The sequence below is a fragment of the Pempheris klunzingeri genome, chromosome 6, assembly GCF_042242105.1.
Source record: "Pempheris klunzingeri isolate RE-2024b chromosome 6, fPemKlu1.hap1, whole genome shotgun sequence".
Lineage (NCBI taxonomy): Eukaryota > Metazoa > Chordata > Actinopteri > Acropomatiformes > Pempheridae > Pempheris > Pempheris klunzingeri.
In genome coordinates this window covers 8,571,333-8,626,420 of record NC_092017.1, presented here as the reverse complement: position 1 = coordinate 8,626,420, position 55,088 = coordinate 8,571,333, and the positions used below count along the sequence as shown (strand labels likewise).

The 55,088-nt window shown below is 44.3% G+C and overlaps 3 protein-coding genes across 5 annotated transcripts; 2 read left to right on the top strand and 1 right to left on the bottom strand.

Moving 5' to 3' along the window:
• The first annotated feature begins 1,412 nt into the window (after positions 1–1,412).
• Positions 1,413–10,762, top strand: LOC139202618 (FYN-binding protein 1). Its single transcript, XM_070832158.1, has 18 exons — positions 1,413–1,441; positions 1,926–3,145; positions 3,284–3,453; positions 4,577–4,777; positions 4,871–5,147; positions 5,247–5,371; positions 5,779–5,807; positions 5,948–5,982; positions 6,159–6,327; positions 7,513–7,672; positions 7,905–8,034; positions 8,128–8,162; positions 8,243–8,327; positions 8,490–8,524; positions 9,671–9,737; positions 9,877–9,948; positions 10,039–10,062; positions 10,636–10,762. The coding sequence occupies exons 1-18, from the start codon at positions 1,418–1,420 to the stop codon at positions 10,760–10,762; spliced, it is 2,985 nt and encodes a 994-aa protein (XP_070688259.1). The 5' UTR covers positions 1,413–1,417.
• A 1,601-nt stretch (positions 10,763–12,363) lies between these two features.
• Positions 12,364–23,166, bottom strand: prkaa2 (protein kinase, AMP-activated, alpha 2 catalytic subunit). Of its 2 annotated transcripts, XR_011584367.1 has the most exons (11): positions 22,871–23,166; positions 21,459–21,600; positions 20,205–20,298; positions 19,399–19,543; positions 18,490–18,577; positions 17,956–18,180; positions 17,600–17,762; positions 16,911–17,249; positions 16,693–16,819; positions 14,960–16,053; positions 12,364–14,900 (listed from the first exon to the last, which is right to left on the bottom strand). XR_011584367.1 is itself a non-coding variant. In XM_070832608.1 (10 exons), exons 1-10 carry the CDS (start codon positions 22,968–22,970, stop codon positions 15,803–15,805), a joined length of 1,674 nt encoding a protein of 557 aa, XP_070688709.1. In that variant the 5' UTR covers positions 22,971–23,166; the 3' UTR covers positions 12,364–15,802. The 2 variants fall into 2 exon arrangements, 1 of the variants encoding a protein (XP_070688709.1); XM_070832608.1 differs by having other exon boundaries at positions 12,364–16,053.
• Positions 23,167–24,521: 1,355 nt separating this feature from the next.
• On the top strand, positions 24,522–53,414 carry plpp3 (phospholipid phosphatase 3). Of its 2 annotated transcripts, none has more exons than XM_070832609.1 (7): positions 24,522–25,134; positions 39,135–39,292; positions 41,735–41,827; positions 41,974–42,161; positions 42,267–42,324; positions 45,643–45,819; positions 51,099–53,414. In XM_070832609.1, the coding sequence occupies exons 1-7, from the start codon at positions 24,996–24,998 to the stop codon at positions 51,225–51,227; spliced, it is 942 nt and encodes a 313-aa protein (XP_070688710.1). In that variant the 5' UTR covers positions 24,522–24,995; the 3' UTR covers positions 51,228–53,414. The 2 variants fall into 2 exon arrangements, with proteins under 2 accessions (XP_070688710.1, XP_070688711.1); XM_070832610.1 differs by lacking the exon at positions 39,135–39,292 and adding an exon at positions 38,594–38,748.
• The last annotated feature ends 1,674 nt before the right edge of the window (positions 53,415–55,088 follow it).

Here is a 55,088-nt window from a genome sequence, read left to right as displayed (position 1 = left end):
TCCATATTTTACTAGACAAACTGAAAGTCAGATATTTGAAGGGTCACTGCATCCAAATCTCACACAATGAAAACACAAGAATACTATCAATTTTATGTAACAAGGTTTTTAGATACTCTGTGACGTTTTTGCCATCATCTACATTTTGTATTTTATGGGGGAACTCGTAGCATTGAAAAATTACATTTGACACACAATTGTATCTTTTCAAAAAGGCTGTCCCACTTACTGGATAATCTGCAAACCTCACTCAGCAGTTTCTTTCTTCTGTCTGTAAGCCATCAGGAGTGAAGACTGCGGATTGTCCAGGATAACCGGTACACTATTTTTGAAGAGACAAGTTGCAGTTGATTTTTTTAATGTACTTTTTCTTGTCAATGTAGAAACTGAAAGTCAGTTCACCTCTTTTGTATTGTGTTCGTAGTTTCAGATTGATCTCTCCAAACTTCAGCAGATACAATAGAAACAATTGGCATAACTGCAACCGAAGATGAGTTTGTCTTTTTATCAGGTGAATTGACCACTTTGAGTATAAGTATCATCTCATGTCCAGTTCAAATGTTTAAACCTGTGGGTTTATCTTTAATAACCACATAAGCAGAGCTACAGTCCTCCCATAGAGATGCAGTATATCATAACTGACCATGTAGCCTGGAAACAGCCCACTAAGTCTGACCCTGACGACAAACCACTTCAGTGCATGATCTGTGGAGCCAAGTCCTGACACACCTGTCAGTACAAGCCCAGGTTGGCAATAAGTAGAGTATCCTTCAGAGAAGTCTCATGGAGGCTGTGCGCCTGCAGCATGAGGGGTATTTCTGTCATATTACAAATGCCTGATTCATTACTTTTGTATTCTATGGAACAAACCTGGAATGTTGACGGACCTCTTTTGTTTCCTTTTCCTCTGTGTTTACCTTCATGGTTCAGTTTAAGCTACAGACAGCACACCACCTAATGATATATGACCACATCTTCACACGACAAAGTAAAACACAAGATTCTGGATTTGCTGCATGAAAAGTTTGAGTTTCAAGAAAAACAACTCCAAAGTTTCATGATAGTGACTCACATTAGCGCGTACGCGCAGTGCCAGCAGGGCGACATTCCTGAAGGATAAAAAAAAAAGTCTGTTGAGAGTCAGTGTGTTGCGTTAAAGGCTCCGCCGGGGACAGACCCGTCTGACGGGACGGACTGTTTTTAAAGATGAGTGTGACTGTTCCTACTCAACCTCATTCCTCCACTCCAACATCTCCTGTGCGCATGGGACACACTGTCTGCGCGGGGGAGAAAGACGCACCGAGTCGGAGCAGGTCAACCAAAGGTGTTTATTAAAGGCGTCATTTCATCGGACACAAAATGAGAGGCTGAAGAAGAAGCTCCCTGAAGTTAACTGACTAAAAGGCTTTTGTCGTGGATGATTAAAAACACAATGGATGAGGTATGTTGCCCTTTAATATCTTCAAATCCTTCCGCACAGTGCGTTTAGCCACCACTTATTATAATAGAAAGCTAATATTTGCAACTATGTTGTCATTTCACATTGTGTAGTGGGTGTCAGTCAGTTTCCTGCCATAAAGACTTCATATGAGTCTTTAGTAGGAGTGAGTCTGTACAGTGAACTAAGTAACTGTCCAGCAAATACAGTCATAACACAAACTTAAGCCTCCTATGAAGTGTGTGGACTGAAACTCTCCGGATTTCACTACATATCAGGTCTGTCTACTTTCTCACAATTCAGAAAGTCTAATAAAACCAACCCATTGTTATGAAGGGTGATAAATTGCCATCATCTTAGCTAAGCACCACACTGTCTTCAATGACTCATATTTGTGTGATCTTGGACACCAGGAGAACATATGATTCATATATCCTGCTAGTAGTACTGTACCTCAGGCTGTTGCATTGTGTGATCCTTTCACCAGGCGGACACAATGGACTTCAAGGCCTTGAGGGCCAAGTTCCAGGATGAGGAACTCCTCCTGAAGCAACCCAGGATCAAACCTGCTCTGCCAGAGAAACCAAAGGTTGTCCCCCCTCCCCAGAGCCCCCCTCACTACCTCCCTGCAGGGGCACGCCCCTCCCTGCTCACCTCCATCAGCCAGACCCTGGAAGGGAAGACGTCGGTCGCCCCCAGAGTGGTCTTCAAGGAGGAGAAGAAGGAGAGCAAAAAGCCTCTGCTCCAGACCAACTCCAAGGGAAAAGACAAAAGCGAAGGGAAGCTGAAAAAAGGTAAAGACAAGACAACAAAAGGAAGCAAAGAGAAGCTTGGTGAGGATACATCGGATCAGAAGCAGAAAAAAGACAAAGACAAGAAGTTCCCACTGCTGCTTCCTATAACATCTCAGGAAAGCACCACAGAGCTGGTGCCGGCCGCACCTCCACCTAAAGCCACTCCAGCAAAGAAGAAGGGCTTTCTGGGTTTCACAAAGTCATCAAAAAGATTGTCATCGGATGTCCCTGCTGATCCCATCCTGGACGCCACCAGTTCAGACATTCCTGGACCAGCTCCACTCATCCCAGTACCCTCTAGCTGTGATGACACAGCAGTAGAGCCTGAAATCTCTGCACCAAAGGCCCTTCTACCAGACATCCCCACCTCAGCTGACTCCAGTGCTGCAGTGGAAATGACCCTGCCCTTTACTATCCCTGTCTCACCTGACTTCAACCCCCCCCCTGCCTTTATTCCTGATATCCCGGCTCCTGAAGTCCCAACCCCAGTGAGTGAAACCCCACTTGAGATAGAAACTCCTGCCCTGCCCGTTTCCAGATCTGCAACTCCTAATGAAATCATTCCAAGTCAGCCCAGCGCTGCCTCAACACCACCGCCCAGCACTGCCTCAACACCTCCGCCCAGCTCTGCCATCCCTGATTCTCCTCCAGTGGCCTCCACTCCCTCTCCTTCACCTCCTGAGCCTGAGCTTGCTGCTGAGGCTGGTTTAAAGGCTGAAATCACAGCTGCAGTGGAGAAGCCCCCTCTCCCTGTCACAGACCTTCCATCAGTGCCGCCGTCCCCCAAAGCTGAGCGTCCGATCTCGGCCCTATCAGCCCTGGAGAGAGCGGAGGACATGAGCCCAGGGAAAAAGATCACTTGTGACCAGAGGATCTTCAATGCTCTGGAGAAGGCACGAAAGAAGGCCAGCAGGTAAACAACACACAACTTTCTTAATGCAGAAACACTGTACGGTATTCTTTGAGTGAGAATGGGTATGGCAGAATTAGACTATTCAGTCGACTATGATTGGAAAAACACCAACTAATTATAATGCCTTCATCTGTTCAGCCCGCAGACAAACCCCACCACATCCTCCTCCATCACCCCACCTCCAGAAGAGCTCCCCCCTCACCAGAGTCCAAGCCTGTCTCTCCCAGAGCTGCCACCCATTGATTATGAGGATCGGGCAGGGAACACCCTCAAAGAGAAACCAGAAGAAGTTAACAGCTTTGACCAGGGTGAGTCTGGACCAATCACTGTCCTTCTCTGCTCTGCTCCGTGCTCTCTGGCAGCTCTACAGACAATCTGGTGCATATAGAAAGGTTTGTGCCACAGGGTTGCCTCAGGTGTTGGTTAGGAGAAGCAGCTTTAAGGATGCACAGCAAGAACAGTCCTGACATTCCTCTATTGTGCCAGAAACAACTGTGCAGCAGGCAGGGCAGAGCCGCAGAGGTATGTCAGCAATGACAGAGAGGAGGAGCAGTGACAGGAACATGTCCATCATCATGACAGAGAGCCGCGGTGACAAACACTTTAATGTCTGTTAAATTGACAATCCAAGATGAGAAGTGAGTCTGCTGCTGTGTTGACAGTGATTTCGTTTACGCAGAGCTTATTAATTGTGCATGTAGGTGTTCATGCATGTACCAGTTTTAAACGACCTAATTTCATGTGTCATTCCATTAAGCTATTTTAAATATGCTTGTACGTTTATGCTAACTCCCAGTAGAAAAGCATTTTATACTCTGTAAGCCAAAAACTCAAGATGATTCTTTAAGAAATGAATGTCCTCTTATTTTTAAAACGCCTATGCTGCAATACAAAATGTTACATTATTAAGCACAGTTCAATTTTACTACAAAGTGGAGTAGATATATTTTGCGTTGTAAGGAAGAAAAGTAGTGTAATTGAATTGTATTGCACTTTCCTAGAACAGAGTGCTTTACAAGAACTTAAGATTAAAATAAAAGAAGGGCCTTAAAAACCAAAGTCACAGAACAAGCACAAAAAGGCTTTAACGTATGTTTGAAGTAAGGTCTGCCGTACATTTCTTCATTAAGCTGTTATTGCATTATCTCCACTCTGCAGAGTTATCTCACAACAACCTCCACAGTGTGTTTGACTGGTTTGGTTTCCTCACAAATCAAATTCTTCCACTCAGCTTGCTCTCATCTTCTCACTCTTTCCGTCTTTTCAAACTTTCCTCAGCTGTTTCAGATGAAGTTTTTTAGCCTTTTACTGCAGTGTGTTCAACAGCTAATCTTTCTGTCTGTTACATGTGAAGAGAAAAGACTTTGTGAAACTAGAAAATATCTTATTCATTAAGATTCTCATGTATTAACACACAGCCATTCTTTGCAGGACAAGCCTCTCCTGAGTTGGAAGGGGTCACGGAGGAGGGGTCCGACCCTATCCCAGAGCTGTTGGTGGTTCCACCCCCTCCACCCAGGATGGTCCTCCCAGACCCCGAGTCTCTGGGTCCTGCTCCAGAGAAGCCAGAAAGACCTCCCTCTGTCGACCTGAGTGACTTCGTCCCTCTTCCTCCTCCTGTGGAAGAGAATGGTGCAGCCACCATTGTTACACTTAAACTTTGTGGGACTAACTTTAAACAGCCCCCCTAATGTTGTTTTCTTATTGTTTTCCCCTTCTCTGCAGAGATCCCTGCTCCTCCTGAATTCTCAGGGACTGACACCACGGATGTCCCAGAGTTTGACGATGTGGCTTCAGATGCTCACTCTCCAGTGTCAGAGTGGGGGAATGGGGAGTACACTCATCCAGATAGTCCAGATGGACAGAACCCGCCGGAGTTCTACAGTAACGGGATAACTACTCCAGGACCTGAGGTCCTTGCAGCGCCAGCGTTAGTAGACCAAGACAATCCATTGCCAGAATCCTCCCTCCCTGTCTCTCAGGAATCTCCACCACCGGCAGGGTGAGACACACGAATAACTCCTCTGTCTTTGCTTTGAAATACAACATCTCAGGGAACTTTGGATTGATTCTTGTTTGTCCTTCCCTCAAACTCACCCAGGCCCCAAGCAGAGGTCAACAACGGTGTCTATGAGAGCACAGAAAACGTCTATGAGGACATCGGTGTGTCTGCCAAAAAGAAAGGAAAGACTGACGGTGGCAAAAAACGCAAGGACCCACCAAAGAGTAGGAACCTTTTCCTTTAACACATTAGCAAAGAGAGATTAGATATTTGACTTCATGAGCAGCCGCTACAATCACATCAGGACATTTATATTGATAAAATAATCTGCATCATTTATCAAGTAAACACATCATGTTCACCGTATTTGACTGTGTGATAGTACTTGCATGCCATCTACAACTATTCAATGGTGCTTGACCATCTTGGGCAGATATACATAGGTATAATATACAGATATTCTACATTCTGCATGGATCTCATAACTGGGTCTAATAGCCTTAAATGATGTTATCTTGTGTGATTCTAATTTGAGGATTGTGTCACAGTTGAATACGACCATGTTTATAAAGGTGAACATCCCTTGTTTTCTAATTCAACTGAATTTTGCACCTTTTGAATACCTCCACAGATCCATATGCTGAGGCGCCACAGAAAACAGTAAGTGGCTTTGTGAGAATTTAGGCACTTTTTGAATTGAAAACATATTTTTCTTCATGATGAGTATTGCTTGTCTTTCCGAAAGTCTAATGATTTAGAGTAAAATGAATCAAGCCTTATCTCTTTGTCTGTGTTTACAGAATGAAGAGAAAAGCAAGACAGGCAGGTTCGGCAAGTAAGGCCTTATTTTTTGACCCACTTCTCCTTTCATCTCAGTTATCCCCCAGACACTGTTTGTGATGAGAGAGTTTTGGTCTGCCTTTGTTTCCCTCATAATCTCCTCTGCCATTTAAACATGCAGCGAGGAGTCCCTTTCAAACGAGACGATATCCCCCATTCTCTCTCCTGCAGGAGCGACAAGAAAGCCACTGCGGAAGGGCCAGATGAGAAGGAGCTGAAAAAGAAAGAGAAGCAGCGGCTGGAAAAGGAGAAGAAGGAGCTGAAGGAGAAACAAGAAAGGGAAAAGAAAGAGCAGAAAGAGAGGGAGAAGAGGGAGAATGAGATGAAGAAGAAATTCAAAGTGAGTGATGTTATTTGGACAGAGGAGGGAGGCACACAAGATGAAGGAGCAGCGGGGGAGGGTGGGGAATATGTCTTGGCATACAAACCTGTCTGGATTCATTCCTCCCAGTGGAAGAGTTGAGCTGAGCAACATGTGCACGCTCAAAACGAATCTGTGTAAACATTGTTTCATTGTTGGTGATATTTCTGTCGACTAGGCTTTTCTTCTGTGATATATCATTACCATATTATAGCAAGCCTTTCCCCCACTTTCCATCAGGAACAGAAAGAACAAAACAATTGGGCACATTGTGGCTAGCAATACACTCCTCTGATCAACATTACCAGCCAGATGATAACACACTATCTAGTACATTTAAAGCAGCTATAATCAGCATTTTGGATCACAAGGAAACAATGTAAACAGTCTTAGCCATGAGCCCTCGGAGAATTACCATACCACTCTTACAGAGCATGTTTTGCTCTCTTAGCTTGCTCTGGATATATGGCTGCAACTTCCCTGTTTTGTTTGACTCTCGCTGCTCTTTGGCCGCAGCAGGCAGCTGTTTTCAGTGAAAAAGCTCTAAAATCCTCTTATGCATTACGTGCTCAGCACCAAACTGCAGACAGATCAAGTTAGCACCTTGCTGGTGAGCATAGTGGAGCACTTAGCTGCTAATGAGCCAGATATTTCCCTCAGGCAAAAAAACAGAGTTGAAATGAGAGTGAATATTGAACGATCAATTATTGCAGGTTTAAACCTTAATTGTTATCAGTATATTGCAAACAGTGCTTTGCACATTGTGGTTAGAAGTTTGTGCCATTAAGTGTGAAGCCCCTCAGGACGGAGCTTTTTCATGGCAGACATTCTGACTTATCATTGCAGGAAAAGCACAGGTGGAATTAGTAACATTTATAATGGCCCAGTTCCATTAAGAGGCTCAGTAAGCTCTTCCAGAGAGACAGTGCGCACAATACCAGGACCTCCCTTAAGTGGAAAGCAGCCATCATTAATGTTATTAATTACGCCTGTGTTCTTCTCGCTATGACATGTCAAACTGTCTGCTGTTAAAGAAAGGCTAATTAAGCTCATGGCATATTTATCACACCCTCTATAGCAAGTAGTGTGTATATGAGCACTGCTTGTGTGTGTGTGTGTGTATTTAGTATATGTACATATGTGAATGTGTTGTGTTTTTGCTAGATCACAGGACAGGAGGAAGCCATGTACGAGGCAAAAGTAACTGTAACAACTAAAGGGCGTAAGAACGATCTGCCCCTCAAGAGCGGTGACGACATCAGCATCATCCGAACAACCAACTGTCCCAAAGGGAAGTGGCTGGCCAGGGACAGAAGCAACAACTGTGAGTTCAAACAAAACTCTTGTGTTCTCATTAGCAACGTGTTCACCTCAAGGGCAAAGGGATGCACAAAGATGGAAGGGAGGAAGACAGCACGTGAACACGCCGCATGTTTTTACACCTCCCTTACACACAGCCGGCCACATAAAGTGTTTCAACAGAGAACTTGTTGGGAAAAGTAACTCGCTGTAGTCACCGATTGTGGATTGCAGCTCTGACTGTGAGTGTGTTCCAGATGGGTATGTCGCTGTGGATCATGTGCAGCTGGACATCAAGGAGATGTTGGAGCTGGGAAAGAAGGCTGCAATCACACGCAAGAGCAGCAGCAATGTTATTGAGCCGGAGGTTACCAGCACGGGGAGCAGGTGTGTGTGGGTTCCATATACTTCTCACTCATTATTCATTACACTTTTCAGCTGAAAGGATGATTTATGGCTCTTTTTGTCTCCTCTCCTCAGAGCCTCTAACCACTATCCGCTATCAGCAGAAAGCTGTGAGTATCTTCTTATTCATAACAACAGAATATATTTACCGTATTCTGCAGCAGGCTGATGTTGACGCTAACATGTTCAGTCACAGATGACAGTGAGGAGTGGACTGGTGATGATGAGGAACCTCTCTCCCCTGCCTCCGAAACTGCTGCCCCACTAACTCCACTGTAAGTAAATGTTATCCTGAGTCTACTGTCAGGTTTTCATTTTTTGAAATAGAGAGTTATCAGCTGCACTGACAGTTATCTCTGATCAGGCACTGGGGGCGAAGTGTTCTGTTCTTTCTGAAGACCAATATCTTGTCTTGTCAATGTCCTTTTCCTCTGCAGGAACCACACAAGGACACTCTCAATGCCAGACATGGGTAAGACAGTACAAACCAAATGTTTGATAAACTTTTCTTAAGAAAGTGACACTTATGGTGCTTTAATTGTGTTAGGTCACAGACAAGTATAAAAAATATTAAACACAGTCCGACTCACCCCATTGTCACATTATTGCCATTTGACGGTAAGTTATATACCACACAAAAAGTGTGACATGTATTTGTCATGCTGTATCTGCTCCATGTGTTATCTTGATGTGGATGTGCAGATACAATAGACAAGCGACGCTACAAACATAGTGGATTTTTCACATTAGATAAGTTGGTGATTGTTGCATACATACACAGAATCCATTGACCAGTGTTTGTCTTCACATGGCTCACAGTCATAGCCAGCAGGAAAATTTGACAAGAAGCAAAGAGGCTGTGTCAGGTGAGAAGCACGGGCGCATGCTGGTGCCGTAAAAACCACAGGAAGTCAGTTGTTGTAGGTTAGTGACTGACCGGCTGATCAACACAGTCAGTAGTTGGAGCAGCAGTGGCGTCTTTGACCCACAGCTCATGGGGGCAATGAAAGACCGTACGTGACTGCCTCCATGAGCTGTGTGAAAAATCACTCTCACTGTTAAAGTCATGGCTCAGTGAAACCTGAACACACTGACATGATGAACACATTTTTAGATTCAGTGTGACTCACACTTTCTGAGGGTATCGTCATCTCTCTCATTACCAATTAACATCCATTAATCTGCTCGGAAATCATATAAAAAGAAGCTCCTTAAACCTCCAGAACAGAATGTTTTCTATATATGATCTATATATCTATATTGACTGATATCATTTGTGAGTACTCTGCAAACAGGAACTGCAAAGAGCTAATTAGGCCACTTCATGGCAACATTATGCATCCTCCATTATTGGAGCTGTATTTTAGCAAGAATATCTAAAGGATAATAAAAGGTGTGACAATATATGCACTGATATCAAGCTTTTCTCATGTTTTTCATTCACAGCGTCAGTGACTTAGAAAGCCGCAAAACTACGTTAACTGGTGAACTGGATGGTTTCTCCAGTGGCACAACAATCACATCACGTTCAGAGCAACTGAAATCAGACTTAGTGACCACTCGGCCTTCGTTGAATGCTTTAAATTATGCATCATATCATGTTTATTTCTTGTCTCAGGAAACAAAGATGTCAGCATAAACCACCAGCACAGTCACAGTGACAGCCCAGATGGATCCCACATCCAGTGAGTTTACCAGCTTCACACACATACACAGACACAGACACACACACACACACACACACACACACACACACACACACACACACACACGAGCAGAGTGTGAATATACAATATACAATATGTGTATTTGTGTTTTTATCAGAGCAAGACATGAAGCACTTCAGAAGTTGGCCACATTTTTCCATTCTCCCAAACCTGAGGAGCCAGCTGCCAGGTAGGCATGATGCACAAATGTGTGCATCTACTCTGCACACACAAACACACGTGGGTTTAATTTGTTGTTTTTCCTTCTTTTTTTTTACAGCAGCACTGAACCAGAGACAAGTAAGTGAAGTATAAGTTCTGCATAGAAATCTAAAGTATATCGTAAGTGTATTGCTGTAAACTCATTTTGTATAATGATGTGAAATTAGTAGTTATTTAGATCCATCCGTCCCCTGTATAAAGCATTGGATGTGTTTGTTTTGTTTCCATCTCAGGTCCTGTGCCTGCGAATGAAGAAGTAGTTCACCTGTAAGTAAAACACTCGCCAAAACACACACATGCACAAAGAAAAATGCCAAGCATGTTGTGCAACCTGTAGACAGACATGTTTTCTTCCTTTTGCCTGGAACGGGTTGCTGAGCATGAAGAGTGTTTTATTCTTTCTGTGTTTGAGAGAAAGAGAAACAGTCGGGAGAATCTACTCCTCTCTAACCAGGAAGTCGGCTTGTGTCTTTGTAGGAGAATGAGTTGGTGATTAATGTGTTTTTTCACATGTATCAGTGGTGTTGTATTCATGGTCAAAATCAGGTCACCCTCCTTTGTCCCTGCTGGTTCACATCACACTTTGGCAGCATCTACATGCTGTGCATCAGTGTCTGCTGAAGAAAGGACGATGTGACCGATAGAGGAAAGATAGAGTTATTTTCAAATCTGCTTTTTTCCACAGGCCTGAAGCCAGTTCATCACAGGAAATGGATTTTGATCAAATTGACATGTTCATTTTACCTCCCCCTGACCTGTATGCTGACTTGGCCGTGGAGTAATGATCATAAAAGCAAGGTAACAAAGTATCACCTAGGCTCTGTCCTCACTGCTGACCGCTGTGCATTTCACATACTGACACCATGTATTCCTGTTTGTAGCAGCACAACTAAGAGGAAATGGGATTCGTCTCTGGCGAACCCATGTCAGTCACCTCATACTGTGACAGTGACTTCATCTTCTTGACTATAACTTTATTTATCTGGTGGCCGCATTCATGGATCAGCATGATGATTGACAAGAGCCACATGATGAGGGGATTTCTCCACAGGCGATGCACCATCGCAGCAACCAGAACTCTTTTTGTGCTTTTTCTGAAGCACTCAGAGTGAATTCGGGGTGGGACAGGTTTTCTGGTGGCTCTGAGTGACTTTGAACTTTGGACCAAGATGAACTGCAGATCCCAGGAAGGAACTTACAAACTGTTGCAGACACACATATGATTTGTGGGTACTGTGACCCCTGGAGGCTCTTGGAGGCAAAAACCAGGAAGCCACATCTATTTTAAGTGTTGGAAATAAGGGAAAGACAATGGAAAATGTAGATTTTTCTCAGATCATCATATTTTTCAGGTTGAGACACCAGCCTGAGGAAACACAAAGCAGACACGGGCAGTAAAAATAGGGAGAAATGTTCACTACTCATTTTCATCCATGTTCGCAGTAATCAGTAGTCTTTCTTTAACCAGGTTGTTCCTCAAGAGCCCGACAACTTATTAGTCATCAGTCTGAAGATTTATCTAGTCTACATACAGCAGTTTTAAGGGCTGGATGAAATTAGTGTCCTATACACTTGTTACCAGTTTACAGTGTTGGTAGCAAACGCCTAAATAGCAATGTAGCCAATAAACTTACAAGTGAACAAGGACTTTAGACTAGACTTTTAAGTTTGGTCATCAGCAGTAATTAAAATGCCTTTTTGTGGTCGGCTGTGATGTGATAATTTCATGCTCTGTCCTCTTCTACATGTGCATCTGTAGGACTCATTGTTTTCAACACCACCTTCACCATTTACCTGATATTGGTCAGTTTTTTTCTTTTACAAGTCATTGTTTTATTGTGCTTTCCTTTTGTACATGAGCATCTTTTTCTACTTTTATTTACTCTCATTATTTTGTTAAAGATCATTCTAGATTAAGTGCTTATGTAACTACTCTTTTTGTATGTAACATTTTCTAACATGTTAGGTTATTATAATAATTATCTTTAGTGGCGGACCATTAAACTGGTTTGTTGTTTAATGGTGTGTAATCTAAACCATACAACCAAAGATTTCTGCTCATTGCTTTGTATTGATCATCGTCGCACATTCAGGAGGGAAGCATCATCCATAATCTTTATTTTCCTTCTTTCATTTTTATAGAGCAGATGTCTGGCAGGTGTCACTTTAATGTGCCGCCTTTCTTTCCCTCAAGCTGGAGAATAATGAGTATTACAGAAAGAGAAAAGTTGAGTGATGATCACCTGAGGCCATTTTCATGTGAAATATTGCGGACATCTAAGGGTGTATTTTTGTCTGGAGAAAAATACACACAAAAATAATCCTCTGTTATGGCTGTGTGTGTTTGTGTGTAAAATATCCAAACTGACAGCCTTTAGGACAATCACCATTTTCATTTTATATGTTTATTGTTTTTCAATAAATACTCATTAAAGTGCAAATCATAACAGCAATATCATGCAGTGCATAACAAGAGAAATCCAAACCCCAATCAGATAGAGACAGGGAGAGACTGTTCAAACACACTGCCACATTCACACACACACGCCAAAACACACCCTTCTGCACATTCTTTCACAACACACACACACACACACACACACACACGGGTATTTCAGGTTACACTTATAAGAACCCCACGACAGATAGAGAGCACAGCTTTGCTGTTGAAAATACTCACTTTGGTACAACATTGAAAGTCTGTATTTGATCAGGCTCTCTGGCACGTGTTCCCCAGCTCTAAACACACATTACAGTTTACATGACTAACATGCCACTGGCAGTTGCATACAGTTGTAATGGTACAGTACTACATGTGACAGTAAATACTGGTTATATCAGGAGTTTTTAAATACGACCCGTGACCTCTGCAAGATAGTGCACCTCATTGATCAATATTTCAGGCAGCAGAATCAAGAGTTAATGCATAATGTGCTAGATATGATCCTGGTGTGACCAAAGTAGCTCACTATACAGAGGACAAGTCATTTAAGACACAGCAATAGAGTGTAATATAGAGGGGTGACTGAACAGCATGGATTAGTGTTAACAAAGGTGTGTGTGCAGTTTCTTGTGTGTTGCAGCAGGGAGCAGAGTTTCTCCCTGACGTCAGTGGTGTATGAACCAACACAGACAGGAAAGGCAACCCCTCACAGGACATGAAAACAGAATACATGTAATAAAGGGCTTCAGCAGAGTAACAAAGAATGTGGCTTCCACTGTTGCAACTAAAAGCCTTCACATTGATCTCGTAAGGCAAAAAAATACTGAATCCCTTTGAACCACGTTGCAACAGTTCGAGCTGTGTAGAGAAACTAACGAGAACCTCAGTCTGCATCGAGTTATTGTAGGTCCAACAAAGTGCTCAGTTAGCAACATCGTAACTGGTTGAATAGTCGTAGTCCAGACTGGTGTGTGTGAACCTCCAACATGGCCAAAGCCTCCCCATTACTATGAAACACTGTCTCATTACTCTCATGTTATACTAACTCTATAAAATCAAAAAAATGTTATATTTATCTGCTAATCACTTGCCCCAAGCCCATGAAAATAACAACGAATAACATGTAATAATAGTGAATATTTCAAATGTTGGCCATTTTTTGGGGGGTTTCCTATTTGTGACACCAGTCTGCATTAGAGTACGTACTACTCCTCCAATCTCTGTGTTTTACTGAGAACAGTAGAAAGGCAACAGTCCAGTGCTCTTCATCAAAACAACAACACTGCTTTATGACCGAGAGAACAAACCCAGAGAGACAGACAGACGGGAGGATTCATCTGAGCAGCACCAGCTTTCACTTTACATTCAGTCAGAAAAGATTTGGAGAAAATGTCCCATACGCGGCCCCACTATGGTGCGAAGCGACAGGACAATGCAGAACATTTCAAAAAGTAATAATACCGTGGCATTCGTTAGAAACGCAGGAGCACAAACATCAGGTACAGTAAAGGGGGAACAGACTGTGACGCAATAAAACAGTATAAATCTGCAAACTGCTGGCGTCAACAAACGAGCGTTAAAGTGCAGACAACGATGGCTAAACGGAGGGCACACACACACACACACACACACACACACACACACACACAGACAACAGCTCCAAAACACCAAAGCATCATGTTATGACCCTCGTCTCTACTAATCTCACAAACCACTGCAAAGATCCTCCTAACAAACAAGCGTTAAGTCAGTAAGAAAACGTGACAAACCGCGTGACTCACTCTACCCAACTGATCTCGGAACACACACACTGGCTCATGCACACACTCTCCACTGATATATGCACAGAATGACTGTTGCATTCATTAAGGCAACTGGAGAAAGGTTTCTGTGGCTTGTACTGTCCTGCAGCAGATATACACCATCTCTCGTGAATTTGTCATCTTCCTCTTTTACTCCTCATCGTCTTTCATCATCATGGACACTGGGCTGATTACGTTTACCACTGCTGATATCATTAGTAGCAACTGAATGAATTTAACATTTTTTTAAATTTTTTTTTTACTGTTGGTCAGAGACTCAAGACATCAGATTAGACTCTAATTACTGATGGACTTTTGCTATTTCTTCTTCTTCCATCTTTAAAGACTTGAGGCTATGATGATAAAAAAGAATAATGAAAATAGCTCATAATTTTAGCCCTAAAACTTCCTACACTCTCCATTACCAACATCATGAGGCTGCTTTCTTTTTTCATATGTCACGGCAATGTTTGACTTTTTTTTAGATTAAATTCTGCATATGCATGGGTGAGCAGTAGCTCACTGAATGTATAAAATGATGGGGTCGGATAATGTAGTGGTTGTGAAAACTCACATGAGATGGTGTGTATCTGTGCTTGAACACTAGATGCAGGACACAGTCAGTACCATGCAGAGTATTATCGTCCTACTTCGTCTCTCTCTCTGTTCATTAATCTTCTACAATCTATTCAAAACCAGGATAAAACTCTATGTTGATGCTGTGCTTAAATAACGTAACTACAGTGACTAAAAAAAACAATCTCTCAAAATAAATATGGATCTGATACCTAAATAATAATAATAATAATAATAATCTCCTTCATGGTGTAGAAAGTCTGTTATTTGGTATACCTTTGTCAACCTTTTCAGCTACGTAATATGACTGTAATATAAATATAATATACATGGATAACAAAACCACATAATACAAAAAAAATTGAAATCAAATTGTACATGTGTTTGTGTTCCTGCAGACACAGATTTTATGTCAATTTTAGCAACCAGTTCATTAACCGAAATAAAAGACGAGAAGCAAAAGTTGACCTGATCGGTGTCTGGGGAAAATTCAGCAGGATTTCCAGCCATTTAGTGTTATGGTGGGTGATGTCATTTTCAGCAGTTGACAATAGATCGAAGGTATTTGTGGGAGGAGTGACAGTGAACTTGATCTTTGCTGACTCCCACACGACTGTGAACTGTGACCTCTGGCCTCTCACTTTTTTGGCCTCTACAAGTTCACAGATTCTAGTCCCACGACCGGTTTTTACAAGCTGTGGCCTGATGTTTGAATTCCTCCAACACTTCGACCCGAGGACTACTGTTGAAATAAGAAAAAACAAAGCTATTAATTTGCCTTTAAGGCTTCCTCTCTGTGTCTCCTTAATCTGTGGTGACAGACAGTGCTTTTCACATTTCTTTTCACCACTCCAGTCCAATAAAACTGGAGCAAAGATGGAGAGGAGACAGAAAGAGGAAGTCGCTCCAAACATCTACACTCCCTACATCTCGGATCAGCACTTGGCTTAAAAACCTCACTGACGCCGAGGTCGCAGTGGGGTTAGGTTAGTCGTCGGGTTTCAGCGGGCCAGTGTTGTGATCAGACTGGCACACATTTCAAAGAAGTCCATGGTGTGTGATCCCTGACGTGGGGTGAGCTGGTGGGAGCTGCCGGACAGGGACCCCGGCAGGGAAGAGCTGAGCAGGGGCAGATCCATTGCTAGGCTCGCCGAGTCGATGCTCAGTCTGGGTCTGTGGAGGCCCGCCGTGGAGCCTGACCTCTGAGGAGTGGACGAACCAGATTTAAAGCCCACCGCCTCGATGATGTCATCTGGAGGTCACATGAGCAGAGGATATCAGCATTCAAGTTCATGAGTGTTCCAGCGTGTTAACTGTTATATTAAAGTTAATTCACATACTCCAAAGAAATCCAAAATTCAATTCACAGACACAGTTTTATGGGAGAACAAAGTCATAAAAAGAAGAAGATGGAAAACAAGCAGAGGTAGAGGAAGGTCATGGGTGCCACCTGCACTCCTGATAATTTGGATCATATAACTTTGAATCTGTGTGGATCTATTCAAATCAATGCTAATGGATTAATGTGACAGATGAAAAAATGATCTCCGTGCTTGCATCGCTAAAACAGATGGTCTGCACAGGCTGAAAGTGCAATTTTATGCTAAAACAAGTAGCGAAAGTGCACTCTGCCACCCGATCTGCATAAAGACCACCTCAGCTGTTCCAACTCCACCACCTCAGCCGAAGGAGATTTTCGAGCTGTGAAAGTGGGGCAGACAAACTGAACTGCAGAGTAGTGGCCCTACAAATGCACTTGCACTCTCATCAGCTTTGTACCTGCACTAAGGTAGAGCTGTAAACACTGTACAGGAAAACAACGACGAGAAGAGTTTAGTTATGAATTGGTTTTGCAGTGTTGTGTTGATTGCAAATTAGAAATGTTACTGACCATCGATGCTCTTGAAGTCCAGCAGGTATGACCTGTTGTCCACTTGGTACAGCTGCAGGCTCATTTTCACCAGGTTTCCCGTCACTGGATTCTTCCTTCGCACTCGCAGATGGTACGGGTTCACCACCTACAACACGAAATAACAGGCAGTCTGGCTCGTCAGAAGCCTGTGTTTGTACTGTGTGTGTAATGTTTATGTGTGAGACATAATTTGTTACCTTCCAGTCAAAGCTGAGCTGTCTCATAGCTCTGTACACTTCAGCCATGATATCATAGGGTCTGCTCTGACTCCTGATACCGAGGTGCCACTTGGACTTCTTCACTGCCAGGGGTTTGGGCCGAGTAGTGTTGAGCGCATCCAGAGGACAGCGAGCCTTGGGGCTGTCAGCCAGGAGCGGAGGCATCCTCTCTGGGTGGGGTTTGACCCCAGGGGGCAGCGGCATGCCCTCCTCTATGAAGGAGCCCTGGGGAGGACTGGAGGCCAGGTAGAACTCGCTGGCCTGGGTCATGATGCGCCGATTGTCTATTATAAGGTGATAAGCTACTGCTAGCTGATCCTGCATGGACAGAGGAAGAACAAAGGTCAGTTGTGGACAAAGGAGATAATTCACTGAATCACTGAATTCAGAGCACTGAAACATGCAACAAGTCTAATGTTAGTCTGCTGGTTGTTGGTTGCATGTTATAGCTACAAAAACAGAGCAGACAAGGATAGAAGCAAGTAAAGAACATCCATCTTAATCACATTGTGATTAAGATCATGATCATTTCTGGAAATATATAAAAACATACATACTGTACATGCATACATAATCTTGTCGGGTAAAACTTTAACATTACAATTGTCATAGTTTAATAAACAGAGAAAACACTCATTTACTGCTTAATTGTGATTTGTCTCATGTACCTGTGGATCCCCGCTGTAAAGGCTGGAAACAACCTCGGACTCAGTGCATTCAAACTTCTCACACACTTCCCTGACAGCCTCCTCATCCAGGACTGTACTATCGTACGAGGGGTCCTCGGGGAACAGGTAGCCTGGCAGGTCCTGCTTAAACCACTCGTGTTCCCTGACAGAGGCGAAATCAATCAGTCCACTCAAACTGTTGTAAAGTTATCACTCTTAACTATAAAACCAAAGCTAATGGTGATTTATGTTGGTGATTAAACTTAAAATGTCACAGTGTGTGACATTTAAACGTGCATAGAGTCAAACTGAGAAGATAAAAGGGGCCTCTGTTAGGCCCACTCGACCCAACAGACCTGATGTCTTTGATGGTGGCTCTCTTCAGAGGGTCCACCTGCAGCATGAGCATGAGCAGCGAGGCCACGGAGCGGGTCAGGTACTCTGGGATGTAGAAGACGCCTCCTCTGATCTTCTTAAACAGCGTGGGGACGTGCTCATCGTCGAAGGGCAGAGTGCCACATAGTAGGGCGTACAGGATCACCCCACAGCTCCAGATGTCCACCTCTGGGCCTGCATAGAGCCTGACAGGGTGATGAGAGGACGCAACATGTAACAAACAAAGAGATCCACACACAGTGTGTCACTCTTGAAGGTCCAGTGGAAAAGCAGGTAGCACTTTTTAAACTTTATAAATGTAAATGTTATATTATCTAAATATAACTGTAAGTTGATGAAAGGCCCTTGTAAGCGATGTGTGCAACTCAGGGTTTAGTTCTAAAACCAGTTTGTTTCTAAAACCGTATAAATACTGGTGATTAAATATGTCTACCACACATTAATAATTATGATTATCACTGTAGCCTTGATCATACATGTGGTAACACACATACCTTCCTGAGATGACCTCTGGAGCAGCATAGTTGGGTGAGCCGCAGCTCGTCCGTAAGAACTCCCCATCTGACATCATGTTAGACAGACCTGTTGGCCAAACAGAGGACATATTAACACCCTTCAGTCTTTACTCTGACAGTAACACAAACTGATGAAACACGCCTCTATTAAGATTATTGCTATCGACCCGTTGATACATGTGGGTTAAACTGAACATGGCCCGGCACAGGGAGGGTGAGAGTTACACACGTCGGACACCGCTGATATGTTTATCCTCCTTTACCCTCCAAGACTCTAAGCTCTGAACACAAAGCTCATCTAATTGGATGAGCCTCTCTCTGCCTGCCAGGGCCTAAGCCAAACGCTAAACACCAGACGCTCTGTGATGTGCTGACCTTCTCTTTATCTTTTATCCCTGTTCCCTTAACACCCCCTCTCCCTGCTCACCAGTGTCTGTTGCTCTCAGCCAAAACACTCCTGCTGTACACCCCTGCCGCACCCCAACGATTCCTTCCCTATCAGATGACACTGGGCCTCAAGGCTTACTGCCAAACACGATATGAGACCTGACTGTTGCTAGGGGACCTCTCTCCACCCCACACACCCTGCTGTGCACAAGGGCCTTGTGTGTTTTTGAAAATGTTTCTCTCTTTCATCGTCACATTGCATCAGGCACAGTCTTCTTACCAATCAGCCAGAACAATTATGCCACAACCGATTAGAGACTGTGTGAAATTCTTTCTCATTTAACAAGGAGGTTAGCAGGTGCATGATGGTGATTTCACACTTTTCTACAGGTTTATAATGAAGTGTATAATTACGATTTGTCCTGTAACTCTGTCTATAACAGTTAATCTAAAAAGCCAATCCTTCTGGCCCTCCCTCTAACCGTTCTCTGAGGATCCTACCGAAGTCGGCTATCTTGGCGTTCTTGCTGGCATCCAGCAGTACATTCTCGGGTTTGAGGTCTCTGTGGACCACCATGTGCCGGTGGCAGTAGTCTACCGCTGAGATAATCTGTTGGAAAAGACGGCGAGCTTCTGTGTCCTCCACCTGAAAGACACAATATGAATGGTCACTGAATGGACTGTGAATGTAGTATTTCTCTGATTTCAAAGCCTGCGTCTGTATGAATGTGAGTAAGCTCAGAGACGGGCCTATAGCACAGAGAGCACAGTGGTTAATGAAGTATTTTAATGTCTTGTTTAGAGCAGCTTTATCATATTCAGGGTTGGACTTGAGGTTGTTATGGTGCAGGGCCCATTGGGTCAAGTTCAAGTGAGATTTTCTATTAAAAATAAAGACATTCCTCAGAAAAGCTTGTCTCAGCATAGCTCTCAGAATATGCCTTAAATGTGTGTTTGTGTGAAATACGATGCTTCAGTTCCAAGTTTTAAGTCTTAAAGATCTGAAAGTGAACAGGTGAGTAAAGTGGGCGTTACAATGATCATAGACAGCTCTGTTGGAATGGTGGTGCAGTGATGGTGTGTGGGAACAAATTCTCATGACTCATAAAAGCTATAGGTCCAACCATCTGCAAGTTCACAACAGTAGTTAAAGCACGACAAAGAAAACAATGTGCATGAATATAGCATTTTGATGTCTGTGCAGAGTAAGAAAAAATTTGCTCATATTGCTTTTCTTATATTAAATCACTGTAAAGTAAAAAAAAAAACTGCACTAAAATTAGCCATGACCAGATGAAATGTCTTACCCGCCCATGTTTGCAGATGTAGTCAAACAGCTCACCTCCAGACACGTACTCCATGACCATAAAGAAATCAGTGGGTGTACTAATCACCTGGTACCTTAAACACAAACATATGTTTGCATTGAAATTAATGTACAACTAATGCCGCTTCACTTCCTATCCCTACAACTGTAAACATACAAACAATGGGCTTTATCTCATCTGCAAGTCTCTACACCACATTTATTTACTTGAAAACATGCACATAATAAATCCACAGACACAAACACACAAAGAGGTTAGTCTAAGCTGTGATGTATGGCTGCTGAGTGTGGGCATTATTTTTGTAAAGGTCGGGTATATTAAAATGCAGGCCAGTTCTCATGATTGGTTGCTCCTGGGAGATTCTGCACTTCATCACAATCTACTTCATTCCTGTGGAGCCAACTGTAGCACAACATAACCAAGGGAGAAATGAACCAAAACACAATGTCTTTCTTTTTCTGTTTTACATACACACAAGCATAGATTCTAGGAAGTCTTAACAGTCAGAGCATGTGAGGGATATTTTAAGACATTTGTTATTATTCATTTCAATCCAACAGGGCCAATATATCACACTGCTCTCTCAGTCCAGCGCCCATGCCTGAAGCTGTCTGTAACAAATAATATGTATGTGTGTGTCTGTGAACATATATGTCTCTGGCAGTGTTCCACAGCGCTCCAACTGAGAGCTCACATATCTACCATAGCTTACAGTGTGACAGTGGACTAACCCTAACCCTGGCCTAAAAATAACACAGATTGTTGTGAGACAGAGGGACGTGGACTGATAAGGAGAAAGAGGCCAGGGAAACACAACGGAAAGAGAAATAAGAAACACAAGGTCAAAGAAAAGAAAGCCAAAGAGGAGCTGAGGCACCTGTAGCACAAGGATTTAGTCACGCGGGAAGTACGGCAACTTGTATCATCTTAACTGGAGATTGGTACAAACCAGAGCTGATTTCCTTATCTAGTCCTAAGTGCCTTGTGTGTGTGTGTGTGTGTGTGTGTGTGTGTGTGTGTGTGTGTGTTCTACCTCCTGGGAGCCCTGTGGGCATGCTCAGTACAGCGCAGCTGTAGTAAACAAACAGGAACAAGCAAAGCATGCCACAACACAGGGGAAACACAGCGTAGCAAGAGGCCCATGACACAACAGCTATTCATTTAACAGAGCTCAGGTATCTCTCAGTGTGGTCTAAAATCTGACAGAAGGAAGCGTCGTCTTTCTCCACTTACAGCTTGATAATGTGTGGGTGTCTGAACAGTTTGAGATTCTGGATCTCTCGTTTGATCTTCCCAACAACATCGAGACTGCGGATCTTCTGTCTGTTTAGGATCTTTACAGCCACTTTATGGCCTGTCAACTGATGCTCGCCAACTGTATACAAAAGAACAGAGATATGAAGCTGATGCAGCACACAGATGGTAAAACCACATAGGGGCTCATACACAGACAGAAGGTAAATGCAAGTGCAAGACTAAAGGGAGGCAGGGAGAGGCACAACTGGGCTACAGTTTGATTTGAGTATCTGTTGCATAGTAGGCTAAAACATAGCAGTAAATTAACAGTTATTTTTAGTGTTTGGTCTGCTGTGGCCCTCATTTTGCTGGCTGTGTGTTTGTTTAGGGTGTTGCAGCTATCTGCCTGCCTGAGGCTCTGCTGTTACTGTAATGTTAGCTGCCAAACCCTGCTCACAGCTTGACTGAAAACATCACCTATCAAGCATTAATATAAAGGGTGGATCGACTGTTTTAACTCTAACCATTATCACTGAAAACCCACAATCATTAGCAAAAATCTGATCCAATTCAGTACTAAAACTATGTGAATTTAGACTGGTTTTTCTATTATTGAATGACTTGCTAAGGTGCATGAAATGATTTCCCCTCATACAGTATGTATGTCTGTTTGACACTGAGGCCATGACTTGAAGCTGGTTGACCCCCTGCTAAGCTAACACATCCCTCACAGTGAATATGAGGCTAAAGCTCACAAGGTCACACACAGTGTCCGAAAACTAGCAAAGGAAACTGAAATAATATCTCGTGATAGTCCTCTTCGGGGGAAAAAAAACTTTACGCCTTGGAAAGATTTTCCCGACTTAGTACGCACTTAACGGGCTACCTCTAGCTAGCTGCTAGCTGCTCCGTTGACAAACATGTTGTCAGTGAACATCAGGCTCAGTAAGGTGGGTTTGGTCTGAGCTGGGAGCTCCTCAGACGTCCTTTACTGCAAGACGGAGCAGAGAAACCTACCAACACATCAACTCCTCCGTGTCTAACGTTATAGCACAATAATATGAGTGTGACTGTGCATCTCCTTGTAGTCCTTGTTGTCCTCCAGGTAAATACACCTGCCATGATAACGGTAGCTACGGGGGCTTCGGTGAAACAATTTGACTTTGAAGCGAGCGGATACTAGAAACGTCTTTACGCTTTAAATCGCTCCTGTCGCGGCCGTTAAACCGTCCGGCAACGCAAACTGCGTAGTGACCGCCGGCAAGTTCAACGCTGTCCGCTGAGGTGTTGGTGGTGTTGGTGGTGGTGTTCGGGGGGAGAGGGGGGGACGGAGACTACTTCATGTTAGTCCGACTGAAACGCGCAAACGCGCACATTAAGCTCGACATGAGACAAAATCATGACTTAACTCTTCACTTTTCCGAAGGTTCCCACTCCGAGCGTGTCGCCGAGGATGTAATGGCCGATCTTCACCCTGCCTTCGTGTTTCTGTTGTTGCCGCTCTGCCATCTTCTCCGTTACCGACGGCTGGGCTGGCTCGGCTCGGTGCGGTGGGTGTGCTGCCTGCCTGCCTGCCTGTGGGGCGCACGGAGGGGCGGGGCACCTCCCTCACTGCGAGGAAGGGGAGAGCTCGGGTCTACGGTGAACCCTGCAGCAGGAACAAAAACACGTAAAGCAGCATTACCGGGATTATCCTGACATCCAACCTGTGCACCGTCCATCTCCTGCTGCCCCGGTGTGTGTCGTGATTTGCACCCCGGTCAGTTACCCCCCCGCCCCCCTCCACCCCGGCGGGCATGCTGCCCACAGCGACACCTTATAAAACTGGCCTTAAAGACCCATGCACCTTGATGATAAATCAGATTATTCAGACTCAGATCAGTTGTCAGTGACCAATTAAACAACAAAAAGCCAGTCATGCTGTGAGTAAACGTATTTACTGGTATTACGGGTTCTGGATGATAAGATGTGTCTGTACTATATGTGATAAGACTGCTCCCATGCATCAATGCATGACTGAGTTTCTGTTCTGTGTCTTTGCTTTGGCTTTGCAGAGTACATACCCGAGGCCATCACACATATTTTCACTGTTATTCTCACAAATAAATGCCTCCCTCAGGCCATGTCACACACTCATCTGGGTCCTTTAATAGTCCCACAAGCTTTTTTTTTTTTAAAAACAACAACAACTAATATTTTATTTGAAAGCGCCAAATTATTGATGAGCTTCCATTAACTTTCTGGAACATAACGGGCTGGTTAAAGGGTGAAATTAGTGGATGGTTGAGTTGCAAAGACTGAGGTGAGATGTTGATGTGTAACCACTGGATGGCAGTGTATGTTTAATGTATCCGTGGAGCGCCTCTGCTCCTGCCTCCTCTGTTACTGGACGGCAAGTGTGGAAATGCCTCATGAACTTCTTACCATCAAAGCTAGAAAAGCCTTTTAATATGGTTTCATAGTAATGCATGCTCGGTTTACCTCAGTAGAGCAATCAAATTACAATTTCCACTGGCACATTTGTATTCTTTAAATACATCTGTTAGATGAAACAGAATTTGGAAAGTTTGTTCACGACCTTTTCCTGTTTAACAAATCCACATTTGATGACTGCTGGAGTTTGGACCTCATGAAAGAAGTTAGGACGTCCCTACTGCTGTTTCTACAACATAGACCTATTTCAGATTCCCCCACCGAAAAACAATAATGCTGATAAAAAATGACAATCTTGTGAACTTCCACATGGACACTCACAATCTCATCAGCAAAACACACAATTACTAGCAACAACGTGGTTAGGATATAATTAAGAATTCAAGTTTTAAATCTTTTCATGCTATGATGATATTATTAGATTTTCACATGAATCTTTCATCCTGAACTGAGTGAATGTAGAGTAAAATAAGGACCAGTGGCAGTGATGTGAGATCACACTCATCTCCCCTGACATGTCCACCCTCAGACCGCCGCTGTCCCTCCAGTGCGCCTGTATTACCCCGCGTACCCGCTGGGGGCGCTGAGCCTCTGTGCGCCCCCACATCCCGTCCTGGTGTCCAGCCTGAGAGAAAGTTTTCCATGCAGTGATGGAGGTGATTACCCACCGCTAGAAGAGGGAAGAGGGCTGAGCCTTGAAGCTGCTGGGGGAACTTGAAGAGAGCAGGGGGAGGAGGAGAAGAGGAAGGATTGATATAACAAGAGCGGCTGTCGGTGCGCAGCGCAGTTCTCACCCACTCCAAGTGTTTGAACCAAGAGCGAGAAAGGGGAGCGGGCTTTCCATTCATTTCAAGCGCAGGCTGCTTTTCTTATATGAGTCAGTGGCGCGGATCCGTTCATCACATTAGACTCCTGCAGTTTTTCTTGTATGTTTTATTTTTGTATCCTGAAGCTGATCTGAAACTTTTGCGTGAGATCCTCACTGGGAAGTTGGCTTCCCGTTGAATTGCATGACATTTCTTTGAAGGACTTGAGAGCCTGACAGAGTTTCTTCACCTAACGCGTGGTGTGGGATTTTGAGCTGAAACGGGGAGTTCTCAAATGCAAAAGTACATGTATGAGAAAGCAATGGCCCAAGAGACAAGGAACGGAGGAACCTCTACGTTAAACAACAACAACGGTGTTGACAACAGTAAGAAGAAACTGCTAATAGCGCTTGACATCTTCTGTCTTCTACTCGGTAAGTTTATGGATAAGTTTCGACCATACATTTGTCTGTTTTTATCGTTTGAATTGTTTACTTTTTTTGGCTCACATCAGCTGATTTGGACGGCACTTCACGGCTAAAAACTGTAAATGCATTAAACAGGACCCGCGCTTTCTAATGGCTGGCAATAAAAGCCTTATCGTTTTAAAAGAGTTGTCTCTTATCTGTGACCGCAAGACAACTTAATCTGCAACATCCCCTTATCATCCAGCCCCAACACTCCACCTCATGCCGCTGAGCTACTCACTGGCCACACCAAACCTATCAGAAAAAAACACACAGTCCCACAATTGATCACCCGAGACATGACGTGTGTATCAGCACATTCATAAATGTAGATCAATACAAGAGGAGCATTTTGCTGACTGACTGACACGTGAAAGGAGCCCCTCAGCTGTTGTCATCACATCATTTATTGATCATTTCAGAGTCCACAGAGCATCACTGAGGCCGATCAGTAGATGCTCCTGCAGCCTGCCAGCATGCCTGAGGGCATAAATGTTTTGAAGTGTTGTGACCTGCCCTTTAAATATCCTGTGACACCCCTCCTGTGCCCTCATAACCTTGTTCCTCTGACCCTAAACCTCCAGAGGTGCCATTCCAGCTCGAGCTGTCCTTACCTAGAAATACAAGTCAAAGTCAAAGTGTAACTAAGGTATCGATTCATAGACCGGCACCAAAGCAGAGACGATGTCTTTTCTGCTCTGATTAGCTCCAACAGGCAACTTTGTTTGTGATGTAGAGTTTGTGTGTTGGTCCTGACTTGTTATTCAGCTGGCGTCCCGTCCAGACTCAGTGTGCAGTGAATATGTGTGTGTGTGTGTGTGTGTGTGTGTATGAGTGTGTGTGTTGCTTTGATAGCTGGTTTGTTTTTGGCTGTTGTCACTGTAGCCCCGTCCTTTTAGTTTCAAGCTCCAGTGGCCCCCCTTTCTCTTCTCTCTGTTTTCAATCCCTCCATCTCTCCTTTCTCTCATTTAGAAAAAGGATTATGGGAGTTGCGCTTAACTTCTACACATTCTCTCCCAGAACCCTGCAAATCCCTGGCCAGCTGCCCCCGATTGGTCCACTTCAAATGACTCTCTCTCTCTGTCCCTCTCTAGCTTTCTATCTAGCCCTCCTTCTCCCTCTCCATCCAGGGAGCTGCGTGGAATAATTGCTTAAGCATGTGTTGTGGCAGGGGAATGCCTCTCCAATCTAACAGAGGGAGATGGAGAGGCGGGACACGCGGCTGACCGGGCATTAGAGGAGCAGGTGGGAGCCGCAGCAGCAGCTCTATATGGAGAAACTAAACAGTAGTAATAAAATTGTGTGACATTGCCACACAAGAACGGGTTTTATCACCCAGGATGTTACAAATGGTGCAGATTAACTCTGCGTTCTCTGAAGTGCTGTGCATGAGAGGCAGATCTGCTTGACAGACACAAAGTTTTCCAGTGGGTTTATATTGAGTTGTGTATTAAAGAACCTCAGACAGAGATACACTGTTTCATCTACTGCCATATAAATGTAGATGAGCTTTGAACACATGTGGAGCGAATTTCCTGCACAAACCAACTTCCTTAACTGGTAAAAGCTCTCCAGTCATGTAAGGGGAACACACACACACACACACACACACAATGCATATAAATACACACATACACACAGACACAAATGGTCACACAGATTCCTCTTTGTCATGCTAAACACAATCTGGCTGCTCACTGATGATTGGTTGGCCCACTTTAGTTGTGTTCGCAGGGGGGGGGGTTACACATACGGGGGTTCAGTGGGTGGAGGGACAGCAGGGTTAAAAGAGAGAAGAAGAAAGAGCAGGAGAGGGTGGGGTGGGGGGTTATCAGGGGGTCCTGAATGAGGAACGAGGAATGTGGGTGTGTAGAGGGCACAGGAGAATGCCTCGTCTTGGATGGGCTTAGCTCTATGTGTGTATCTGAAAAAGCTAGTGTACAATAATCAGCTAGTTAATGCATAAATATCTCGTTACCTTTAATTAGCTCCTATCTGCCAGCTGATGCCACACACACATAAACACACACCCAGTCTGTGCAGTGGCACCTTTCTGTAGGCTTTAAATCTGCCCGACAGTGACACCCCCCCAGGCCCCGCTAATGACTCTGTCTGCATACAGGACATCTGAGGCCATCTATAATCATACACACCAGCACATGTCTACAAACTAAGAAAGGGTCCCTTCCTTATGTTGCCTCTGCGAATCAAGGCTAATGATGCATAAACACAGTAGGATCAGAATGGTGATGAATAAACGTTTGTGACGCGCACACAGCACACATCTGCTGAGGCCACAGTTAGAGCGTACGATTTTGGCAGCTGAGCACAAGAATCATCTGCTGATTTCACTTTGGCTCGGGTTCCGCTTTCACTGAGCAGCAGAGTCGATTTAGCGACGCTATAAGGAGCACACACACACGCAAACACTATACACTCACTATAAATACACAAACCCCACCGCAGTCTGTGTTTCATTTCATTCTTCTCTTCTCCTCTGTCTCACATGAACATGGCGATGCGCCGCCCTTTATCATCCAGTTTAAAGTGGACGTTTATTCTGACAACACTTTGTAAAGAGACACACATTTAGAGCTTCCAGGAAACCATACTTCTAAAAGTAGCCTCACCTAAACCCAGATTAGGTTTTACACAATGCAAAGAAGATTATGCATTGTGTGTTTGCTTGAGTGCATACATTAGCGTCTGTCTGGGTCAGAGTTTGAGCTGCAGGGGCCTTTTGGCAGAATATAAACACGGATAGTGCGGGACTGGCTCCACTGACTTTCAGATCTGGTGGTTGATTATAAGCTCTGCAGGGTCTGTCTGGGTGTTGCTATAGTGACCAACCAATCACATTACAGCCGCAAGATTGTGTGAATATCTGAAAAGGTGATCTGCTTTAACTTTTTTTTGCCTTCAGCCTCTCCGATTTCTTGCTATCTGCTTTGATCTGTGATGCAGGCAGGTGATGTGGAGATTGTTATTAGCAGCGGAGAGGACTGTAACCTTTTGGCCCCAGGGAATCAGCTTCATGACTGGCCCTGGAGCATTAACCCTATATGGCTCCGTCCAACTCCTGCATCCCCATTAGCTGCTATAGCATTACAGCAGTCAGTCACACAGCCTCTCATTAAAGCTGAGAGGTTTAACCTCTACCTCTAAAGGCCTCAGCCACTTCAATCCTGAGCCGCTCTACAAATATTTTCCAGAATTTCTCAAATTCTTCATCTGGCTGCAGTGCCGTGGCCAAAGACTCTTGATGTGACATCTGGTGCAATTTTTGGAGTGAGTGAACCAGGGGGCAAGATGTGTGTGTGTGTGTGTGTGTGTGTGTGCATGTGTATGTGTGTTCATAGTGGTGCTCAGGAAAGGGTGGGAAACGGAAAGGTAGTGTCGGTCGGAGGTAGGTGTGGTTGTGAAATGAAATCCTGTCCATTTTTTTTGCCTCGCAGCTCATTTCCACCCCCACCCCCCCCATACTCCCTCTCCACTTGAGCGCGTTTCCCCTCTTCTTAAATGGTTTTGCACTAATGGAGAGAAATAGCATGAAGAAACATTAGTAGCAAAATACTTAACAATGATAAGATCTGGTTAGCTTATCTTCATGTTGCTGGAGGTGACTACACTCCAATATTTTGTCTTACATACCAAATAAATCACATTATATCCATCAAATGTTTTTGAAAGTACCTCTAAGGAACTCAGCTGTCTGATGACAACAGATAAGTAGTTTTCGCCTAAGTGTCTAGTAGAGAACTGTCATCAAACAGCAGGTGGGAGGCCCTCACACACAAACCCAAACACAGGCTGCAATCCAAAGCTGCTGACCTTAATCTGAGGGCAAATATTCTCAGGAGTTTTGCGTGAGTCTGTTTGTTCATGGACAGGAGCTCACTGAGAAGTGCTCTGGACTACCTGGCCAGATATACATGACCCAAAGAGAGGGAGGATTAATTAGGAAAAAAAACATGCCTCATTTCTGACATGTCAAGCATCATTCATTTGGGGACTGTAACATTCAACAAAACAGATCACTTTCTACTAGTAGCCATTAAGTTGCTTGTCACAAACTCTCAGGAGGAACATGGGTATTGACTGAAGAGAAGTATTGAAGTTGTTTCAGTCCCACTGTTGATGCTTCCTGTCAGTCTGTTCTACTGTTTGTTGGATAAGGCCAAAGGTCAGGCAGAAAATAGACTCATATAGGACAAGTGCCTGCAGTGCTCTCTGTATGACTTTTCCTGCACTCACACACAGCCGAGGGCTCCATGCACACGTTCAGTGGACACGCACAGAGAAATATGTACCATCAGTGTCCAGATTCAGTTCTGACAATAGTCGACGTGCATGGTATTTACAGAGTGATTACATCACTGTATATATGCCTGTGTGTTATCTGTGCCTTTAGGAGTGGCCTGTGGTGGGCTGTGGTGTGTGTGGATGTTATGGCTGCAGGACGAGGCGAGGTTAGGGCTCTTTTGAAGGTGAGGACTGTCCTCTGGCAGAAGACTAGCATTGTATGATGTAATAAGATAAAGATCACCAGATGTTCATGACAACACTTTTGGCCATGGGGCAACTAGTCCTTTAAGAATGTATGTAATTTAAGCTATGCGTTTTTGCCTAGATATATATTTATATCGGCCGTGACGGAGAGTTGTGGTGGTGTTGTGGCCAGCCCAGGCCATTTTCAGCCCGTCATTGTGACATGTGGCTGGTTTCTGCTGGTGTAGGAGTTAAATGACAAACCCCTGGGGTTTGTGTCTATGCAGGACTGCGATTAGAGGTGTGTGGGTGTGAGCGCGTGCATGTGCATCCAGTGGGGTTTATGAGAGAGAGAGAGAGAGAGAGAGCTCCCTGAGCCGTCATTAGATGGGCTCCATGGCCTGAAGGGTGGAAGGTGTCCGTATGTGTGCGCTTATGTCTGCAGTGTGTGTTCGGGTAACATGTGTGGGGCATCTGCGGGTCGATTTGAGCGTATGTCCCATGTGGCTCCTGTGAGCAAGCCGAAGGCATCAGGTTAACTGATGTGACTGTGTCTCTTGCTGGTATAAAATCCAGACACATTCATCTCTTTTAACTCTTGTCTCCGATGCAAACAATAAAATAGCGCAATAAAAGACCAAACTTTGACAACAGAAGAAGAATAGCTTGTTGGTTTGACAACAATAGTGCAGTAAAGGTTCTGTGTCTTTCTCAACTCTCTTATCTATAATTATATCCCTCTTCGGTAAGCACCCCAAACTGCTTATTTAGATAAGTCGGGATCACTGGGCTGGACCCTACCATAAACTTTTGTAAGCAGTTATTCTTGCATGTGTTTAAGCTTGTGCTTGAGTTTTCAGCTGGTGTTGTAAATGAACATTTTGTTGAATCCTGTGTGTGGGCAATGAGTTCATTCATTAACACCTGATTTACCAGCACACCCATAAAAGTAAGAACCAAGATCATGTAAATAACTGAAAAACTGTTCGCTCTGCATGGTTATATACAGATGTTAGATGCAGTTCCACTTTTTAAAATGGAGTCTGCAGCTTGAACCACAAACAATGCTTCTAGCACTTTAATGTAAATGAGAGCAGAGGCAGCAGATGATCTTATACAGCAGCGCCTCGTCATACCCAGCAGGCTGAGAGCTGTAGGCTTCATTATATCTCTCTGTTACACCACAATGTCCTCGCCTGGGCCTCCTCCCTGCTGTTACACAGGCCCCTCTGTCTGCCACTTTCTCTTACTACATTGCCCACTACAATCGTCTGTATTTGTGTGTGTGTGCACATGCTGTGAGCATCCAGAGATGGGGGGTTGGGGGTCAGGGAGATTGCACTGTTTCACTGAGAACAATACCCCTTTTGATGCATCTCAGCGCTCTTTGTTTCGTTAACGAGGACCAATAGGGTAGTGGCAGACAGAAGGAGGATGAAATGGAGGGAGGGAGAAAAAGTGAATGAAGTAGAGATGAGAGAGTGAGAGACCCACTTCGCTGAGCATTTAAGGCTGCTTGATTATCTGTCAGTGGTTTATGGCTGTTGCTGTTTCTAGCAGTATTGTTGACTGGATTGTGGGCTGTAGTACTTATCTGCTCAGCTGTGGCCAGTGCTGTGCAGTAATCAGCTCAGCATCTTTATTGGCGCAGGCCTTATCTGTGCTGCAGCCACTGAGCCCTATCCTGTTTACATACAGAGAAGAGGCTCCCTGCAATACTAGAAAACATCACGCAGAATATTCACGCTGCAGCTCCAGTTTAACACCTATTGTCTTCAGGTAAATACGTCCATGATGTGTGCAGAGGTGAGCAGGATATTTAAGGAGCACAAGAGCGGAAGGATTGCATGAAAGGGAGGAAAGCAAATGAACTTTAGAGGAGCATTATCCAGACACAGGCATCAGGTTTCATGAAAGACTCCATAGCTCTCTTCTCCGCAGCCAGGCTTTTGTCCCAGGGGCTTATAATGCCATTATGGCAACAACAGAGAAACGCCCAGCCAGCCACCCAACCAACCAGCCAAGTAGCCTGATCTGGCCCCTGGGCACTGCTCAAGTTTCCCTTCATTGGAGCAGCTGTGCATTCGTCCACCTCATTCAACTGACAGTGCGGCCAAGCATTAGGAATGTCTTGATGAGTTGTAACTGATCTTTTTTAAAACACATTAGGAATATCCTAATTTCGCACAAAACAAAGTTGAATCCAACATCTCTTCAAATGTGCCCACACGCCAACAGCAACATGGAGCCAGCAGCAGCGTTCGGAGGCTGCCCTCCCAGGTGCCTGCTGTTAAAAGTCCCCTAGAGAGTGTCCCGACAGATGCCTGTGTGTAAAAGGCATTTATTCCTGTGAATAAAATCTCTCTGAGTAAGCACATGCTTCAGCCAGCGGCCCCCCGGTCGCTGCAGCATTCACACAGAGGGGGAAAAAGGACAGGGATTCACTCTGCACACCACTCTGCTGACCTCAGCCACTCCGTCCTGAGTGTGTGTTTGTGTATTTGTGAGCTTTGTATATGTGTGAGACACATCAGCAGCTTGTGGAAACAAAGAACTGACATCTAGAGCCAAACATCTGTATCAGTGTACATATGTGCATGTTCACGCATGTGTTTATGAAAGTATGTTTCCTAAACAGCGATTATGTGTATGGATAAAGCCTGGGTGGTTTTTATGGAGCAGAGTCTGTTTATTTGGATTGCAAGAGCATTTTTAAAGCCCTTTGTGGTCGACAACTAAAAAATGTTTGAGAAAGGCTTTACTGAAGTTGCCAGTGGAACCACAGTAATCCACTTTAACACCCACATAGCCACACACAGGCACACAGTCTCACAGATATGACAGGCAGTGTTACAGTGACATGTGTGCCCTGCTCTTGTGTGCTACAGTATGATCCTAGACCTATGTCATATCCCTCACCTTTGACCATTGGCCCTGTAGCTACTTCCAGATTCTGTCATGAACCCCAGCTAACCTATGCACTCAGTTCCCAAATGTCTGGAAGGCCACACATACTCGTGCTCATGGCCTGAGTGACCTACAGATAAAGTTGAATGTGAGGCACCAGCATTGTGTGGTGTGTCACCTCTAAATGTAAAGATATATTCTAGGACTAAAGGTTAGGAGGAAATTATAAGCTAATTTGTAGTTAGTATTGATAAATTCCTTACGATTCGACTCATTAATATATATCAGGTGTATAATGTCGCCATAGAAACCTTCCTTAACAATTCTACCCATAAGCTGTTGGCACCGAATTGACGTCCCTCTCACCTGCCTTCGTTTTGGCAGAACAATGTCCACCAACAAGTGGACCTGGCCCTGAGCCACTCATTCTCTCTGATCCCTCGCTCTTATCAGATACACACAAACAGCACTCACACTCTCAGTTCACACACACACAAGGCTAATCTTTCTCACACAAGCGCACTCATACATCCCCTTGAGATTGCACAGACACAAACACACACACACACACACACGCCATTGCATTGTGACTTGTTGCTGTAAGAGGGAATTTATCCAAATTAATGGAGTCGAGTACTCTGTTGAAGCGAGTAATGGAACACAGTCTGTGTGTCTGTCTCCACACACACAGAGTCACACACATATCAAATAACCACAAGATAATATCTATACATGCTTCTCTTTAGCAATGTAGGCCACTTTAGGGTGTCCTTTAGCAACATGGGTTATGTTGCAGGGTGTGCGTTGACGTGGCGCTTGAACTGATAGAGATGTGTCAAACGTTTTGTCAGGAGTCTGCGGCTGGCACGAAAATAAAGGATCTGAACAAATAAGTCAGGCTTCTCTGTCATAATGACACACAAACGCGGAGACAGATCAGGTTAGGATCTGTTCTTTGAGATGAATTGTTCTATTAGGAGATAAAAAGACCAGAATACATTTTATACATACTAAAGTTGCAGCAGTCCATCATCAAATATGACCAATGATAATATTTCTTGCTTTATTAATCTGTCAATCCGTTTTTTTGATGGATAATTTAGTCTTTAAAAATACTGAAAAATGCCCCCCACATTTTTTTTGTAGAGTTCAAGTTGGTGTGTTATGGTGTGTGATTTGTCCAACTAACAGTCCCAAACCCAAAGATATTCAGTTCACAACAATATAAAACTGAGACACACTTTCATCCAAAAATTTGGAAGTAGAACATGTTTGAAAAAAGAAAATTTGAGAACATTTTTGCTAAATAGAAAACTGAACACACAAGTGCTTTTTTCTAAACTCAAACAGCTATACAAGAACTTTGTCTAAATACTTTAAAACTCATACAATGGTAACTAAATCAGGAACTATATCATCAAAGCAATAAAGATTATGATCTCACGAAATGTTCTATGCTGGTTTTTGGCACTTGATGGGTTTTGAGTCTTGTGCTACAGACACATAGAATAAAAGATTCTTGACCAAAAAGGATACAGATCTGATAAATGCTTTAAGCTGAGTTGAGCCCCTGAATGACTGACAGCAGAGCAATGAGAAAAATCATAGAAAAAGAGAGGACGACTGATTGACTGACCAGTCAAGGGAGTCGGGTCCCCTTCAGCCTCCGCCCTCTCTAACCTTCCTCTGAATTGTCGGCCCCACTCCTTAGGACGGGTCACATGGTATGTTTGGGAGACAGGAGGAGGAAATCCTCCATTAGAGCAGGCCACAATACCTCTTCCTTTGCCCCGCTCCGCCTCCCATTCACCTCTCACACTCACAGCTGACACTCCAGCTCGCTCTTTATAATCACGATATCATTCTAATTCTGCTCCTGAAAGCCATGAAAGCCCATTAAAATGTCAATAGAGACCCAGAAGAGTGAGAGACCCATGAGAAAAGTCTCAGCAGACACGCAGGTGTTGCTCTACAGGGAAAATAGTGTCATGTCAAAGGGAATTAACCTCTTGAGCGATGCAGGGCTTTAGCTGCATTTAGAATAGTTATTGTGTCCTGTTCTGGCAAGTACAGTCGGTCTTAAGATGAGAGAAATAATAGAACCTCGCTGATCCTAACCCTGCAGGACAGAGGACCTTTGGACTTGGCATTAATGAGCACTGCTGAAACACATAAAAATCCAGTTCTAACCGTGTAGGAAGCTGATAAAAGAAACATTTCCTTCCTTTATGTCTGCATGCTTTTTGTATAACGAAAATGTAAAAATCAGACTTAGTAGTGTTAGTCCTGCTAATCCAAGCGCTAACTCGCTATACCAAATTTAACTCCAAAGCCAATCAAATGGGTGCCGGCTGGTTAATCTCTCTCTCTCACACACACACACACACACACACTCACATCCACATGCCCAGCAAGCTTCATATATAAACACACAAACATATGCACACAGACCACATATAAACACACACGGGCATACTCTTGTGCTGCGATTTCTAGCATGAAGTGGAGCGTGAACATGTGAGTGGATTTATGGACGGAAAATAAGTACAGCACACACACGTGCACACACTCAAAGGCTCTGCCATGACCTCTGCATATAAACACTGATTCAACTAGCCAAAGAAATACCTCTCTCACTATCGGACCCGCGGTCAGTAGTCTTTAGTGGCCTGCAATGGTTCTCCTCATAGACTGAAAGGGAGAAATGCATGACAGGATCTGATAAGACAAATAGAACTGTTCCCCAAATTTGCCAAACCACCCACTTAGGATGTGTGTGTTTTTTTCTCCTGCTGCATTCTCCATACTTTCTGTCTCTCCCTCTCCCCTTCTCTTTCACTCCACGGAGGAATTTTTAAGCCCCAATTATTCTCAGGCGCCTGTTTGTGCTGTTTTAAAAGCAGCTCAGTGGCTTGATAACTCGTAATGATCATTGGCTCAAAAAGCACAGAACACACGACTTATCCGGCAAGGAAGAAAACATAAAAACAAAGGGTGAAACATCAGTAGTGGGAGATTGTACTCCAGCAGTAAAGGGAAGCCCCTTTAGCGAGGATTTGAGAATCTCAGGCATCACTGAATGTTACTGACCTCATGACAGAGCTTGTAAAATAGTTGTTTTTTAATTCACTGACGCAACACAGGCCTCAGCCAACAGCCCAGCCCACCTCTTTCTTTTTCTCCCCATTCTGTTTTTATCCCTCCCTCCTCTGACACTCCCCCATCTCGCTCTTCCTCTCTCTCTGGGTCAGCAGGCCCTGTGAAGGTCACTCACTCTTTATCCCAGTGCCATTTAAGAGGTCATATTTCTTCTGTCTGCGGATGAGGCTCAGATGGGCCGTGGGCTTAGTGCTGCTGAGTGCTTTAAGCTCAAGCTAAGAGAGAAGTTCATGGATCGACTGTGGTATGAGGAGAATGCCCACATACCAGGCTGTTTTCAGGGAGATTGCAATGGGGAGGGATTGGCATCTCAAGGCTGGGCAGCGTGCAGCAACAGGAAGGCTTTCATAAATCTTCAATTGATAGTGGTCAATCACCTGCTCTCACTTTCCCTTTTCTGTCTCTCATCTGGTCAACTCCTGATTTTCCCATGGTGCTCTCTGATCAGTCCTTTAAGCAACAGTTTGCGTGTGTGTGTGTGTGTTTGTCTGTGTGTGTGTATTTCCTATGTGTGTTAAGCACATGACCTCCTCTCCTTTCACTTCTCCTCATTAGCATCTGAATCCCCCCTCCACAAGTAGGCCAGAGTGGAGGGTCGGAGAAAGAGAGGGAAGGGGAAGGAGGAGAAAATAGAAAAAAACGTGGTAGACGTTTGCGTGAGTGAAATCATGATCCGATTTTTGTTTTTCCCAGCTGAGTGTTTATCCAATAGTGCTCATTTTGTGCTTGGACTTAACACACAGGGCTTCTCTCTGTGTTTAAGCTATTAAAGGTGACCTAAGTTCATTGGGGCATTAAGCTAAAAGACTCACGTGCAGAAAAACACATATCCGCATCAGAATCTGGTCTGGTCTCTGTGAACAGGCTCTTCCACAGCTAAGCCAGTCTGCTGTGTGGACAGTGGTTCTCAGACACCACCAAAGCCCGGCCCAGCCCAGTGTGGGCCCACCAGCCGCCTGTCGAGCCCTGGCGCTGCACCCTGTTTGTGCAGGTGTCTGCCTCAGTGACCATCCCATCTGCTGCCTTCTGCCAACCACTGGGGAGGGAGACAGTCTGCTTCGATTACACTGAAACAACAAAACAATAGAAAACTGCAAACCTCAAATCCCTTCCTCCATTGTAGTGGCTTTCAATTCCTCTGAAGTGTTGTTTTGGTATGTTGGGACGAGAAGAAGAAGAAGGAAAATGTGACAACCAGATTCCCAGTTTAATTTAAGTCTTGAACTTGAAATCAGCAGTTGACAAAACATCCTCACCTCACGGCCCATTTAGCGGCTGTCCTGGAGCTTTACACCACATCACATGATCTTCCTCAACAGATGCGCAGTTGTCACAGAAATGTGGATTTTTCTGAGCACTTTAGCTGAAAAACTGTTTGTCAAGGGAGTTCATTCTTGGCATCAAAAGTTGCCTTTAAAAGGCAGAATTTATTGTAGACAACTTTCAAAATTATATTTTTCTAAAGTCAAAAACCACCAACCACACACATAAGTGCAAAAAGTTTGACAAAATGACGAAAAATAGGTAATTTCTCCTATTTAACCATATTAGTGTGGACATGACCACATGGCCTCACTGATCTGTCAGACACCTGAGACAACACGTTGTTCTTTCAAGCAGGAGCAGATGTCACAGTGTGGATGTTCAGGAGCCTGTGAGAGCCTTCTGTGTGTGTCCACAAGAATGCATAAGAAGCTTTTAAGAAGTTCGTACGAGTGGTAACTGGTGTTTTTCACGACAGACCATGCAGTAACACAATCTCCCTCTCCCATCACTGCTGAGACAACGACTGTGGTTCAGGAATATTCATGAGTGGATTTCTGCCTTTGACCCAAATGTCAAGAATTCCTGTGATGTGAGCCAACCGCTTGAACCACATGCGGGACTAGTTTCTGTGCAGTCTGATGTTGAATGTATATGTTGGTGTGTCAGTGTGTGGGTCTTCAGGACGCCTTCGTGTCTTGAGCTCCCTTTATTTATGAGCTACTACAGTTGTACATGCACACGCCAAACACTCTCTCAAGCGAAAAATGTTCCAGAGTTGGGTGGGCTTAGTTTTGTTTTTCTTGCTATTCACACATATTAGAATCTGGAAAGGAAAACTTTGAAAGTCCCAGCCAGAGTTTGCATGTCTGTGTTCGTAGATTTGGAGATACATTTTCCCTTCATCAGAATATAATGAGTGTGTGCTTGTGCGTGTTGCTGAGAAAGTTATTTCTTTCAACTCCTCGTCTCTTTTGTTGTTGAGGTCGTTGGACAGAGCTCGTCTCTTGAAGGCTTGATTTTATGAAATTATATCATAGTTTGACGTTTTAGGGAAAAAAGTAAATAAGCACATTTCCCCAAACTATTTCCTTAACAAATGGTTTCTGCCAAACAAGGCATTTCAGCGCTGTACCTGGAATGGCACTCTCTTCCCCTGCAATCCATAACACTTAAGCTTTCACAATGTATTGACATAGTACCCGTGTTAGCGGGTTTCTTTTGTCTCCTTTAATGGACCCCCAGCCCTGAGTGTCAGTGTGTATTTGCTCTGCCAGGAGGGGGGGATCTCCTAATGCTAAAGGATAAACCTCAGTTCTCAATAGCCTGGTGTCACACTGTCAACAGGAGCCGCAGGAGAGGGTTTGCTGAGCAAACGGCTTAATCAGTGATAGCATGAGCTCGCACACACCTGTGACCGTTATTGTCTGTTAATGTGTGTTTTAATATGATGTTTTTTTCTTCAGCTTACAGGTAAGTGGACTTAGCTATATGATGCAGAAAAGTTCCCTGTATTGGGCGTGTGTGGGAGTCAGCTTTATGAATGTGAGTGTGTGCGCGCGTGGGTTCATACATCCATTCATGTGTATGTGTGTGTGTGTGTGTGTAGCTATGCTGCCCAGCCTGGTTCTGCACCGTACCTCTATTCGTCCGTACCAGAGGGGTCTCTACTGCAGTGACTCCAGCCTGGCATACCCATACAAGAGAAGCACCGTCCCCTCCTCAGTGCTCACCTCTGTTGGGTTGACACTGCCTGCAGTGTCCGTAAGTCGCCCCCCACACAAAGAGCACTTGGCCTTGGGGAACACTGAGGGCAGAAACAGGGGAGGGCTGGTGGTTCGTGGTGGTGGCTGTGAAGGAGTGAGATCTAGAAGAGTTCAGAAAAGTTGATGCACTTTTAATGTCATAGTTTGTCATTTATGGTGTCATTTGCATCAGATTTTGGAAAGCCATCACTCCTTTGCTCTAAGCTGCCCATACATGACGTGTCCTCACGCCCCACCCGTTTCTGCCATATCCCATGATCCCTTGGTGCCAGCGTGCTCTTGTTTGTGTCTGTGTCACTGACCTGGTGCTTTTATGCTTTCTTCCTTCTCTCCCTCTCCCTGTCATTCTCTCTCTTTGCTCCCCTCTTTCCTTGTGTCTTGTAGCTAGCCTGCCTTTCCTGATCATTGAGACTAGCACCATAAAGCCGTACCAGCGCGGGTTTTACTGTTCGGACCAGTCCATCCGCTACCCCCGAAAAGAGGGAGACACCATTAGTGATGCCGTGCTTTGTGGTGTTGGCATTCTTATTGCCATCTTCTCTGTAAGTCGACCTTTACACCTCCCTTTGTCTTCTGCTTTTACTCCAATTTAAAGTCACTTCTTCTTAGCTCTTAGATACCTTAGTCTGATTACTCTCACTAACACAGCCCCTCCATCAAGACGTGATTTCTTGCCATGCAGTATTTCCTAAAATACTCCAGTCTTTTGCTATAAATGTGCTCTACATGTAATGCCCTTTCATTCCATAATGTTTTCTTCATCATACTTCTGCATCAGCTTTGAGTCATACAAGCCATATTCTAATGGCCTGTTTTTATTACTTCGCTCAGTGAGTCAAGTGGTAGTGAGAGGTCCCCCAAGCGACATTAAGAATGTGTGTTTGTATGCGTGCTGAGGCATGCATGCCAAAGACCAAAGAGGTTTTACAAGGTCCCGATCCATTCTCATACCTCCCATTCGTATTCCTGCACCCTGACTCTGTGCCCTCTGTGCCCTCCACATTACTCGGGGTGAATGTGTCAGTGCTCTCTCCCATGCCTGCACTGATCACGTGAGGCATCTGGGCAGTTACCAACAGCATGAAGTCTTCATTCCCATGAATTGACTCCTGCTCCAGAGAAAGAGTGGCTCTAGTGAAGTGCCAGCAAGTTAGAGGGTGGGTCAGGGTTAGTGGAAACATGTTATAATGACATGTGGTGGGGTACGTGTATGTCAATTAGTGCCACGTGGTCAGGCTAGATGATCTTTACAGCCCCCAGACTCTTTGTGGCAGAGCCCCTCACAAGTTCCCAGACTGAGATGTCGCTTACCCCCGTCTTCTCGTCATCAGCTTGGTGGGCTAACACACACGCACACACACACTGTAACAGCCCATCTCTTTTACTTATTGGAACCAGGAGACTGTGCATGTGTTATTTAGCTCCCTCACATGTTCACGTGTGGGCAAAGCTAGCGTGTCTGACACAGCTGTGTTCCATTAGTGGCGTCTACTGCCATGCAGACACCATTCCTTTAACGCACATGCATGCACACTTATTCACTATTGCAGGCACACGCACATACATGCACTGGTAGCAGATTCCAGTTAGGCCTCTTGTTTATATTCGCTGCATGGGAAATCCCAACAGTCCCGCTGGTCTGACATATCTATGTCTGACAGGCCACGTTTCCACTGTGAGAAACAGAGTAAGCAATAGCAAGACAGGGTTCTATAAGCATCCTCATTGACGATCCAAATAAACCCATCAGACACCTTTTGAGCCCTCTGCTCAGATCAGAAAGGCCTTCTACGAGCAGACACATAGGAATAAACCAAGACAGGGAGCTAGAGAAGGGGAGGAGAGGTTTGAATGCAAATGCTGACAATCCAAATAAACTTCTCTGGCTTGTATCGGCCTCCCGTGGTTCTAATCTTAAGCTTAGATCAAAACAATTCATTGACAATAGAACACACACACTAATACACCACCATGTTTGTTTCCTCTGGCTGTGAGCCTGCCAGCTGACCACCCAATAGGCAGGATAGGTGTGTTTATCAAGCCTAACAATACAAACAGAATACATGTAAATACACAAACACTATGTATCTGCATTACCATGATAGTGTCTGGGAAACAGTGAGCCGGCGGACGTGCACACATTTAGAGTCTTAATTCTACTGACATTCTCAGTACTGAGTGTGCTGGCTCACAGATGGCCAGGTAAATATTTTCCTGAGAGATTGGGTGAGAAGGTAGGCAGAAGAGTGAAGCCTTGTGTGGAAAGAGGAAGGAAAGGAAGATGTGGTTAGTGGTGGAGAGCGGCCGATCCGTCAGTCAGATACCCCAGGTGGTACAGGTATGATTGACATCTCCGTGCCTCGAGGGTTGGCTCGGCGTAAGCCCCCTCAGTCTAGATGAGGTCTTTCCATGGGCCCCAACATTACTTAAAAGTGTGTGGCTGAAATAACACCGGATTCAGGGCTTCAGCCCACTTGACTTAAGCCTTATATAAGACCGTTGCTTTGATATAAATCCTCCTCACATCAAAGTCACGTCAGTCTGACTGGGATATTGACCCAGTCTAGATCATTTGTTTAAGTTTTCCTGTTTTTCTTTTCCCTTTCCTTCACTGCCTCATTATCCCCAACATCCCACATAAAAGGCCCCATCGTATCATTGAGCCATTCATTAATAACATCACATCAAAACTGCCTGAGGGAAAGGCAGGCCATGCTCATTCTGTATGTCTGTCTGTTTCTGAATCTCTCGCATTTTGTCTCTCCTGTCTGCCCTTTACGCATCCCTTCTATTTAAACTGTGACTTTAGTCTGAAAGTGAATTACATTTCTTGGATGATAGAAATTTAAGTGTTAGCATTTTTACTGCATGGTTATTTGCGTCTAAACGTACCGTAGGATTCAGCTGCATCACATAGGGGGAATTTGTCTCATATTTGTGATCAGTGTTGTCTGTTTATCTCAAAAAACAATCCTCTCTTCTAGATTGTGATTGGAGAATGCTTCAGGATTCACCAGCTCCATGAGGGAACCAAGTCTTTTGTTGGGAATCCCTATGTCGCAGCCCTCTACAAACAGGTCAGCTCCCAATGAGCGTGCTTCATATGTTACGGGATTATTGCATTCGTAACTGACTCCTCCCTTGAACTGCAGCTACCCAGTCGTCGCTTTTTAGACAGCCATATTGATATTATGTCTAATCTTTAATGTGTGTGATCTTGCAGATGGGTGTGTTTCTCTTTGGATGTGCCGTCAGCCAGTCATTCACAGACATTGCCAAGGTGTCGGTGGGTCGCATGAGACCCCACTTCTTAGATGTGTGTAAACCAGATTTCTCCACCATTGACTGCTCACAGGGATACATCACCAACTATACATGCAGTGGTGAAGACAGCGATGTACAGGAGGCCAGGTTTGTATAAACACCAATACATACTCAATATACAGTACACGTATATGCTGTGTATAACACTCACTTCACTGAAAAACTGACTGACGATAATGTTTCTCCACACAGGAAATCCTTCTTCTCAGGACATGCCTCTTTTTCGATGTTTACCATGCTCTACCTGGCTGTAAGTAACTGTTAAACTCTTTTATACACACACACCACAGCACACTCACATTAACACAAGCACACACACGCAGAGAGCCACCAAAACAATGGTTTACACACTGTAGAGGGAGTCCCGGCTGTGATTAGGGGATTCACTGCCTGAATGAATAAACAAAACATTGTTCTTATCCACTTCTCCTCCTCCTGCTCCTCCGCTCTGCCTCTTCACTCTGTCTTAAGAAGACCTTTTATTCTCCCTTTTACTCCTTCGAGAGATGGATGGATGCACTCCACCTGTTTTCTTCAGAGCAGCTGCATGTGCACTTCCTGTCCTCTCCCATTTCTCTCAGTCTCTCCCTCTTACTCCACCTGTTGTGGGTGTCGGGTGGGGCTAAGCACCCTTGAGGCATTTCAAATAATTAGACACACAGACACACACAAAGACAACTGTCAGCTCATAACTCCCCAATCATCTCCTCACCCTCTTCCTCTGAAGAAGATTGTCAGTGGTCTGGCTGGCCCGAGCTTGGTTACAAGGTGGTCTTGGTTCTCATGGTGGGCTAACAGTTGAAGTTCTTGTGTTTTGTAGTGTATTGTCATGCTGTGAGAGCTTGTTGCGGGTATTTCCCAGCCTCTGGGTGAACCTTACAGCTGCGCTCTGGTCAGACCAAGGAAGAGGGATGAGAGGGAATAAAAAGCAGGGGGAAAAAGCAGAGAGGGAATGGAGATGTGCTGCATCCAGACCACAGAGTGACACACTAGTCCGAGACCAGTGTTCCAGCTGTGGCGAGCTCAGGACCCTAGCCAGAGGAGGCTGGTGCAAACAGTGAAACAGAAAGAGAAAGGAGAGCTGGATCAGTGGTGGAGAGGAGGAACAGTTTCTAGTTGATGTTATGGAATACAAAACCAGCCTGAAACACAGAGGAGACATTCCCAGTGGAAAAAGGAATCTGCTGTACTTCTTGTTTTTTTGCCAGCTGAAAACCAGTCATGTGGCATCATGTTTTTGCTCACAGAACCTCCCACTCTGCTCTCCCTAAATAAGTTTTCTTATGTCGCTCATGTCTCCTCCACAAGAGCAGATGTTACCAACTGCCCAAGTCATAAGTCGGGTCAACAGAACATGAGGATGGATGATGACATGTTTCGTGGAAAACAGACAAATATGGATCCTGTCTTTATTGGGGCCTTCCCCTCACCCTCTGTCCTTGTTTCTGCTCCCTTGTTGCCTGCCAGGGTGAAAGTGTCATTCCCACAGCGTGGCTGTCACCTCGCACTCCCTCCCACAGCCCCCAGTCATCTGCTAATTGGCACTCTGTGATTTCGAAGTACTTAATTTCCTGTCGTGCCTGTCTGAGGGCTGCGACGGATGTGGTTTGAGCTGAGACTTCACAGCGTCGCAGCTTTCTGAGATGGCATATGAGTAACTGACACGCTGCACAGTTACACCGCAGCCGCACAGGACAAGCGTGTGTGTGCATTTATGCGTCCTGCTGAGCTGTCTTTGTTTATCTGCCATTAACGCATATCGCATGTTGTTGGTTAAATAAAAACCAATATGTTTGCTTGTGATATACAAGTGGTTTTAACCACAGCTATTCTTTTTGCTCCTTTTTGTCTCACGGCTTGATGTGAACCAAAGGAGAGGGAAGGGAAGGGGGCTGGCGTATAAAACCCTCCTTCTCATTCTTTCTCACTTTGTTGTGTTTGTGTGTGTTCTCTTTCATTTAACACTGACTTTGAGTCAGAGCGAGAAAGACAGAGGAAGAAGATCTTACTGGAATGAGCTGGATTCCTTTAGAAACCACCAGACTCTGTGTCGCTCTTCTCTCCCTCCGTCATGGGAATCAGTTGGGACTCCTTTTGTTGTTGTGTTTTATTGTTGTTTTCCTTAGATCTGACTGTTAGAGACAGCACAGCAAATTTCTGGCTAGGGTCAAAAAGGCAGTCTATTTAAGTCTGAGTTGGATTTAAAGATGAGACCATGTAATTTTGAGATTTTCAGAAGGTCGTTAACCCTCTCAGTTGCTTATCATGACTGTATATGTGCAGGCTTCTGCTGAATCAGAGTTGGACGTTTTATTTGGGTTTATTTACTGCCCTTCAGTCAGATAGAGTTGATTGGCAAGTTACTGAAAATCTTTGTTTTGGCTAAGTGCTCTTTCTTTCTGGTGTTGCATTCATGGCTTTCAGGACGATAGACAAAAGTTACCAGTTGCCCGCTACCTGAGAACCACTCTGAAGGAAGCCTGAAATCTAAACATCCCTGCCAAGGAGGAGAGAACAAGACTGGAAGGGATGGGAGGGATCGCTTCCTCTGCTTCCGTAAGGAGAAGAACAATGATAGAGTGTCGTAGAGGAAGTGGGAACTTTACGTCCACACCTACAGGGGCTCGTAGTGGACGGGGGTTGTAGGGAGGCACTGCGGCTGTCTGTAGGTATTGTTAGCCCTACTTGATTATATGACTCGAGTGTGGAGGTTTTGGGGTGGGTAGACCTTGGCTGAGGCTGGCCCTCCCTGGCCCTCTGGGTGTGAGAGACAGGAAGTTAAGGGTATGAGTGGTGCAGAAACACAGGATGTCTGAGGAGCCTAGGCTGATCCCTCCACTGTGCGTGTATGTGGATATACAGAGACATAAACTAAGCATGTATCTGCTCTTGTAAGAGTGGCTGAGCGGCCTTGGACTTAGTTGTCTCTGTTTTGGCTCTTCTCAATCTTTATCATGACCCAGAAACTGGTTGTTGGCCGCGGGCAAAGCGGGGGTGCATCCGCTTTGTCTTCTATTTACTCTAATAGGGTAGAGAGTTCATCCCAACAAAGTGCTGAAACATTCATGGCAGGGAATGTATATGTGTGTGTGTATGCTAGTGGCTCGCTGTGGTCGTGCTGTTTTTACAGCTGGGATGTTGAACCATGAATCAGTCATGTCCGGGTCTCAGGCAGTAGAGTGTGTGTGACTGTGTGTGTTGTGGAAGAGAGTATGTGTTTCTTTGCTCTGGCCAGCCTGCCCACTTTGATTCAGTCTAGACCTCTCAGACAGTAATAATACACACACACTCACACACACGCAGGTGAAGGTTTAAAGAATAAATGCAACATTTGTTAAACTCAATGACTTTTATGAAAATATCCAGTCAGGTGTGTGTATGTGTGTGAAGATTCAGGTCACTACTGTATCAATAACATAATGTAGATTACACATTTTTTCATCTTACACAGTCAAAGCTTTTCCACATTCAACTGTGCATATTAAATTCTGTTGTGTGAAGAAAATAAGAAACAGTATCTGTGTGTTCACCTCCTGCTTTCTCACTCTCTCTCTCTCTCTCTCTCCAGTTCTATCTCCAGTCCAGGTTTACATGGCGCGGCGCTCGTCTCCTCCGCCCGCTGCTCCAGTTCACCCTGTTGATGATGGCCTTTTACACTGGCTTATCTCGTGTCTCCGACCACAAGCACCACCCGACTGATGTCCTGGCAGGCTTTGTGCAGGGAGCCCTGGTGGCCTACTGCATAGTGAGTGCACACATGTCACACACGACACATAAATTCATCTTTATCAGGCACACACACACAAGTGTATAAAAATATGAGTGATATAGCAGGAGCACACACATCTTTTGCAACTTAATACTTTTCTATAATTGACCATTGGGGATTCTACAGATGGACTAACCTTCAAATAAAGTTTGCCTTCACATAGCATAGTTCCCTGTTTTCACTTTTTCTCTTCTCTGCTTTTTCTGAAAAAGAGAAATGGAGCAAGCAGCAAAGTGAGGAGAATCTGATTCCCTTTAATGAATAACACATTGCTTGTAGCCGGGACCCAGTTCAGCTCATATGTGGTGTGTGTGTGTGTGTGTGTGTGTGTGTGCGTGTTAGTGTGAATACACCGTCTTCACTGCTTTTGTGACATATCGTCACAGCAGTTGCCAGATGATTTTCGTAACCCTCATCATTACACTAAGCTAGTTGGAGCCAAGGAAAATTGAATTCGGGTCAAGAGGAAAATAGAGGCAGTGTAAAAAGAGAGCGAGTAGGAGAGAGAGAGGGAGGATTAGCCTTTGAAACAGGAATGAGGCTGTTAATTATTTTGGGTTTTTTATTTGGCGGCTCTGGTTCTATCAGCACAGCAGGGCCCTGCTAAACTCTGCTGCCTCTGGGAAAAGTGTGGAAAGACACACTCTCACACACACACACACACACACACAAAACCCTTACCTTTCTACATGATCCAAATCATGAACGTGGAAAGGATTAGATTCATAAAATTCAGCAAGACCTTAGTAGTGGCGCCTAGGCAGACCTTGGCACAGCTAAAACTCACATGCACAATCACACACACACACACACACACACACACACACACACACCAGGGTCCTTGAATGCCAAGATTATTGAAGGATCCAAAATGAACCATGAACAGAAATCAGCAACTAACAATGGATTGTAATGCTCTGGCAAAATCAGCCCCTCCAGCTGGATGTAGCTCCTGGACGACATCAACTTTGACAAGGAGACAAAAAAAAGATGTTTTTGTAAAAATGCTCAACATACAAGCTTGACCTCTGAATGGGCAGATCTGGCAGGAGGAGTGAAGGAAGGGAAGTGACAGCAGAGAGGAGCCTTGTCTACATCTTGGCTCGGGATGAGCGTGGGTTTAATCCAACTCAGCTATTCCACAACCCTCGGAGAGACAGCTTCACACACACATAGACACACTGTTCACATCCACATGCATACACACCACACATATATACATACACATATAGGCCCTAATGCTCAAACCCCTGCCGATCAAGGCAGCGTGGTTAGTTTTACAATCCTTGACGCCCCTTCTGATTTGCCCAGCCTTAGTAGAAAGGCACATCTGTGAATACTTTAGCTCGGCCGTTTCAGCCTCTCAATAAGCAGCAGAGCAGAAAGGACCTGACAGGAGATGAGTGGAGGCAGGACAGAGAAGGTATGAAGCCTGTGTGCCTGAGAGAAGCCAGTAGAAAGTACTATATCAGAGTGTGAACGTCTTTAGATCTTAAGTTAACAAGAGTGCAGGTTCCGCTATTATTCTTTTAGATGCAAAGTCTGAATGTAAGAATAAAATCATGAGTTCACAGTTTGATATCATGTCAGAGCGTATAACTTTCACCACTCTGAGGACTTCAGAGCCTGAAGCAGTCTTTTAATGTCTCTACTTAGATCTTCTACATGTCCTTCTGTTGTACAGTGACTGCTGTTATTATATGTATGACTTTGATTTATCTTTGAAGGCACCTGAGAACACACAATGTGGCTCATGGCAAAGGTTTCTTAGCATTTTCTGGACATGGACATAGACTTGATGTTTTTTCATAAAGCAGCAACAGCTGATATTAAGAGCCTCATGGCAGCCTGGGTAATGTGGTCCATGAATCCTGCCTGAGTTTGTGCATGAAAAGAGCAGTGTCCAAACACTGACGGTGCAATTGTCTAGATATGGCAGTCTGATTGGAAGAACAAAAGAACACATTGGACAAATTAGAGGATTTGCACGTCAGTCCCAAGAGTGTGATTGTGAACAGTTGATCTGAATATCACATGGTGAGTTATATAGCCTGGTGGAAAAACATCTTCCTTTCCAAATACATTTCAGTAATTGTCTGTAGAGAAGTGTTTTGTTCCATGACTTTATTGTAGCTGCTATTCCAGGTTTCCCTAGGCTACCTCTTTAATCCCAGTGCACCCCCATTGAGTGCCAGTAAATGAACAATACAAACCTGGGGCAAGTATGGACACATTCATATGTAGTGACGTGTCAGACTGCAGCTTTGTTGCCTTTGTTCTAAGTTAATAGCTGCTTTAAACCCCTTTGTCTGTCCTCACATTTGGTGACTGATCATGTCTGAGTCGGATACATGAGGTTTATGGATGAATATGAAGATTAATGTGTTTTTTTTTAATCAAACACCTCAGACTGTGTCTGCAGGGCTGTGATCCAAAGCCACAACAGGAAGTGGTCCGTCTGTCCTACCTGGCACTTCCTATCAGACGCAGTGACCTACTTTTCAACACATGATGCTGTAGAGGTCAAGATGACTGACTCCAGCAGGAAGCAGCTGTCAGGGAGAAAGCTAGGGCAGCGGCCATTTGTTTTTTCGAGGTTCATTGTCACAGTGGAGAGGAGTTGGGTCAGGCATTCCACAGGGAGGGGCAAGAGGATGCTATCGCACTCTCTGATCCAAACACACACAACATGCTGCACACACACACACACACAGGGGATCTCAAATATTGAAACAGTGTGTGTGGTCAGTGAACTTGTGTAGAACCAGGAAGTCATTTTTTATCACTCCTCACACACGACTCAAGTGTCGCAATTGGGAACTCTGTGTAAAATGGCAGCATTTAACGCTTTTTTGAAAATGTATAAGCATATACAGATATGTAACATTGAGACACATGTTAGCGTGACAATTTAGCTTTGAAAAGCCCCCAGTTTTTAGAAGTGGGGTGTGGGGGTGTGGGGGTGGGGGGTAGTGACTAATGCAGTGGCTCTGTAGACGTTCACAGTTCCTGCAAATTACTGCTCTCATATCCTATATGACTCTGCTTCTTTATGTGCCAGGTGTGACATTTTAATAGTGGTTAGCCACAGAAACTCACACAAACACACACACACACACACACACACACACACACACACACACACACATATACACTGTGGCCCATAAAGTTGGACTAAAATGTTTTTTACCTCTTGAATTTTTACCATGAAATGATTGTGACAATGTGATTTATTCTTGATAAATAAAGCGTTTATCTACTCAACTTTATTGATCAAACTCTTCCAAACATATCACAGTGAAACTTAAACCACAATTAACCTTTGCAAACTGTGTATTCAGGCTTTAACAAAATTGGGGGTATTGAACAATTATTCCAACTTTATGGGCAACAGTGTATATATCTCTATATAAATGCCTTTAAAGGTTGTGCTGTTTTGTTTCCTGTATTAAGGGCCTAACTGCTGAGCCTGCAGCACTCAACACAAAAGGCTTGGAGACTTTGTGTGTGTGTTTGTGCGTATCATACACAGGAAGTGGTGAGGTCTTGATAAGCCTTCCACCATGACAGGTTCAGGGATGATAGGTTGGAGGTTGGGCGAGGCGGTAGCAAGGCTTGCTGTGATTGGACACAAAGCATCCGGATGGGAAACGAGCATGGGATGTTTCCCATGACCGCTCGGGTAATTCTCAGAGATATGACTCCATCATATCCCTCCACACTCAGCTAATTATATCATATATAATATACCATCTAATGACGCGCTAAAGATGTTGCACAAACTGCTGTCTGTATAGACAAAGAGCCCTTTTAAAACTATGAGAGCAGCTGTGTGTTACGGAGGTATCTATCTGCGTGTGATGTCATCCTAAAGTCAGAGGTCCCCAGTGAAGGTCGTCTTTAGGGTCAGTAAATGTCAAGCTGTAATAGAGGAGAATGTCTTTGTGTTGAGCCGACATTTCAGAATGAGACAATCTTTGTCACAAATAGATCACTGACCCATTTTTTTTCTCCGGAAAACAATTAATGATGAACTGGCTGTTAGTATATGTTTTCCCCAAGCACATTCCCATAGGAGAGTATCACGTATTTTCCCAGTGTATTTTTGCCTGCGACAGTCATCCATATTGTTTTCCCTGAGGAGCTGCTACACAGTGGGCTCTCTTTCTGAGAGTTTGGTGTTGAATGGCAGCTTCTCCCCTCGGCCCTCCCTCCCCACCTCCCGGGCACAGGCCCTCTACTCGCCCTCGACTGGCAGCACGGAAGGAAAAGCTGCTGCGCCTGCCAATTATGTGTGTGTGTATTTGTGTGTGTTTGCTTGTGTTAGTCCGCAGCTGAAGCCCCTGTTGCCCAAGAGTGACCCCAGACCCCTGTGAGTGGAAACGGTAATCCACTGTTACAGTGGACAGTAGTTTCCATGGTCCCACTTCCTGTCCACCCCTGCACATTTTCCTGTTTGACATATGATGTCATCAGGATTTCAGGAAGAGATCTCTTCAGTTTTTTTTCTCTCTCTTCCTTCGTGCCAGACTGACCTCAGAGCTGATGTAAAAGGGGACTGGCATCATTTAATTAGTATTAGCCAGGGTTCACTACATTTGATGTCAGTGTAGGGTAAGATCACTTCCTTCAGACAGATTACTCAGTGTTTCTAGTTTAGGATTGGGTACAGCATGGCAGAGGGAGGTGATAGGGTGTTTCTCCATCATGGTATCATGAAGTAATGCAACGCTCATATTTACACTTGTTGCTAGCTCACAGACACCCTGCAGACACAAGAACGAGGGTGCATATTCACACTACAGACCTGCCATGTTTTATCCAGACTGTTCACTCCTGGTATTCAATGAATCTGAAATTTGCTTTTGGAAAAAATATTTTTGATCAGATTTAACTCACACAGATAAATTTGAGTTTTCTCTGCAGTCTCTCTACAGTCAATGTACATATGGTGGTTATTTTGTAACTGCCTTGGGAACAGACTCCAAAACCCATCCCCAAAGTTGTCCTGCATGGACAAATCAACTAAGAAAGGTTTAACATGCTCTATGCAAATTGCAGTGGTAACTTGGCAGCATTTACATTCAAAGTGAACTACACAACTGGACACACACGTCCAAATAACCATCTCCATATCTGGTCCGAGCAATCAGATCCCATCTTTGCTTGGTTCATTTTGTTTTTTCACTGGTTCTTCTGTGTTTGCTGTTCCCGCTCTGTTTTCTCACCTCGGCCTCCTTCTGTGTTTCCACCAGGTGTTCTATGTGTCAGACCTGTTCAAGCCCAGGGTGAAGCCGGCCACGCCCCCGCCCTCCCCCATCAAGAAGGAGCTGCTCCCTTCATCAGACATCATTGAGAGGAACAACCACCACAACATGGTGTGAGAGAGGCCACAACTTCTTCCTGTGACTGAGGAGCCAATCACAGCGCTGCTCACCTCCCATCGGACAGTAGAATGTAGCGACGAGAGACTGTAGCTGCTTCTCAAGTGGCATCCTCCTCCCTTTAGCGGTGCCCAGCGAGGCACTCTGTGGACTAGGGTGTCAGATTTGAGATTTGCACAGCAGAGTCCACTCTCACTATCCAGACTTATTATTTACTATTACGTTAACTACTAATCAACTTTTGAGCCCATCGTTTTGAGCACAAACAGGAAAGAATTGGAAGCTAAAAGACAAAATGAATTAAGAAATTGATGACTTGACAGGCAGAGCTGAGGGTGTGGAGGGTTGATGGAAGTGTAACCACATAAAGGGAAAACACTTGTGAAGAAAAACGAATGAAGAAAAGAGACAAAAAAAAAAAAAAAAAGACAAACCCCCTGCCTAGGGAGAGAGGGATGTCCAGTGATGCTTCCTCTCTGAACTCTCTGTGGCCTTGGAACGACGTAGGACAACAACTTCCTCAGCAATGGGAAGGATATTACTGCAATTACTAGCAGCATAGAAATATTAACAGTATAGAAAATTATAACTTATAGCACTGTTTTTAAGTTCATTGTCCATTATCACCACTTGCTGCCTGAGATGTCTAACTGAAAGAAACTTTGATGATGCTGACATCCTTGAGACAGAAACATTGACTCCTAGAAGCCGACCGAGTCTGGTGTGGTGGTTTCACAGGGCTCCGTACTCAGCATGGCTTCAGCAGCCCTGTGCCAGTTGGTCACTGTAAGAATCATACACTGATTTTCTTCTTCTAGGCCTTTAGAATTTCGGAGAAATTTTCTGGCTGCCAAACCTTTTTGACGGAAGACATCAGTATGTCAACAAACAGGTTCTTTAGCCTTAGGATGTGACGCCCCCCAGCCTCATATACCTCTGTCTCAAGATGAGCATGTCAAGCTTTTTGCAGTGGACTTTCAGAGCGGCCCAAACCCGGGATGTTGCATTTCTTGAGGGTTAAATGTAGTAAAGGGGGGATATTTTCTGTGGAAGGAGGGAGGCAGATCTCTCGGCCTCTCAGCACCTGTATAAGAGGCATGGCTGTGCCATGCCACTTCCTGCTTTTTGGGCCATCATTTTGGCTTCCCAAACAGGAAGGGGACGGGTGGGCAGAGTGAAGGGGTGCGGTCTGTCACCGTGGAAAGAGGGTGATGATTTACAGCTAAGCTGGCACATTATTTTGGGATGATTTGGGCTCTTTCCGCTGGCAGGGAGGGGCTCTCACCCACCCAATCACTCATTGGCAATGGATGTTTGTCTGTCGTGTGTGTGTGCGCATGTGTGTCCTATACACTCTTGTGCTTGTGTGGGTACGCTCGTGCTTGTACATGTACATCTTGTGTGTGTGAATGTCTGTGTACATATGTATGAGCGCTGTGAAAAGGAGCCCCCTCTTGATAAACTATGTGTGTTAAATGAAACACACACACTGTCAGCTGTGCCAAGTGTGTGTGTGTGTGTGTGTGTGTGTGTGTGTGTGTGTGTGTGTGTGTGTGCGCGCATGCGTGTGCCACTGTGTGTCAGAGAGCGAGAGAGCAGGTGAACGTTATAAAAACTGTGGATCTAATATTTTTATTCTCTGCTGAGGAGCATCTTTAACCTTGTATGTTTATAGCCTGTCCTGTATAATCACTAACAGTTGTACAGTACAGATACACAGGCCCTTTTTATTTACAGCCTACTCAGATATCCTCCTCCAACAACACACTCCGCCATGTTGCACATCTTTCTCATCGTATAGTCCGTCCTATCATTTCACCAAGCCGTTTTCACACTCTTTTTATAAATATATAAATAATGTATAGATCACTAAAATTAACTCTGTAAGATATTGTTTCTTAACATGTTTAGATATATCCACTATGATTACAGACCTGTGTTCTTTACAAAATGCTGCTTAAAAAGCATCAATTGACAGATTTTTGTATCTAGATAACTAAACTATTGTAGATTGTTATAGTTACGTTTGTAATATGCATTCAAAAAAAACCCACAATTGTATTAAAATTCATTATTAGTATTTTTGTATTGTCTTGTTTTTTTGTACAAAAGATATAGTTGCAATGCCGTTTTTTCTGCTAAATGTACTTAGCTCTAATACATGTGCTTTTAAATAAAAAGCTCATTATGAACACAACTGGGGTTTGTCTTGATCCTACAGTTTGACTGTTATGTGGTTTGATGTATTGTTGTTCTAATTGTTTGCTCCTGAAAATGATCCCTTTCCTTTTCCCATTCAGTCGAAAATACAAACTGCACATAATCATGAAAGTCAGTGGTGGATTCTAACTAAGTACATTCACTGAAGTACTGTACTTAATTACAAATTTGAGGTGCTTTACTCTCAGTTTTTAGGGACCAGCCACAACAATAGATGAAAAATAAATAATATGTGATAAAAATGCATAACACTTACTGACGCTTCTGTACTGTGAGAAAGGGATCTCTGTCCCAACTTCTTTCACCACTGCTTGAAATATTGATGGCCTCAGTTGGTTTTGTCCAAAATACGACATGAAATGCGAGTGTCAGGATACACACTGAGAAGGGCCCAGAGGTGTGTGTGAATTCGCACTTTGGCAGACATCAGACCAGAGGAGCTGGCGTCATGGTGAGAAAGAAAGAAAGAAAGAGCCTCCAGCACAGAAACAATGATACTGGCAGTGTGAGTTAAGTGAGTTAAAAGGCATTTAGGGCAATCATTTGACCAGTGGTGGGCCGTCAGGGCCAGCAAGGCCTTCTCTGCTGGCCTAAACTCAGAATCACTGATTTACATTTTTATATGTTCCCATTAATCATTTTAGATTATTCCTAATAGTCTATGCTCTTCATTTCATAGCGTGTCTCTGTGTCTCTGGGCTGGGGTGCTTCCAGCAGTGTATGTCTATATTAGAGCTTTTATCCAATCATATTTCAGCCATCATGTGTTGCCAGGGTCAAAGAATTCTGCCCTGAGGCCTTCAGAATCTAAAGTGCAGGCACCCGCAGCTTAAAATACATCGCAATGAAACTGTTGCTTTAACCAATCAGATTTCAAGTTGGTGACCCCAGGGCCTTCTAGCAGGCGTACGATGACGTTAGTATACAGTTTTCACGTCCTCTGATTGGATGGTCAGAGAGCTTAGCCAAAGCTAGCGATTCTTATCTGTAGCGACCTGCACAAGCTAAAACTTTATCATAATCGTAAGTATTAATAGCAGTTTTTTTAACCCACAATGGCTGACGGAGGAGAAGATGTTAATTTGGTCGCAGATCTACTTAGAAATCCATTTTCAAGGCAGACTTTCCAAGAAAAGCTGGACATTTTGAGGAAATGCTAGCAAACCTGTCCCAGCCGGGAAAAGGGTTCGTCCGCCACTTTCAGGTCAGCAACTACGAGCGGTACCCTCGGTTTACAGGCTCCGAGGAGCAAATTGTGTTGCTGAGAATGTCTGGTGTTGGCAACTGAATGACTCTGTGTTTGGAGCCCAGTCGGTGGTTAGAGTGTTTGGTGACTTGTTGAATTCTTTTAATTGGGTTTCTTGCTTTAGTGATGTCATTCATTCTCGTAACATGAGATACCTGTCTGCAATGCAGCGTCCTGTTATACTGCCTTTCTGTATAATATTGATGGTTTCTATAGCCGTGACGTCATAATGATGGTATTAAGAGGTGGTTTGATTCAGGTAGGATGCCACTGAAGGCCCAGGTGTAAAATGAACGGCCCGCCACTGAATTTGACTGATGTTATCATTATAGTGGCATGCATGTTTCCCCTCACTGTCCTGTAAAGTGCAGTCTTTTATTGACAGTGACAGTACA

Coding starts and splice junctions, on each gene's coding strand:
- LOC139202618 (XM_070832158.1), top strand. CDS start 1,418: ATGATTAAAAACACAATGGATGAG. Junction 4,778..4,870: donor TCCTCCTGTGGAAGAGAATG/GTGCAGCCACCA, acceptor CCTTCTCTGCAG/AGATCCCTGCTCCTCCTGAA. Junction 5,148..5,246: donor GAATCTCCACCACCGGCAGG/GTGAGACACACG, acceptor AAACTCACCCAG/GCCCCAAGCAGAGGTCAACA.
- prkaa2 (XM_070832608.1), bottom strand. CDS start 22,970: ATGGCAGAGCGGCAACAACAGAAACACGAAGGCAGGGTGAAGATCGGC. Junction 17,763..17,955: donor GCCACCATCAAAGACATCAG/GTCTGTTGGGTC, acceptor CGCCTCTGTCAG/GGAACACGAGTGGTTTAAGC. Junction 16,054..16,692: donor GGACTTCAAGAGCATCGATG/GTCAGTAACATT, acceptor TGTGACCTCCAG/ATGACATCATCGAGGCGGTG.
- plpp3 (XM_070832609.1), top strand. CDS start 24,996: ATGCAAAAGTACATGTATGAGAAAGCAATGGCCCAAGAGACAAGGAAC. Junction 25,135..39,134: donor CATCTTCTGTCTTCTACTCG/GTAAGTTTATGG, acceptor TGTGTCTTGTAG/CTAGCCTGCCTTTCCTGATC. Junction 42,162..42,266: donor AGCGATGTACAGGAGGCCAG/GTTTGTATAAAC, acceptor TTCTCCACACAG/GAAATCCTTCTTCTCAGGAC.